The sequence below is a fragment of the Ischnura elegans genome, chromosome X, assembly GCF_921293095.1.
Source record: "Ischnura elegans chromosome X, ioIscEleg1.1, whole genome shotgun sequence".
NCBI lineage: Eukaryota > Metazoa > Arthropoda > Insecta > Odonata > Coenagrionidae > Ischnura > Ischnura elegans.
The window spans coordinates 118,862,893-118,934,981 of record NC_060259.1 but is presented as its reverse complement, the minus strand read 5'-3'; the positions used below and the strand labels follow the sequence as shown (position 1 = coordinate 118,934,981).

General features: G+C 39.6%; 2 protein-coding genes and 1 long non-coding RNA gene across 3 annotated transcripts in view; all 3 read right to left on the bottom strand.

The window, feature by feature from the left end:
- LOC124171291 overlaps nucleotides 1–1,182 on the bottom strand; it is a 1,496-nt gene extending 314 nt beyond the window's left edge. The window contains exons 1-3 of the mRNA XM_046550437.1: nucleotides 565–1,182; nucleotides 353–422; nucleotides 103–222 (exon numbers count right to left, since the gene is read on the bottom strand). Coding sequence (XP_046406393.1) covers nucleotides 103–222; nucleotides 353–422; nucleotides 565–676 — 302 coding nt within the window. The 5' untranslated portion in view covers nucleotides 677–1,182. The remainder of the gene's footprint in view (nucleotides 1–102; nucleotides 223–352; nucleotides 423–564) is intronic.
- Nucleotides 1,183–51,128: 49,946 nt separating this feature from the next.
- LOC124171426 lies at nucleotides 51,129–62,299 on the bottom strand. Its single transcript, XR_006867711.1, has 3 exons — nucleotides 62,108–62,299; nucleotides 60,993–61,084; nucleotides 51,129–51,169 (listed from the first exon to the last, which is right to left on the bottom strand). It is a non-coding gene; the product is annotated as an uncharacterized LOC124171426 (long non-coding RNA).
- On the bottom strand, nucleotides 51,809–54,635 carry LOC124171425. Its single transcript, XM_046550600.1, has 7 exons — nucleotides 54,353–54,635; nucleotides 54,046–54,259; nucleotides 53,589–53,951; nucleotides 53,244–53,470; nucleotides 52,842–53,025; nucleotides 52,655–52,751; nucleotides 51,809–52,312 (listed from the first exon to the last, which is right to left on the bottom strand). The coding sequence occupies exons 2-7, from the start codon at nucleotides 54,242–54,244 to the stop codon at nucleotides 52,306–52,308; spliced, it is 1,077 nt and encodes a 358-aa protein (XP_046406556.1). The 5' UTR covers nucleotides 54,245–54,259; nucleotides 54,353–54,635; the 3' UTR covers nucleotides 51,809–52,305.
- Nucleotides 62,300–72,089: the final 9,790 nt, after the last annotated feature.

The window sequence follows — 72,089 nt, the reverse complement described above, 5'->3', positions numbered from 1 at the left end:
AATGAACAACCAAGTTTTCAGTATAGAAAGAGAGAGAACAAAGAACTAAAACTTCGCTTAAATAAGTAAGAAAATGCTTTGCAAAATATAAATGCCATCTACCTTGCAGGACTTTGAGTTTCGTCCTTCTCGCCTGTGGCTTCATCATTCGAAGGGGTTTCCGCCACATCTTGATTGAATTTCTCCTGCAAATGATTGCATCCGGGCTCAGCATATGCATCCCTAGCGTGAATTATTAAATATAGTGAGTTTTTAACAAAATGCTGGAAAATATGAGTTACGAAGATGAAATATACATTTGTGACGATGGCACAAACAAGGCACGAGAAAGTAGAAAATTTATTCACCTTACCTTTCTTTTTCGGTATTTTTTTTGCCCGTTGAGTCTGCTTTCGATGCTTGAAACTCCTTTTCAAGCTCTTCTGTAACAAATTTAAAAATATAAAATATATGTGCCTCGCCGATTAAATCGTTTAAACAGCGCGCTTAGAATCCGTGTTGAGATTTGACATTTCATCGTACGCAATGTACATATCAGAAGAACACATAACACTGGATACGTACCTTGCTTCGATGTTTTCCTCCGAGTAAGATTCTGCACATTGTAGACTCTTTTCTTTTTCACGTATCCTCTACGATATCTTGTTTTTCTGTAATGCTTCTTACATTCCTCCATATTACCGTCCTTCCCACACGCTGGAGATCACGGGCACGAACACTGTTCCTCGATAGCTCTCACCGAAAAACTAAAAGCGACCCGCCTCTGAAAAAGTGTTCCAGTGATTCCGCCGACTGTTGCACACGGCCCCCTTGGCTTGAGAAACAAAATACAAAGCTAATAATGTTTGCGAAGGCTGGTGAAAGGCTGACGTTCAGTGGGCGCAGACGATACTTGATACCTGGGGAGAGAGGTTTTCCCCCACCTCCCAGCCTTCGGGCGCTCTGTCTTGGGAGGCGAGAGAATAAGGTGGACTGGGGAGTGGAGGGGAAAGACACGGGAGATAAAGGCTAGTCAAGATTCTTATCGAGCGTAGAACGAAAAATGCCGTGCATGGCCTCATGATTATTGAATTTGTAGCTTTTCGTCAGTAACTGAGTACATGATGGTACTTTCTTATGGTATTATTATTATAGTATTCTACCGATTAAGGTAGGTTTCCATGGAGTACGCAAGAAGTGATATGGGAGCCTCCCTTTCCTTCCAGCACTGCCTTCTTTAACTCACAGTAAGGCCTACTCTCTTTCAATCTATCTAGAAACCATATTCTTTTCCTTCCCCTCCCTCGTTTCCCTAACATTCTACCCTCTAACACCATTTTCAACATCCCCTCACCGCTAAGCACTAACTCCATCCATATCTTCTGTCTCCTCCGTATCTCTTCTAAAAGCTGTCTCTCCTCGCCAACCATATCCAGCACTTCGTCATTCCTTTTCCTCTCCGTCCATTTCACCCTCTCCATTCTTCTCCATACCCACATCTCGAATGCCTCCAATCTTCTCTCGTCTTCCTTCCTCAGTGTCCACGTTTCCGCACCGTAGAGAGCTACACTCCAGATCAAACTCTTCACTAACCTTTTCTTTAAACTCTTACATAACGATCCTCTTAGAAGCTCCTTCCTGTTCATGAACGCCTCCTTCGCTAATGCAATTCTCTTCCTGATGTCCTTACTACTGTATCCGTTTTCCTCTAACTTACTGCCTAAATACTTGAATTGTTCAACCTGCTCAAGTTTTTCATCACCCACCTTTATCTTGAGTCTCACATTCCTCGCTCGTGATGCTTTACAAAACCGCATAACCTTAGTTTTCTTGTGATTAATCCTCATCCCATACTCCACGCAGCGCTCGTATAACGCATCCACTAGAGCCTGAAGCCCCCTCGCTGACTGGCTAATCAGCGCCTGATCATCCGCGAATCTCACTGATTTGAACATCATTCCTCCCACTTTTATTCCAGCTTCTAACTCATCCCACGCTTCCCTTACCATCTCCTCAGCGTACACGTTAAAGAGCAGCGGCGATAGAGGACAGCCTTGCCTCACACCTCGGCCAATGCTTGCCCACCCAGATTCTCCGTCCGCTACCCTCACCTGTGCAGTCTGGGCCATATACAGATTACGAATCAGTCGTCTATCCCTCCAATCTACACCTATTCTCTTCAGAATATCCATCAACTTTACCCAGTTCACCCTATCAAACGCTTTCTCAAAAACCACGAAACACGCATATACGTCCTGGTCATATTCTACGTTCCTCTCGACGAGGGACCTCATTATTGCTATTGCATTACAAGTTGACTTCCCTTTTCTGAAACCAAACTGATCTTCGCCCAAATATTCGTTTGCCCTCGCCTCCATTCGTCTGTTCAATATCCTCAGCACCACTTTCGCCGCATGCGATATTAAGCTGATAGTCCTATAATCTCCGCATTCCACAGCTTTCTTCTTTTTCGGAAGCGGAATTAAAACAGTCTTCACGAAATCTTCCGGCCAATATCCCTCCTCATAGATGCGCACTAGTTCGAAAACCTTTTCTTGCCTTCCCTCCCTAGATTCTTCAGAAGCTCACACGGGATATTGTCCACGCCTACTGCTTTCCTAGCCTTCATATCACGAAGTGCTCTCTCTATTTCCGAATCTAATATCTCCGGCCCAAGATTATCCTCCTCTAGAGTCAGTCTCTCTGGTCTGTTTATTCCGTCATACAGGTCCTCCACGTATTCCTTCCATCTACTCTGTACCTCTTCTCGCTCAGTTAGCATCCTTCCATCATTAGCCTTAATTTTAGACATGGCTTGTCCTCTTTTACCGCCCGATAGCGACTTAACTTTGGCGTACAACGCGCCTACTTCTCCATCCTTCTGGAACTTTTTCATTTCCTCACACTGTCTTTTCCACCAAGCCTCCCTTGCCCTCTTAGTTTCACGTCGTAATCGATTATTCAATTCCCTATACATTCTTTTGCCCTGTTCTGTGTCCACGTTCTTCCACTTCCTCCTCTCCTCCATTTCATTAACCATTGCCTCCGTTATCCACGGCTTCTTTATCCTTCTACTGTCAACGTAACCAATTGACTTCTCCGCCGCTTTGACTATTCCCGTTTTTATATTATCCCATCTTTCCTCTACCGTCTTGGTACTTTCAATCTCCCGTATACTAGTGTCCACTAGTTCCTGATATTCTCTCCTCATACTTCCCTTCAGTGCTTCTACATTCCATTTCCTCACCCTCCTGCCTTTCATGAGCCTTTTGAATCTTAAATTGCATTTCATAAGTACTAAATTGTGGTATGAATCCGCATCTGCTGCTGGGAAGCTGCGCGAGTTTTTCACACTATTCCTAAACCTCTGTCTTACCATAATGTAGTCTATTTGATATCTCCCCACATCCCCTGGACTTTTCCATGTGTACCTTCGCCCTTTATGATGTTTGAACCACGTGTTTGTGATGAATAACTTGTTTCTCTTGCAAAATTCTGCTACTTTCTCGCCCCTGTCGTTTCGAATTCCTAATCCAAATTCTCCTATTTCGTTTCCATCCCTACCTTCCCCGACTGACGCGTTCCAGTCCCCCATCACTACCAGATTTTTCTTACCCGGTGTGTCTCTAATTATTTCCTCGAGCTGTTCATACACCTCATCTACTTCTTCCTCCCTATGATTGCTAGTGGGCATGTAAACTTGGACCACCACAAGGTTGGCGGGCCGCGCCTCAATTTCTACCACCAGAATCCTATCGCTTACCTGGTCCATACCTACCACACGCTTACCCATCTTCCCGTTTAATACTAATGCTACCCCTCGCTGGCTTTCTTCCCCTCCACTATATATAACCCTATACCCATCACTCCAATAGTCCCCCCCATCCCTCCACCTCACCTCGCATAATCCTAAGATGTCTATCCTCCCTTTATCCATTTCTCTTTTGATATTTTCTAATTTCCCCGCCCTCATCATAGTCCTCACATTCCACGTCCCTACATTTACAGCCGACTTCTTCTTCTCCATCTTCTTGGTCTTCATTTCTTCTTTCTTCATTGCTGCTGCTGCTTATGGTGATGATGATAAGTCTCTGCAAGGATTTCGCATGTTGACGACCCCGAGGACCTTGCCGACCTCGCTGCCGTGCCCGACACCCGCCCTTTGCGGACGGGTCCCGGGCGATGAGATTCCGAGGCTCATTTGGTTGTACTCCATGTGTTCAGGGAAGAGATAGTTGGTAGCGTTTCCCACTTCCATTCCAACAGTGTTTTTTACGTGACACCATCACGTGGACTACCTTTCGTCTGGCTCCTACCCTTCGACCTATCTGGCATGGGTGGCCCTACCGGGAATAATTTAGAATTAATCCCGCCAGTGCAGCTCTAGGGGTCATAGGAACGCGCAAGCCTTTCCACCGCGACAAGGTTGTAGCCCAAGGGAAAGGTCTTATGGTATATAAAGGGTAATAGATTGAATTTGTCGAACAAAAAAACCTAATCGGTTCATGAGATGCCAAGATATCTGTTCAAAAAACCCTAATATTGATCAAGTTTAACATTTAATTGATACAATTGTAAGCCATGTACAAAATATTCGTTAGACAGAAGCACAGGTTCACCTTTTTCAAATATTTTATCAAAAATCGGCGGTATAGTCTGTTTTTCTGTTTGGATGAAGACAATAACAGATAGCCTCTGCAGGGGTGTATTCAGGCGGCGCGACCAACCCCCTTCCATTTCCCCTTCCACCCCCCACCTCCGCACCCAAGCCCAGAAGCGTACTTCCACTGTCACCTTTCTAACAAGCTCCACGTTTCTCCTCTCAATCACTTTCTCATCTGCGTCCAACTTCACGGCTAACCACTCCCCGACTTGCTCCATTTCCAGAGAAAAGAACTTCCCCAATATCCCGCACACACGTCTACCCCTCCTCCCTACGATTTCCACCGTCCACGGGCGGCGGCTCATCTCATCCTTTCGTGGGAAGCCCTTTCACCTGCTCCTGCGGCCATTGTGAGCCAAGAGGCAGGAGATGCCATCACAGGGACAAACCGTCAGATCAGCAACTCTGGCTTAATCTTGATGAGACAAGTCCAACGTCAGCTCTAATAAAATGAACCTGGACATGCGAGGAGGACCTAGGCGACAGACATGGTAGCCTTTTTAAGAACTTGCGTATTTCACAATTATACTGTACCAATACTGTATTTTCATCTATTTACGAGCCCGCTTTTAGGAAGGTAGCTAAGGATATGGTAATTCATGATGCCTTAAAAATAACAATGGTGGGTGAGGATACTCTGGTGTACCTTAAAGGATATTTACTACAAAATTTGGAATGGAAAATTTATTTCTCTAACTTAATCATTCAATATTCTCTGCTATAAATATAAACATTCCTATTCAAACCAAAATTTAATTACATAAACCAAGTTAATACTTTTTATGCACAAAGCGTTTACGGCTACGGTAATTTCCTATGGTGGTACATTAAACTGTAGATGTAAATTCCTCGTCAGCGTAGGTTGGTCTGGCCCAGCCTTCACATCCAATTCACAACCATTTCATCACTTTAAAGATTTTTAAACAGGCCTTACATAAAAGATAGGTTGGTAGAAATGATTTTGTTTTTATTATTTGTGATGGCGATAACGTTTTAATTTTGTTTACGTTCATTTTTCTGTTTCTTTCTGCTTTACATTGCAATGTTATCCGTAAGCCGGTGCATCAAAGACAATGATTCAACAGCGTATTATCATGGATATTAAAGCTGTTAGGAGATGTTTGTGTATTTCGACACATAAAAACCTTAATTAGAGGTATTCCTGAGGTATAATCATTAGCGATCATGTTGAATGACGTGATAAAAGTCGTCATACTAGACTCAATCCATGCTAAGGATATCACCCAGCACGTTAAAATCATCTCCACATCGATGTAAAAAGCCTACAAATAAAGTTTTCTTGCGCATCTGCACTAGATATGGATAAGGAGTAACTACGTAATTTTGTCAGATGATAAAATTACGACTGAGTTGGTTGAATTGACTTTAATTAAGTCACCAGTCCAAAAATTGTCTTATTTTTTAAGACCTGTTAAATTACTAACGTGTTATTACGCGACTTTCCACTACATCTCCAGATGGTGGTCAAAAAATGTTTTAAAGGTGATAGTCACATTCAAAGTTTTCCATATGCTATTCAACCGTTTCTATATAATAATGTATAATTAATAAAAATAATTGTTTTCGTAAAGTTAGGGCAAAAGATCTGCATACATTCATTTCCTATTGATTGCAATAAAATACCAGTTAAATGGATTTTTCATGGTGATAAATATGAAAAGAGGCTTTCCCTAATACTAATAACAATATTTAATGGATCGAAGTTCCGTGATGGAGTAGTTAAATATAAATATAACAGACGTCTCCATTCCCTCGCAACTAATTTGTGGATGAAAAAAATAAAGTAACGTCAAAAATCAGGAATTGTCCTCATCCTGAGAACGGAGTTATTATTGAAGCCTTGCTTAAGGGTTATTTTAATTGGACAATGAGCGGGTTCCTTCTGCCAGCAGATCATTCATCAACTTAATTAAGCCCAAAATAGAGAGAAGGAACCAAAGCTCGACCTCGAACGGGGAAGAGCAGATCGAAGATTGGAGACGGGAGGATGAGGAGAGGGGTTACGGAAGGGTTTTAAATGTCGCACGAGAGCAAGGGAAGCAGAAATGGCGACTAATGGCGGAAAAAAAGGGATCGAGTAATAATAATAGGGAGCAGAGAAGAGATTAGACGAAATTGCTCCAGACACGGGGGAGACATTAAGGGAGAGCCTCACGACAGGCGACTTCCAAGGCGCTTCAGGATAGTGGGGGGGGTTTAGGGATAAGGGGGAGGGGGCGGGACCAAGTGGAGATTATTCGTTGAGGGAGAGAGAGAGAGAGAGAGAGAGAGCTGAGATTGCGGGGGGGGGGGGAAATCGAAGAGGGAGGGCGGATGGGGTGGGGATGTGTGCCAGGGGCATTGCGTCAAAATTCTGAATTTTCATGGGACGTTATTGAGTCGCCTCTCAAACTGCAAGATGGTGTCCTGCTGATTCCAAAGAACTGTGTTTAACCCAGTTAGTTAACTACCAAGAGAAAAGACGAATGATGAAGAAAGACTTTTCTTAAATACGCGAAGGAAACTGAAGGGAGATGGGAAATTAAGGGGTGGTGGTCGCGTCCGAGAATTCGCAGACCAAGAACACCGAATCAAACTACTTATTTGTAATTATTTTACTTTCACAAATACTGCTGTTCATCAGAAATCTGTGCAATACACATATTGTATCGTTCAAATCCTTATAAAAATTTGAATGAGTAGAATTTGAATGCTGCGAATGATAGAGTTGCCGCCGAGTGAGAAGATCTAAGACTTACAGTCTTCCTCCTCTCAGTTCTTTCGCTAACTTTGTCAATTTTTTTTCCGGGCGTCCACCAGATTATAATGGGATCAAAATGAGTCTATTGAGATAATGCAACAACTCAGGTCTCTTATTAATCGCATATACTTACCCGAAGAATTATTTTTTCGTCAGATATTACATTAAAAATTCATTTCTCTCCGCAAAGGATTTACATCCGGATTTGACAACTTTTTTATGAAGGAGTAGACGAGTTACCTCGAGACCAGACATTTTTATAATTGCTTTAAATTTGTTGTTCAATTCAACACTGGTTCCATTTCAGGCGAACGAGTTACCAATAACAAGTAACATACATGAAAATTAAAGAAAGGGTCAATTCTAGAGGCGTTAATGGTAATAAAAAAGGGACATTGCTTATAGCACGAGGCAAATATAAATAACTACAAATGAAAATCTCTTACCAGTTTGGATGATAGATTCCTGGTGAATGAGTGATTGACACCGCCAATGCAGTTAAAGCAGAAAACCGATGAGATTCCCCGGAGTTCTCAATATCCAAAGCGCGTGTATCCGAGTGCATCCAAAATCACCACAGCAAAACTAACCTCTGTCACTGTATATTCAAAACTATATTCATATATGCATTTCTTTCTAGAAACGGTATTTCCGAAAAAGGTAAAAGGGACCGCACACGAGCAACGTGGGGTCATAAAAAGACCCTTTTCGCGACTACCGCATAGGGTGGACGGGCAAATACCAACTAGCTGCGGGCTGGTCGGCTGGTTGTAAAATCTATTTTGTCCTTGAGGTTAGAAGCAGGGATGTGATCCGATACGAAAAAGCACTTTAAAGCACGAAATTTCAATAGTTTCGGACCGCTGCCACTTTAAGGCACTAAACCGAAAAGGCACGAAACCGAAGAGGCACTAAACCGAAATTGCACGAAATGCGATGGCACGAAACCTCCTCAAGCCCGAAATGGCACTTTACGGAAAAAAGTGCCGATCCGAAAAGGCACCATAGTTTCGTGCCATATAGTGCAATATAGTTTCGGATCTTACATCTCACTCACTCAAAGGCGGAGAGGGGCTGGAGAGGAAGAACATTTGCCTATAAAAATTTTAGGAAAGACGGAATGGAGGGAAAGAGATGGAAAGGTCATTGGCCACTCAAATGAGGTGGCAATCTGGGGAATTCCCCGCGGGAGAAAAAGGGAAGGGGCGGGAGAACGTCCGTTTTCGGGACTCTATTGAGGGATTATACGGCATATGCTGGGGTTGTCCACTCATAAAGAAAGGTTCAAGGAGTTGTTTTAGAAGGTTTGGCATTTTTGGCATTTTTTTGCATTTTGCATTGTTTGAGAAGGTTTGGGCATCGGGTGAAGACATAGTTAAAGAGGTAATTGAAGTGGTCAGGGTTCTGTGGCGTCTGGGGATAATGAGACGGAATATCCAAGGGGTTAAAGGAGAGACGAGAAGCGCAAGGGAAGGATAAAATAAGGTGGAAGGGGGTTGGGGTTTCCAACGCGAGAAGTGAGTGGCTACAGATAGGAGAAGGCGAAAAATAAACCAAGTATGAGAATTGAAATTGGACAATTTTACGGAAGGTAACGGTCTGGGGACGTAGTATCTTTATTTGAGAATGGAATGCTGAGAAGACGTGGATGGTTTTCAAAAAGTTGACCATTTAATAAATTAATTTCATGAGACTGTACAATGCAATATTCCTCTAGAACGTCCAATCTTTTTTTTCTTTCTCTCCAAATGAATTACCTCTAATGCAAACTCTGAATAGTATTTCAGCATCCATGTGACTTTGCACTGCACTCCTTTGCAAATTCACATGTATGCTACGAGTTTATCAGGTATTTTGCAGGGAGAAATGAATCATTTTGTGATTGCCAGCAGCTGTTATACCTACTCTAATTATTTTATTCAGGTGGCGACCTTTCTTCTTACCTGTCCTAAGTAGATCATAAATTTGAGCATTTCACTTAGTAAACACCCCATCGGAGAAGGTGGGAATATGTCTGTATTTTTGTACAGTAAATTTCCGAGAGTTGTTCTCGGAGTTGAAATGCATTGTATGGTAAATAAATACTGTGGAAATTGCAAACAGTTTTATTGTTGTAGACAAGTTGCCAACAAATTGATGACGAAAAATAACTCTTCTCTTTCACCCTTTCTTGAAGAAAGTATCCCGTTCTTGATGTCATCTTTCATAATAGTTACATCAAAAAATTACTATGCAAAAAGTTATTCTTTTGCTTTCCCAGTTAAATATTATGAGGTGACGAAAACTTAAACTGGGATGCTGTTGTGTCGTACGAAAGCGGATCGTGAACTATCAAAAAGCGTGATGTCATTATTGTTGACACCTTTTATGAAAGTTCTTCTAACTGTTTGACAGAGCACTAATTAACAGTTTTCATAATGAAAAATTAATCCTGATATTACAGTGCCTTAGTGACATAGTGAGCGCTCATAGAAAATTAGCTTGGAAATCGGGTAAATTAACGGGAAAAAATTAACGTTAATGGATTCTATCTGCGTAAAAAGCATTTTTTATTTTCTTTAAATAAAAAAAAATTAATGGACTGAATCGTCTCACACGGTAGTAGACATCCATGGTTGAAATATAGCATGTATATTATAAAATAAGATTAAATTATATTGATATTTATTATAATAATGTTTTCAGAACAAATTAAAATTTGGGATTATTTGTTAACACTTTCGCGCCGGAGCCCCATGGAGGTTCCGGCATTATGAGTTCCTTGAAAATCTTTTGTACTCCTCTGTAACGAGCACTCTCGCGTCGAAGGAAAGCAAAGCTTCGCAACTGCCCTAAGACAGGGACGCAACTCAGCGGGACGCCGCGCCGATCCTTCTCCTCTGCCCCAGTCCCAGACCCTCGAAGGATTAAAAGACTGCTTCACAGTGCTAGTCCATGGTCAATTGACTGAAATAGTCGTGTTTTATAGAATCATGTATTTGCTGTTCCCATCGATTATTTAATGTAAGATGAATTCCCTGGGTTTTTCTGAGCGTGAAGAAATTTTAAGCGAAGTTCTAACGATCATATTGACGGATTTAGAATATTTCTATTCCATATCGGATGATTTGCAACTGAAATGAACTCCGTTGAAATTAACGCTAGAACTCCGATTGAAATTTCCATGTGATGAGCGAAAAATGAAGAATTCATTTCTAACTTCAGAAATATAAGGTAAGCTACGAATATATTTTTGGAACATACAACGCAAATAGCAGTGCATGACCGCGCAGAGGGGATAGAAAAGGGTCGTTCAGTTCGAGGATGGGCCTGGGCTAGAAGGACATCCACTAAGCTGGTCTTTTGTGTCCGCATCGGTCCCTTTCTTAAACCCCGCGCGGCACATACACGCGGTCTGGCACTTTAACCACTTTTTCGGATAATTTCGTGCCACCCGGCACGAAACTATACGAGGCGGAAAATAAAGTGTATGGGATCCTAAAATTTTAAAAGTGAAAAGTTTCGTGCCAGCCTGGTCCGAAATGAATCGGATCGTTTAGTGCCCGGTCCGAAAAGGCACGAAATCGTTTCGTGCCTTTTCGGACCGGGCACTAAACGTAAAGTTTCGTACCGGATCACATCCCTGGTCCACACACAGGTAAAGTTTGGAGGATTACAAAGTATAAAATAGGTTTTAAAAATTCTCAAATTCTTATTTTTGTGATTCTGACCCATGAAGCATTGGGAGACGCAATTTACCATGTGCCTACTCTGCGCTGATGCTAGCGTGTCGAAGCTCACGTCTACTGCGGCTAGGAACATAAATCGCTGTTATTCGCTGACTCGCACAGATTTGCAGCTGATTTCTTTACTAATATAATTATAATACTGTATTTTATTGTCACAGTTAGGCACGTATAATTGAAAATTAGACGCGCCGGAAGGAAAATGAGCCACAAAACATCCTTATAAAATACAATCAATACAACCACCTAAAAATCACACTCAAGTAATTAGTTCAGGCTTATATTCGTCGGAGTGTGCGGTATTCATAATTAAAATAACTTTATTTCAGTCCATAAAAATTCCATAGAATCACCTAATACGGTTAAAAGGTGAAACGAATATGACGAATGCGGGTTTTTAGTTGATTATCACGTCCCTTTCATGCTCTTAGGATACATCTGCCACGAGTACAGGTCAGTGGGTCTAGAACAAATAGTCATTATATAAAGCATGCGGCCAGTTGACCATTTGAAATTGTTCTAAAAAAATTAAGTTTATCACCCATTTCATTAAAATGAAAAATTTCAAAATCAAAATCACTAAAATATTTAAAATTAAAGACATTTTCAACGAACTAATAACTACCTCCTCCGCCCACATAAAAGTTTCTGTGCTCTTTGCTTTCGTATTTAAATTTTCTTCCCGTTAGACCAATATACACCACACTACCATCATTGCAAAAAATACTTTGTACTCGCAATTTTTATCCTCATCCACATTCTGTGATTATAATAAATTTTTTTGGACAAAAACCAAGTAAATTTAATACGATATCCTAACGCCACGTCGATGGGAAAGCCATTTAGATGCTCGTAGTAATTTACGGTTTTCAAATGAAACCTCAAGAGCCACACAATCAGTCACTCCGCCTCCTAGACGACGAATATCTTTTCGATAGAAGGGTGGAATTTACATTCCCGCCTGGGCCCATGTACATCCGAAATTACCTCCCCAAGATTCCTCGGAAATTTTTGGACCAGCACAGTTCCCACTCCCCATGCGACGCAGTTCTTAATCATAATAATATACTTACTCTACGCCAGGATGTACGGTATAAGCACTAAAACTTTCAATAAGATAGCGCAAGAATTATGCGACCAATACGCCACGATAATGCAAACACGACCAGTTGAAGGGGAGGGAAACGTCTTCTAAACAAAATCCGGCTTGCTGATTAACACCACTCGAGGAAGTGGACCAGTTCTCGCTGTCAAAGGATATTTCATTTCTGAGGACGAATGTTCGCGCACGTGCTTAAGACACGAATGCACTCGCAGCTAATCTGGCGCCTATGAGCGCTCTGACAGCGCACTCTTTGGCCGGGCTCCAATATCTCTCCCGCAAGAAATGAGAAGACGGTGAACGCACGTGATCAGCAATTTAAAGCGAGGCGTCTCGAGGAGCGCCCAACTAACTTCACGGTCACCTACCCAAAGGGAGCCAGCCACTGCCCCACATTCGCCCGACAAATGAAAACTTTTCCAAAACCCTCTTGTTTGACGGTCAATTATTTCCTCGATGAAATATGCAGGCTTCTCCCCATGCCAGGAGAGTTTCTCCCACGCCTTCCGAAGTGCCATATCAAAACAGCGAGCATTTTGGAGAATATTTGACGATGCATTCAGCATTGGCGGCCTCGGATCCAGCCAACTTATTTCCTAGCCTTTTCCGCAGAACGAGGGTTCGAGCCCCAAGAGGGAAACATTTTTATACTTTGGGTATAGGCATTCATTGGCAAGGCTCAAATATACTGTTTTCGGATGCAGGTAGACATTGAAAATTAATTAAGGGAAAAAGTTTCAATTACGTCGATATAGAGATAAGAAAAGAAAATTTAGCACACAAAAAAATGGCTTTTTTTCGAAATATAACAAACAGAACATTAGCAACCGGAGCACGTCAAACCAATAGTTTCATCCTCTATAATTGTACTCGCGAGGGATAGGTGCTAATAACGAGATGCAATTAAATATATTTTCAAATCGTATTACATATTTGCTATTTGGTCGGTCTGAGAAGGACGCTAATTTGACAGTCACACCTTTATCATAAGGTAGATCCGCATAGATTCATACTTCTACATTTTCCGTGGTAACGAAGGTCCAAAGACAATCAGTACTGCAACATTTAGTACAAGCATTTAAGAATAAACAGAGGCCTTAAAATTCTATTGCCAATCATTGATAAAATATGTCAATTTATTCTATTAAAAACAATCATTGAAACAAAAAAATAACAAAAGTTTTAAGTCACTATTTGTTTCTATAAATTGCCAGACCAATTTCGTGAAATGAGTTGATTTTAATAGCGTCTATTGCGGCACTATGAATAGGCAATTACAGTTTAGTGAACGCATTCACGTGTTATGCATATGTTCCTTTTTTAGATCATTCAAACCAAATTCCGCCAAGCCTTGGACAAAATTGACTCTTGTGGTAAACAATATCAAGAAAATTTGGAAAAGCGTCTTAATTTCATTATAAAATGAAAAATACATAGATGAATAGATTACAATAAACTATTTTCCTAAAAGCTTTTAATAGATTTTCTTTTTTCTCTTATCTTAACCTTCTTTAATTAATAATCAAAAATCCCTGTAAACAACAAATAGATATTTTTTGACCATTGACCAAAGTTATGAAGAAATCAGTAAGAAATACAGAGCAAAACTTGTCCTCATCTTAATGCTATTATGAGATAAGACACAAAAATCCGTGAATGAATGATCATGCGAGTAAGTCAGGGTCACCGACATAAAAAAGTGAACTTCATGACGACGCCTATGATCTTCCCGTAGAGTAAATGATATTTTCAAGTCGATTGGAATACTCGACGAAGCCAAAGTCTCCAAAGCCGTCCCTGCAAAGGAGTATGTACAGCCAAGCGCGTTATTGGATTAGGAGGGAGTTTTTCCATTCACCCCTTCAATTCAAGAGCGAATGTAATGGAGGAGAAAGCGACCCGAACGAAGCTCGTTTCGGAACACAGTAAAGCCTTTAGCGGCACCGAGTAAGATAGGGCGGCAAACCGTTTGCAAATTTCTATCTCGTTACACTTTCTAAGCATCCAATCCCTTCTAAAAACATATCCATTCCACACCAACCAACTTGGAACCCAAACTTTTTTAACACGCGCTAAAGAATATGTCACTGTAGCAACATGTCGATCAACTCAAATGTGTCACATATTAGGCAATCACATAGTTACTATTGACAAGTTGGTAGCAATGTGTTGGTAATCCACCATGAAAATTTTTCGTACAATTTAAGTGAAAGCAATCCGTTTCATTTAAGTACATAAAATAATTTTGTTACAATAAAATACCTTTCATTCACCTTAGTTCTATTAAAATAAAAACGGAAAAGAGTAGTCATCTGTACCTATCGTTCTCTTTCATAGGTAATCGGAAGAGCAGAAAGTACTTACATTGAGGACGAATCGTTTTCAACTATTTTTTCCCATACAGTCATTGGTCCGTCTTTGTGGGACTTGCTTTTTTGCCACTGGTAGATGTCCTTTGAATCCTCATCAGCCAATTAGTGACGAGTAAAAAAGGGAGGATAAAATTTTAGTGCAAATTCCAATGCACGCTCTCCTTATTTATTAAAAACTGAACTCCATAATATCGGGTGTTCACAACCGAATTTCTACGAAAATATAGCAAATACTGGAAAATTTCTTTGAATACTCCCCCATGCAAGCAGAGAATTTTAATTCAAACATTAAATTAATGTCGTTAAACAAAGGAATGCATGTTAAAATATTCATGATTAAAAAAGATAAGACTCTCAGCTCAACCTCTTCCTTTTCAGTGAAACATAACTTAGGAAGCAGTTGCAGAAAAATATTTATCCAAACAAAAACGGAGCAAAATATCGAAGATTGAAGAATTTCGTATGATGTTAGAAAAATGTCATTCTTTTACCTTTTCATCTTTACACTACCCCGCCTCAATACGCATATTGCGGGAGGTGCTAGGAGACGAGCCATTAGCCAGTTAATGTAACAGCAAATCAAGTCGTAGTTAAGGTGATTAGACTGACTTCTAACTTTTGCTCAAGTGTTTCTTTTATTTTTCCACGGGAAAACGAATTCCAATAATATACCTTAGGGAAAGTGTTGAGGGAAATGAATGAGCCTTTTCATATTACGATGTACCAATTTCGTATGCGTAGATAAAAAAATCTTACTTTTAACAAACTAGTAGTAAGTGGAAATATAACTCAAAGTAGATCGATGCTAGGAGAAAATAGTTCACGTAGGGCTCGAGAAGGAGAGTTCTACTATCTAGTCGTGCTAGCTCACCAATGACCAGGTAACGATCAGAGTAATTACGATCTGAAATGGCCACGAGGGTGGCTTGGTCGCCTTGACTCCACATGCAGATGTTCACGAAAGCGATGGCGAATGGGGGGCGGTGGATGAGAAATCCTCGAAATGGTCACCGCTGAGGGCGATGAGATAGACAACGAATGAGCCCACGAGGCGGAAGGAGTGAGCAGGACTTGAAAAAACAGTAAAAATTGAAAAAATGTTGCGTTAAAGGCAATGGTAATCGGTGCTCAGTCATTTATACAGATTAAAGATAAATAAAAAAAGTCACGGGTTGTACTTTGAGTTGGTGAACTCAACGACCGAATGAAAAATACATGAAGAAGACTCGAAAAGGGGTGAAAGGAATCCAAGCGACAAAAACATAAACTTCTTGCAGAAGCAGCTAGACGAAGTGAAAAAATAACGGGACTAAATCACAAAGAAAATAGAGAAAAATTTCATTGCAGGATTGATCAACTTCAATAATGCTCTCATATTTAGGCGATAATGAGAAAACCTTCGACTACGGTTCACGAAAAAGTATAAACATAGTAATTGATATAGGGCTTCATTGCAAAGCATACATTTCTACATTAAAGGACCTTACAATGAGTCCGGTTATTAGAGCTGTCTCGTTTAAATGTCTCCTTGAATTACTAGGGAGTGCAATTTTTATGACCGGGGAGTTATTTTTCCGTTATTTGCCCTTAGGACAACCGGTTACTCAGGTAGATTCACGCTTAACGCCGCAGGGGAAAATTACGTTGACCTTCAAAAGTATTCATATAGCTCAACCGTTCAAATTTTGAATTTAGGGTTGAACTAACAGCTATACAATTCACCGATTCTTTGGCTAATATCCAATGAACGCGCAAAAAAGGAAATTACTTGAAGAGACTGTTTTTTATGTCAAGAAATCCATGCAAAAACAAAAATGTCCTCAAACTCGCATGGCGATACATTTCTAATTCAGAAAACTTATGCCCTGATTAATTTATATCTAGCGAGATTAGCATTCATATCTAAACTTCTCGTTTTTCATCTTCCTGTGCACACATTCTTACGGCTGACGACAGAGTTTAAATGCAAATCCAAAATTGAAATAAAACAGTTTACCACCGGTAGCAGGATATCACAGATCGAATGAAAATATTTCTCAACCCCTGGTCGTGACCAACCTTGACTAGTCATACAGATTCTTTAAATATTCCAAATTAAACTAAAAAACCATTCACATTAAAACACCAAATCCGCTACTACAGCGCCTCAGAACTAGAATCCAAATTTACGCTGACCGATTCTCAAAACGAGGTGTAATATGTGGCTACCAATTTAATAGAAGCTGAACCGTATTTTCAACCTCGACAGACGTGCAAAAATTAACGTGGATTATTATCTATACTTGGTAAAAATTTAAATATACTCAATATAAGACATCCATTAAACCGGCCATGGAAATTCCACTGATTATATTTTCTAACTTACCATTCTACAACAAAAAGTTGTGTTATTATCACTGCATGTTATATTAATTATCCATAAACGCAGTCTCTTCAAAAGAGTTACTAGCAATCCCCGCCAATGTACACAATTCAACTTCATATCAAAGCATCAGCCGTTACCAGCATTAATGCGTGAAGCAAACGGGGACCATTAAGACCCCGACCTTGAAGTGATAAGGACATAAAGAACAGAAGAACATATGCAATGTGAAAATAACCCTGTAACAACGCTCGTAGGATTTTTGAGCACTGTAGGTATTTTTTAGACTAGAGGGTAGGTCATCTAGCGGGACTATCAATGATTTAATTAAACGTAGCCTCCGAGGAAATCCGCAATGCGACAGATACAAGAAAGTAAGCTTAGAATCGGTCATGACGGAAAATAGCGTTATTATTCCCAAAACGCGTGCTCCAGAGAAAGAAAAGATGTCAAACATTATTAATACTGCCAATAAAATTCAATCGCTGAGTATACAAAAGCTTGGAAAAGAACCAACCGAAACTCTAACTACAAAATATGACATTAACCTTGTTGTAGATAATTGCCGTAGCGTAAAAAACAAGCGCGCCGACATCGAGCATATTTTTCAGAACGCAGACGTGGTCATGGGAACAGAGAGTTGGCTTACGGAAGATAGAAGCGATAGCGAAGTTTTTTCCTCCACAGTATAAAATTTACAGATGCGATCGACGCAATAGAACAGGTGGCGGAGTTTTTATAGCAGTTGAATCACATTTACACAGTGCCGCCCACGAAATAATTGACAACGAAATAGAAAGCGTACGGTGTACAATTAAACAACGAAACAAAAGGAGTATTCACGTTTGCTCCTTTTATAGACCGCCGAACTCCGAAGTCGATAATATGTACCTTCTAGAAAATCAAATATCCGAATTTACTCAGAGAGACAGTAAAAGTGTAATAGTAATCGGGGGGGATTTTAATCTTCCATCCATAAACTGGGATACTTATACTTTAAAACCGAATTCAAGGAATAGAGAAATCAGCGAAGTATTACTCAGCATGCTTGCAAATCAATCTCTTGCCCAAGTAGTTGACAAGCCTACGAGAGGAAATAAGATATTATTGACGGTATAAGCGATCACAGAGTAATTTTTGCAACGTTAAAAATTGATGTAGTGTCAGCCGTAAAACCGAAACGCAATATTTATTTATTTGATAAATGCAACTTCATAAAATTTGGCGAGATGCTTAATGACTCCTACAAAAAATTCGTAGTTACATCAAAGGACCAAAGCACAGACGTAACATGGAAAAACTTCTTAGAAATTCTGCGCCAAGCAATAAACGAACATGTTCCGAAAAAACTGAAATGTGATAATAAGGAACCTCGCTGGTACAACAACGACGACAGAAGGGAACTTAGGAAACAGAGAAAACTATACAACTTGTACAGAAAGTTCATTACGACACGTAATAAATTGAAGGAACTTGAAGCTAAAGAAAGTTACGCTGCACAACGCTCAATAACCAAGAAATCAATGCGCACTGCAATGCGAAAGTTTAAGAAAAGAGTACTTGGAGAATTACTTGAAGAGAATCCGAAATCATTTTGGTCGTACGCGAGAGAGCTTCAGGGAAAACATTCAACCGTAGATTCGTTATTTGATAAAGATGGTAAACTTGTCACCGAAAACATGGACAAAGCTAACTCTTTAAATTCCCACTTCGAAAGTGTATACACTACTGACGATACTCAATTCAATTTAGACATCCCACATACTGACGAAACGATGGAAGAAATATCTATACAACGTGATGGGATAACTAAACAACTACAATCCATTAAGAATAGTAAATCTCCGGGTCCGGAGGGAATACCCGCGCGTGTCCTCAAGGAGTTGGCTCCAAAGATCTCACCTTACTTAGAGATCATATTCAATTAGTCACTCTCCGAAGGGAAGTTACCGCTAGACTGGAAAATTGCAAGCGTTACGCCCATATTCAAAAAGAGAAACAGACATGACCCAGGCAACTACCGTTCGATTTCAATAACATCGATTATTGGCAAGATAGTTGAGCATATCATCCTTAGCAATATCATGACTTTCTTGGACAGACGTAACTTCCTCCATGACTGTCAGCACGGATTCCGATAAGGTAGATCATGCGAAACACAGCTCGCGCTCTTTCTTCACGACGTTTTAAAATCTGGTGAATCGAAAAGACAAGTTGACGCACTATTTCTAGATTTTAAGAAAGCTTTCGACACTGTACTTCACAACAAACTTTTATACAAATTACACTCATGCGGATTAAACGAGACAGTTGTAAACTGGATACGCGACTTTCTCAGAGATCGTAAACAAAAGGTAGTTCTTGACGGAATTAGCTCTGAGGTTGTAAAAGTTACATCAGGTGTTCCACAAGGAAGCGTAATCGGCCCCCTGTTGTTCATTATATACATTTATGATCTCTGCTCCCGCATTAGCAGTAAAATACGTTTATTTGCTGACGACGCTGTCATCTATCGCGAAATTTGTGATCACTCTGACTATGAAATTCTATCATCTGACCTGAACAACGTTCATTTGTGGAGCCAAGAGTGGGGACTCAAACTTAATCTGAGCAAATGCATGGCGTTACATTTCTTGCGAAATTCGTCCAACTCAAACCATGTTTATGCAGTGGATGGTATTAACATAAAGGAAACAGACGAAGTGAAATACCTGGGAGTTACGATAACCTCGAACCTCACGTGGGGTACACATATAAAGCATATTTGCGGCATAGCCCTGAAGAAATTAGGATTCGTCAAGCGTATTGTGGGAAGATTTTCGGTTGAGAATGTGAAAGGTGCTATTTCGCTCTCGTCCGACCGCACCTTGAATATGCAGCGAGCGTATGGGATCCCGTGCAGAAAAACTTAATCCGCGAACTGAATAAAATTCAAAGGAAGGCTGCGCGTTTCGTCAAAAACTGCTACGGACGTACAGACAGCGTTACCCAGATGTTAAGCGAATTAGGCTGGGAGCCATTGAAGACTCGGAGGCTGCGCGCTAGGCTTAGATTGCTTGAACAATTGAGAATGATATCTTTGAGACCGACACAGAGAACATAATATTAGAGCCACACCATATTTCCAGGTACGATAGAAGCGATAAATTAAGAGAGGTGTTTTGCCGAAAGGATAGATATAGGAATTCGTTTTTCCCCCGAACCATAAAGGACTTTAATAAACGCTAGTACCAACCTCGTTAGAGTACTTCATTTATTTATTTTTTTAGCTGGAAACGGCTGGTGTCCTAACACCCCCTGCCACACGCCTTTTAGGCGGCTTGCGGGGTATCATATAGATGTAGATAATTAAAGGTTAACAAACAGGGGCCTCCAGAATATATTACTCTGCCCCACGAATATTACATCCCTCGACTATTTAACACTTAATCTAAAGAGAGTTATAATGAAGATAATGCTATTTAGATTATTGAATCTTTCCATTATTGATTTGAATACGTACCACTGATATGGAACGGAAACCGACTACTGCTCCCAAGTATCAATAGTCAATAAAAATACGCGTTCATTAGCACGAGTAGAAATGCCGCATCAACTACACAACCGCGCTGAGTCACTTGATTTCGTCACATACCACATTTAAAAATATGAAAATGCGGAAATTTAGATAAAAAGTACGTCATAAAATTACTCGTTCCAAAGTTAATTTGTCAGACTGTATGCGCACACTGCAGAGTACGAGTCCTGTCGTCATTATTTAATTCCAAGATAAATTTATGAAAAATACAAAGGTAATATCTATACGCAAAAAAGATACATGGTTAAATTTTTAAAGAATTCAATGTGCACAATCTTAAAATTAGAAATACTTTATCTAAGCTTGTGATGGTGATGAAATGGCTACATGATGAATTTACCTGAATTTAGAAGTTAAACCCTGGAGTATTCGCGCCCCTAGGCGCAACGGGCGATCGGGAACTGTCTGGCGGGAGGGAAGCCTCCGTGAGCAGGAGTCTTCTATCTTACGGAGGATTCACACGCAGGGGTTACATAGATATGGTTTATGCCGTTCTTGACGTCTTCGAGAGCTTGAATTTCACCAAACACAAAGAGGTGTCACAGGAATAAGGCTGAGTCACAAAGCGGCCACGCTTAGGTTCAAAGAGGCGAGGGACAGTCACAACAAGATAAGGCCGACATCAAGTACCTTATTAATCCGTCGCCGACATCAAACAAACCTGACAGCAAAAACTGCCCGTGTTTACCCCAACGATATCGAAATGGCACGAAAGATCTATTTGTTCCTATCTCACTTCCACGAAGAAAAATGTCTAATAGGAAGTTCGCACACCATTAGTTTCCTATCTCTTCCCCGTCGTTTAGACTGCAATCTTCCAACAGTGGGTCCAGGAGGAAAATCACAGTTAATGACAGCACGAGAACACCACTCCGATACTCCGTCCGCTCAGGCTAGTGGGGGGTCTTAGTCAATGAATCACACAACAACACTCGAAACACATCGTGGTGGTGCTCTTCTCCCAATCGGCACAGTAGCCGGTAACACTTCCGTGTCCGACACGGGGACCGAACGAAAAAAAAAGAACCACGCCGCGAAAACAAAAACATCAACAACACCACGGCACCTGACGAACAAGCAAGTCCGCGGACGTCGCTTGCTCTTACTCGCGGCCGCCGGCACAGACTGAGGCACTATCTCCCCTTCCCTGATCCCTCCGCAGTCAAAGCCACCTCCTCCGAGAATCTCTTCCTCCGCCCTCCCCTCCCGTGCTTATCCGCCCCCCTCCGCCGCCCTTCCCCACCGAGTGCTCCGCCTACCTCCCTATACCCCTCCCGGCCACCTGCGTAACCACGCGGCGAAAAACCCACCCCTCCCCGCCCTTTGCCCCCCCCTCACGTGCTTCCCCGTCCCCTCAACCAGCCAACTCGTTCCCGCCCCCCGCGCTACCCGCCCTATACCCTCATCCCCTACGGTCCCCACCGCTGGCGTTTACCCTTGTTGAATAGGCAAGAAAAAGTACCGGTATTTTTGTGACGAGTTTTAAAAAGCAATAATAGTACTGTCTCGGTAGTACCCGCGAAAAAATACCGGTATGCCGGTACTTTCAGAATTGATAAAATATGTAAATAAGTTGAGATTTAACGTTTGATTTACCCTAATTGTCCGGTATTTCGGCAAATTAGCTTAGCATACAGGAAGAATTCACCGAAAAAATCATTAATTGGATTTTTTACGAAAATTTGTCGGAAAAATACATGGAGGCTAGATCTGTAATAGAGAGAAGGGTGATAGCGATGAAGTATTTAATGGTGATGATTTTGGTGCATACCATTAAATTTGGTGTTTTCCTTGCGTGCATGAGGTGTGACGTTCTCTCGGGAACTCTATCAGATGACTTGTTTTCCTAGAGCCACCGGTTTTTTTCGGACTCGAGACCAACATTAGAAACGTCTTCTGCCAAAAACTTATGTTGAAAAGTCTTCTTATTCACAGAGCTTACGTTTGCAGCCTGAGATTACCTAGAAAAAGCTCCTCTAGTATTAAGACATTTAATTTTATGACTTTACACTACAAGAATCGGTGTTAGTTATGGCTAAAATACTGCGATCGAATAAAATTTGACGTGTAGGTCGCTGTTCCATTTTTGTCAAGGAAGAAATACATGAGTGGACTTCCATAACTTTGACTTTTCTTGCCTTATTTGAGTAAATAAATATCGTCTATATCAATAATTATAACATTTGTGTCGAACTCAGTTTTTGTAGAAGTACCGTTAAATCATAAGAAAACAAGAAATAAACTAAGGAAGAAGTGTTAATAATTAAGAGGCAAAATTAATTTGGCCTTCTTTTGGTGGTTCACTTGACTGGTTGTATGTACAAAAACGAGAAACGGATGAACATTGCTAATATATTAAAAAAGTTGATAACCAGTGTAAACAAGCTTAAGCTTGATAGAAATGCCTATATCATTAGAACATCGCTATTCTTCAGTCTCTTCCTACGTTGACCAATTGTATTATTGCTTACATTATCTGTTGAAATTAAAATAAATAGATGGTATTATTTTTAGTGCGCTTAAATACAAGCTTGATATATTATCCACACTCAATTGTTTAAGTAGCTGGGTAGGTAGTTGATTGGTAACACACAAGTTTGCAGCGCCGTCGAAGCACCGCTATTTCTAGTACCGGTACTCCGGTGGTACCGCTAAAAAAATACTGGCCAGTACTACCGAAATAGAAAAAAAATAGTACTCGGTACTACCGAATACCGCTATTTTTTGCCCATGCCTATTGTTGAAGTCGTTTGCTTTTACCATAAGTCTTCTTGAGAGGGCGTTATCTACCCCTCCCACGATAGGAAAGTGAAGGCGGGGGGCGTGGCACTTTACCCCGTCCGCCACATTCCTGTTTAGCAGAAATACATGGTTCCCTAGGGGAAATCCATAAAAGGATACTCAATATTTTCCCTACTGACAGCCGGAAAAAGCCCTTCACACCAATGAGCGAAGATTATTTGTTGAATATGAAACCGGAAAAATGTATATTTTGGATTAAATATACGATTCAACCACGGTGCGGCAAATTTAAAATATGACGAACGACAAGTCACTAGCGACAATTGCAACTATTAATCGGCTGTAGGCTGAAAAATAACTAATGAGTTCATGTGAAACACAAAGTATATAAAATAAGACCCCCGGAGGTCAAAAAACCAACTATACGGATCTATGAACTGCCTAACCGACTTTGGCACCCTTCAAAACCTATGGTTTGACACGTTGGTTGTCATGAAGGCCCGACGTTTAACTCTATGACCTTTGACCCCCATTGTGACCCTCGGAGGTCAAAAAACTAACAATACTGATTTATGAACTGCCTAACCAACTTTGGGACCCTTCAAAACCCATGGTTTGACACGTTAGTTGCCATGATGGCCCGACGTTGAACGCTATACCCTTTGACCCCCATTGTGACCCTCGTAGGTCAATTAGTGAATAATACGGGTATTTGGACAATACCAATGACTTGGGCACCCTATAAAACCCATGGATCGACACCTTTGTCGGTATGCTATTCTTTTTGCCACCCTTGTGACCTTGACAGTGACCTTACTGGGTCAACGGTTGAATTTTCGTAAATAAAATTGTTATTTTCGGGTTTCTCGGGTCCGAAACCATAAGAAATGACACCTTGGTCAATGAAATTCAGACATTTTTCTATCTCGATTTTTTTAACATTGAAACCCCATAAGGCAAATTCAAATTTTTTGTTTGGACCCAAATTGTGAGGTCAAAAGGTCAAAATTTTAAAATTTTGCTTACGCTCAACAAAACTTAGGACCTTTTCCCATAAGTGTGCCAATTTTCATGAACATAGCTTTACGGAAAGTTACTAAAATTACAGGTCAAAAATGACACACGACACTTGGGACAGTCTGTACATAATACCCTGCAAGCCGCCTAAAAGGCATGTGGCAGGGGGTGTTAGGATACCAGCCGTTAAACAGCTAAAAAAATGAAGTGCTCTAACGAAGTTGGGACTAGCGCTTATTGAAGTCGTTTATGGTTCGGAGGAAAATCGAATTCGCATATCTTTCCGTTCGGCAAAATATCTCTTAATTTCTGGCTTCTATCGGACCTGGAAATATAGTGTGGCTCCAATATTATGTTCTCTGTGTCGCTCTTAAAGATATTCTCAATTGTTCAAGCAGTCTAAGCCTAGCGCGCAGCCTCCGAGTCTCCAGTGGCTCCCAGCCTAATTCCCATCTGGGTAACATTGTCAGTGCGCCCGTAGCAGTATTTTTGACGAACCGCGCAGCCTTCCTTCGTATTTTATTCAGTTCGCGGATTAAGTCTTTCTGCACCGGATCCCAAATGATATCGCTGCATATTCAAGGTGCGGTCATTGAAACAATAGCTACCACACACAGTATTTCGGCCAACCAGAATTCACGTCCGCTAACAGCGGTCGTAACGCCACGATTTGCGCTTTCATTGAATCGCGGTTGTATCTACGGTAAGTGACTGATTAGGAGATGGTAAAAGGGACGGTGGGAATGAGAATGACACTGATTCGGAATATCATGGGTCGAGTAATAACTTTTTTAGTTGCTTAGAATCTACCGCCGGAGTTATTACCCTGAGATACTGAAAATGTGATCAAGTAATTTAGGATAAAAAACTATTGACACTTATGCCGCAGTATCGTAGCCAGGGGGAGGTCGGGACCCCTCCTCCTCGAAATCAGGGGTGCAGACTTTGAAAAAATATTTGGGGGGGCCCAAACCAGGGATTATGCCCCGGGAAATTAGAACCCTGATAACTTTAATCTCGATATCTGTACACTCCGGGGAAAATCGACAAGCCTGACACTGTTTTTCCTCACACCCATAAGGAATTTTAGAGGGGGCTTCGGCCCCCTCACACCACATGGAGTGCAGGGGCCACTGCTCGAAATGTAATACAACGAAATAATACTTTGCATCAAACAAAAAAATTATTGATCATGAATTTACAAAAAAATTCTTTACCTGAAGTATTTAGATAATAAAAAGTGTTAAGAGTAGTTTATATCTCTCTACTGAGTACCCCGTTTTTCAAAAATTGCCCCCCTCCCTAATTTTGGACCCCCCCCCTCCACCTGAACAAAATTTCTGGCTGCCCCACTGCTCTGCCAATCACGTTATGAACAGGCATCCTTAAAAAATTAGGGGAAAACTCAACGAAATCTTTTTTTCCGAAGCTGTGCAGAGACTTCTTTTTATCGGCTGAGGCAATTTCGCAGCTACGATGAATGCCTCGGCCAAACTTTGGTTCAGTCAAATCTCGCGGTAACCGCTATCAGCCACTTGAAATAGTGGAGCAGCTACGATGTCAGCGGAATACTCTTTTCAAGAACTTCTCCCGGCCAACGGAAAGATCCCACGAGCTAATTCACGCCATCAAGTTGCTCCCAGTAATCTCATCGCACTAATACTATAATTCTTTCTTCGACTGGGGTCTGAAAATGTAAAAAAAGATAACGTAAGCACACAAAATGAAAAATAGAAGAAAAAATTGCCTCAGTATTTAAAAAATTACTACGAATCAAAAAAATTAAATTAAAAAATGGCTTGCAACTCATTAATCATCAACATAATGTTCAAATACTTACCCAAATGCGGCACCTTTTTGGCCACACCGTAACGAAGGCACGTCTCGTGAAAAAGCGAAAGATTTAAATCCGGAACTCAAATTATATAACTTATCATTAACATCGTTAAATGAACTATGCAAGCCAGCTACACGAACGATGCGGCATCGTCAATGCACTGCGACTGAATATAGTTTCAATGAATGAGCGAAATCACGGCTGTGAAAGAAAGCGAACCGAAGTCGGCCAGTACAGTGCAGATAGTAGGAGCTCCCGACTGAAGACCTATATTGTCAGTGGGACTCGCATTGAAGAACGCCGGCCAAATGACAGGCGTCACGCTGAGCAGCTCAATTTACGCTGAGGTTCAGTGGCGATAGGGGAGGGTTGGGAGGGTAAGGGGGGATGGCCACCACCCCTACCCCGCCTCCTCCCCCTTCCCTGATTCGCAGTGCAGCGATCGCCAGGAACAGTCCCTCCCGGGCGACGTCAATGCCACCTTCCGCCGTCAGATTGCGCCCCAACGCGGGAGATTACAACGACCGACTCGCGAGTAAAATAGGAGATATTGCTCTACGGAACGAAGAGTGGATCCAGGATTTTGTTCAGGGGGGATTTGGGGCACAAGGATACCTCGTAATACAAAACGATCCCAATGATAATGGGACCGCATTAAAAATTTCGCATATTTTTAAAGGGTCCGGGGGGGAGGCACATCCCCCCGTACTCCCCCCCCTTTAGATCCACCTATGTATCTACATATACATAATACCCTGCAAGCCGCCTAAAGGGCGTGTGATGGAGGTGTTAGGACACCAGCCGTATACAGCTAAAAAAATGAAGTGCTGTAACGAAGTTGGGACTAGCCCTTATTGAAGTCGTTTATGGTTCGGAGGAAAAACGAATTCGCATATCTATCCATTCGGGAAAACAACTCTCTTAATTAATCGCTTCTATCGGACCTGGAACTATAGTGTGGCTATAATATTATGTTCTCTGTGTCGCTCTTAAAGATATTATCAATTGCTCAAGCAATCTAAGCCTAGCGCGCAGCCTCCGGGTCTCCAGCGGCTCTCAGCCTGATTCGCTTAACATCTGAAAAACGCTGTCTGTACGCCCGTAGCAGTTTTTGTCGAATTGCGTTGATATCCTTTGTATTTCATTCAGCTCGCGGATTAAGTCTTTCTGCACCGGATCCCATACGTTCGCTGCATATTCAAGGTGCGGTCGGATGAGAGCAAAATAACACCTTTCTTTTACTTTCTCATCCGAAAATCTTTCCACAATACGCTTGACGAATCCTAATTTCTTCAGGTCTATGCCGCAATTATTCTTTACATGTGTTCCCCACGTGAGGTTCGAGGTTATCGTAACTCCCAGGTACTTCACTTCGTCTGTTGCCTTTATGTTAATACCATCCATTGCATAAACATGGTTAGAGTTGGGCGAATTCCGCAAGAAATGTACAGATCCATGGTCGAACCAATTTCAACGCAGACTCCGCTTTCATTCATAGCCCTGATGAGAGTTCTATATGAAGTGAAACGTTGGCTACAACTTTTTTGCATCATATACATTTGACCTATACTCCAAGAGTTATTTTACCATTAATTAATCGAGGTCAAGAAAAGAAGAAAAAAGTAAGAATCCATTATTTTGTTCTGGGGGAGCACAAGGATACCTCGTAATACAAAACGAACGCAATGATAATGGGACCGTATTGAAAATCTCGCATATTTTTAAAGGGTCTCGGGGGGGTACATATGACCCCTTAGATCCGCCTATGTACAGAACCATGGTCAAACCAATATTAACGGAGACTGCGCCCGTTCGACTAATGGCTGCGAAATCACACTAGCAGAAAAGACAATCTAATGAAAAGTCCCTCATTAGAAAGTTGATGGTTGCAACGCCATGGTTAATATGAAATAAAGATATACGTAAACAGTTCTGAGGGAGAGGTCCGTGGGGTCCGGACCCCCCGAAATAAAAAAAACCTATTTCGTTCCTTAATAAAAGGAAACATAATATTGAAAAATCATGAAACGACAAAATATTTCTTGTAAAAATGAAGAGTCATCGTTTATGAAAGTGTTACAACTAGTATAAAACCCTACACTTAGTACCTACCATGTTTTTCAAAGAATGTCCACTCTGGTTTTGGACCCCCTCCAAACGAAAACCTGGCTACCCTACTACTCGTAAAGAACTCCAAACCATTCCAATACTTAAGGAAATGAAAGGAAATTTCCTTGTCTTCAAAGAAATCTTTTAGATCAAGAACCGTCAGAAATTGCCACCCTCCGAACCTCACAATTCGACTTACTATTCAACTTTATCCCCTCCCTTTAACTATCCAGAAGCGTTACCGTTTCTTCATTGCGATCGACTAAACTGAATTGACCCTTATCGATATTAACCGCAGACGGCCTTTACCCTCGACTGGTTAAAAGGGTAAACATAAGTGATGTTCCGGCGTGGAGTGGCTGGACACGCTATATATGCTTCAAAATTCGATTAAAGCGGAAAAGACACCCTAAACCTTCTTTCAACAATTATCTTCGAATTCAAACCATTTCTTTCGGGTGAAAATTTCAGAATTATAGACGATTACTACTGTCTGTAAAAAAAAAAGGCAACATACCCGAGTCTGAGGAGCTCTAGCGTCCAAACGAAGCAATCAATTTCAATGCAACAAAAATCATACGAAAGAGAAATTATTTCTACGTTGTGTCATTTACTTTTAAAAACTTTTGGCTCAATAGTGTTTACCGTACTTAATTTTTCGTCAAAAAAGTACCCGATTGTTGCGCGTAAAATCCAGTTGTACAAATTTAAGCGCTTGGCATTCCCGTAGTTTTTGATTCTATGACTTTCAATTTTAATATAAAGAAGCCATATCTATTGTTAGCAGTTCACCGAATACAAATTGTTTTTACCACTAAAGTTAACGGAGTTGTCGTAAACAACGCAAACCTCTGCTAACTTCGAAACCAGTGGGTCAATTGAAAATTGATTGGTACTGCTGTCTTCAGTAGAATGTTAGAAATGCAAGTACATAGAGAATGTATATAAAATATCAATAATAACGTCAATATCACTTATTATTTATCTAGATGTTTCAATACGCGCACCGGCAGCTCCGTCGCGTCGTGGGAGGGGGAGGCGAAAAGAGACGCGTGGTTGCTACGGACTCGCCAGACGGCGCACTTCCTTTAAATGATCGGCTCGCGATTCCTTTAAATGACCGACTCACGCGATGAAAGTATCGTTGTTGCACCCTTCATGTAAACCTAAGGTCAGGTTGGGCTGAGCTTTCATCAAAATGCTTTTCTGCGACGTAAATTATAAGCCATAATAGCATAAATTTTCTCGTATGGTAAAAAACTACTTGAATCAATTGCCATCAGCATTTCCCATGTGGGATTTGGAAACGTAGGACACTCATTCCTCAAATAGAAACCGTGGTCCTAAAATTGCTTTAGGACACTAGTTTATTTGATGTGGGGGAGGGGGGGTGGATGAATGGGGGCCTCGGCTGGGGTTCATGCGGGGGCACCCCGAGATAAAAATTTTGGAAATTACATCCCACGAAATGGATTTTGACGCTTTTTTTGCTCTAATAAGCAGTGGCGGCTTGCCTATTAAAGGACTCTCGGACGCCGCCCCACCCAAAGATTCGAAAAAGGAAAAAAAAAATTAAATACCCATTCAATTACAATTATACATCTAATTAACCAAAGTGTTTTTTCAATCGCACATATCGAAAATGTAGGAAAATCACTCAAAAATAGTGCGGTAAGTTTTAATTTGTAGTCGTGGGGCGCTGGCCAGAACGTCCCAATCCATATTAACATGCAGTCATATGAAGAGTGGTAGTGTTGGGGGCTGCTGGTGCTATGACGCGTCTAAGCTTGTGCCTTGTGGAAGTCTTGGGACGCCGCCCGACAACGCGGAGAACGACGTATCAGTGAGTTGTGATCGCCGCGCCGGCCGTATAATCTTGGCGTTGCAGTGTTGCAGAATACCTTGTTTTGGTGACCAGTTGACTTATTATGTGTAATTTGTTTTATCGATTGAGTGATTGGTATGTAAATAGGCCTAGTTTTAGTTGAGTTAATCGAGTTAGTGATTGTTAATGCTATAGTGTTAGTGATTGCTTGGTGTATTAAAGAGTCATAATGGTCTCGTCCCTTTCCGACGATGTGAATTTTATTGTTAGTAATGGTATTATGGAACTGCAATATAGGATTGAGCTCAAGAATTTAGGCCCCCCTAGGTCTATAGTAAAAGAAATTCAACAACAAAAAGTCTCCAAAGCACGAAAGTTTCGTTCGAAAATTTTAAAATAATTTGTACAACTATGCGCTCATTGGTTGTGTGGGTGCGTGGTCAATCATTCTTTTTTTTCTATCCTTTTTTGTAATGAGAGTTACAGACCGTGCATGGGCGGTGGATGGTGTCTCGGATTTAAAACATTTGAATGATTAGTAAGTCAGAAAACATAAATTGAGTGAAAAACATGATAATGCTTATTGTTGAGTATGCCGTGTTAGGCAAAGTTGACATTAGTCCAATTAGATAGTGCGTGCAGATTAAGAATTGAAAAACTAAATGAAGAAGTCTAAAAATGCCTAAAAACCTTTACGTACTAAGTAAATTGATAGATGTCAATAGTATATTTAAGCCTTAGAGTATCTAATAGTATATTTTAATCTTCTATATTATTTCTACTGTATAGATACATTTTTCTCAACTTATACGCAACCAAACTCTACAAATGAAGTACCAAAATGCACAGAATTTATGAGAGAACAAGCGACGGCATATCTTAATTCCTAAATATTGCTATTGTTTCCTAAAATTCGTTTTTAAATAATAAAAAAAACAAAAACCGGTAAGTATTCCTGACGTTAACGGCGCACAAACTGATACTTTTGTTCATTTGCGACAATATCTCGTATTCCTAAAATAACTTTTATCAACATGCGGCTGATTCCACATTCAAGTCTCCTGATGATACGAAAGTGTGTGTCATCATGTGCGTTTAACAGAGGATAGTGTAATTACTTCCAATGTTGTGTTTAAAGAGGTCCTCTGACCTGGGAGCGGGTGAATCACGCTCGTCAAGTTTTATTTGGATAACTAGGTATTTTTGTTGAAAAAAAACGGAACATATGGCATCAAATTTAAGACCTAGATTGCCTTAAAAACTAACTAAAGATACACAAATTATATAAAAATTTTGACCCCTCGATGGAGTGTGCCCCCCCCCCCCAAGCATTTGACTCACGAGCCGCCACTTCTAATAAGAGGATAAAAGTTTTTTGAAATATCCATTTCGTCAGAAACAAAAGACTGTAAAATTGAAACACATATTAAATTGTATTTTTTTTCTTTTCGTTGTTTATAAAATCATGGTGGTGAGGCCGGTTTCCATCCTGAGACTCTGGATTTCCCCGGTTTTGCTTGGATGGCGAGCTTTCACGGTACGGAGGTGTGGTGGTGGAGATTGCAAAGGTTTTCGTTGCGAAGGGAAAGTAAAATTTCATTAAAAATTTTAGGTTTTCCCGGCGTATAGATTGATGAACAGTTTCTCAGGATTCAAAACCTCGGGAGTGTACAGCGTCCCGTGTGAGTGCGGTCACGTTTACATTGGGGACACTGGCCGCACAATCGAAAAACGTCTGACGGAGCATGAAATATGCATACGCCCGTGTTATCCGCTAAAGTCGGCGGTAGCGGCACTCACTTTCGCGTGCCAACTCTTGGCAAGCAGAATGCGTGGCGCGGCGCCGACGCTTCCCGCCCGCCCGCGCCGCGGAGACCTGCACCCAAGAAGCGGTTGGATGTCTCCTTTCTTTCCGCTGCTGCCAACACCCGCTCCTGCACCGCCCGCTGGAACAGCGGAATCAATCAAGATTCCGCTGACAAAGCGTGAAAAGAAGCAGCGCTTGCAAGCCGCCGCTCCCTCTAAAACTTCCGGCTTCTTTGTCTTCTCTGTCCATCCACGATTCCATGGAGGCCATGAGTACAATTGCTGCCAATCTTCAGGCAACTCTACAACTCCTGGCGTCCACCATGGCGCAATTACCTGATATCATTCAGTACATCAACAATGGCCAATAAATTACAACGAAAGCAACTCACAGTCGTCTCGTGGAACGCGGGCGGCACCGTGGCGCGGAAAACTGCAGAGCTCATCGCATTTTTGGCTCGGCAAAAATGCAATGTGGCCCTCATTCAAGAGACACAGCTGAAGCCGACAAGCCGCTGGACTATTCCCAAAAGTGCTCTGCGATGATCGCAATACCGGCGCCAACGGCGGCGGAACGGCGATCATCGTCGCGGATCACATCAATGCACAGAGATTCTCTTTAGATACTTTGCCATCATCGATCGAGACAACTGCCATCGCCCTGGAGATGGAAGACGGCCCGCTGCGACTCATCAGCGTTTACTGTCCGCCGCGTAATACCTTGCGTGCGGAGGACATAAATGCGTTGTTTACATCTGACGAGCCGACGATCGCAGCGGGCGATTACAACACCAAACACCCCGCTTGGCACTCCAGAGTCGAGAATCAGAAAGGACGCCACCTTTTGAAGATCATCACGCAGCGAGGGATTACCGTCAGCGGGCCGCGGACGCCGTCTCGTTACAACACGCAAGGGGAAGGCGATGTGCTCGATATCGCATTGCACAATCTCCCGTCGGCGTTGTCTGTGAAATCTATACACGCGCTGGACAGCGACCACGTACCGGTTCTATTCCATCTAAACCGGCGCCCAGTCGCGCTGCTTCAACGTATCATCAAAGATTACCGAAATGCCGATTGGGAGATATATCGTACCGAGGTGACGACGGGTATGGAGCACCGCCTGCCACTCACCCCTCTCATCACACCGGAGGACATCGACCGGCAAGTGGCTACGCTGACGGAAATCGTCACGGAGGCGATCGAGAAATCGGTGCCGACCAAAACAGCTCGAAGCTGGAATTATCTCGCTCTTCCTTTCCACATTCGATGTCTTATCCGGACCAAAAACTATCTTCGTCGCACATTCCATCGGCAGAGACATCCAGAGGCAACGCAGATAAGGCCCGGATGAACGACGCGAGACATCGAGTGCGCGATGCCATCAAAGACTTCAGGTAATCATCACGGGATTCAAAGATCAGCTCTCTGGATCTCGCCGACGCGACGGCTCACTTTGGCGCATGGCGAAAGCTTTGCGCGATACATCGGCGGAATGAGCACCACTTTGAACGGAAATCGGCCCGATCTACTCGCATCAATCATAGGCGGACGCAATGGCTGAGTATCTGGAGAGAATCTTCTCCCCCCTTCCACCAAAGGCTGGCATTCTATGCCCACTGCAACAACCTGTCTCTTTCCGCACGCTTAGCAGAGAGAAATGGGGGCTTTACGGACAACCAGCGGCAGAGGAGGTGGAGGATTCGGGGGGGGGGGAACCGGAGCTCCCCGCCCCCACTCAGGCAGCGGCGGAGCCGGCGGCAGAGGAGGAGGGGGAGGTTATAAGCCACCGAAGCTCCCCCTTCCCTTCCCAGCCGGCTGCGGGCGGCCTACCGGCCGTTCACCCACTGCAGACAACGACAACAGCACAACGCCACGCACGCCCTAGCCTTTGCCCAGCCCCCTCCAACTCCCGGCCGCTAGGTGGCCCTAAAGCTTCCGTGCGAGGGAATCGCCGATAGATGGTGCTAGTGGGTGTTTGCGCGTCCAGCATTACGAAATTGCATTGAACCAAACACAATACTTGATCGCTGGAACAACGAATTTAAAATGCCTTCAACTGAATTGAACACTAAGAAGCAATTTAATAGCCTTTTAATTTCATTGACAGCCAGTTAGAAAGTCCATGTACAAAAAACATTGCCTTTAGAAGAAATTGAAAATGAGATGTTGTCGTCTGCTAGCAGTCGTATTTTATTAGCTCTACTTCGTAAAAAAGAAGTTATTTGCGTCCTGATCATCATATATTTATCGCTAACGGCATACTGCCTGACATATAATTATCAAGGTATCGGTCCCCCCAAAAAAATTGGCGATACAGACAATCGAGTCGGCGTTTCCTCCTCCAAGGAACTCCAGCGCAATTATGCTGAATGGGGAAATAAGTTTTGGCTGCAGAAATCTCCTTTAAACTCTCATTAGGTCACCTTAAACAGGCAATCCTAAACTGGTAGCTACGAGGATACGGTTATCTCCGATTCAGAAATTACAAGATCCGCAATGAGAAAAACTGGCCCAAAATTAATTACTGAAAGCTTCACATAACGACTCATATTAAGATTAGATTAAGACTTAATGGTTACTCTGAAATGGAAAATGTACGTTTGAGAACCCTAATTAAGGCTTTGGGCACAACAAAAACACCTTGCTAAATTCTTAACCCAAGAAAGTCACAGAAATACACATCACAAGATCAACCGAAACAGCAACCAATGTAAAGGAAAAGGGGACGTCTGGGAACGGTAGTTGAAGGAAGTGATTGTTGTTAAATTTAAAATGCATTTATTCATGAAAGCACAAGCACTATCATTAAAACTGTACAGGCGAGCTTAAAGGATAAGGGCAAAGGTTGGAAGTGTGAAAAATGTAAATAAATCTCGAAGTTCATGAAGATTTGAGGGTTTTCCACGGTTGTGGCAGTATCACTTCCACCAAAAGATCTGGAGATGAATGACCGCCTAGAAATAGAAATTTTTCAAAATTAGGCAAAATTTAAAAAAATTAGTTGCAATCCTAGGTCGTATCAGTTATAAATGTGGAATGACAGTACTTTTACCACGAAAAATCTCCACAGTTAGCTAATAATGGCGTTACACGAGGTTATGTCTCACCAAAAATGTGAGGCTTTGAGGCACGAGAAAAATATCATAATGAAAGGGTGGGGCCAAATTTTCGATTGCAAATATCAAGAGAAAAGTTCATCCTTTCAATTCTTAATATTACCAACATTTACTCTATTCTCATGACTTCCTTTTTTATTACAGATAGTAACCCCTGCCCCTTTTCAGCAAAACATATCCTGACCACATTACTGTTGTTGCACTTTGTTTACAACTACAACAATTTCTAAACTGCAATGGCAGCAAATCCACAGAAGTAAAAAAAATATGAAATTAATTATATTTCAACATCCGTAGGCGGATCACCGTTAGTCCGTGTATATTATTGTACGCTAAACAACATCAATACTTGCATAAAATGAGCATGGATGCAAGCATAACTATCGCTAGGGCGCCATAAATCTTATCCCACCAGATAACAGAAGCTACCATTATAATTTCACTGTCATTAAGTCCTAAAACTAGAGTAGGATGCACATTAACACTTTCACCATGATCATAAAAACATAAATTCACTGCACAACTGTATCTAATAGGAATGAAATAATACAAGTTTTCAATTCGTGGTGGAGCGATATGTTTCCTCCTCTTTCTGTACTGACACAAAATTCTTCACTAAATATCTAAAGCCATCAATTAATTGCAAAGCGAGCTACGAAACCACCGAGGTTTTACAATTGCAATTAAGTACAATAACACAATTAGTAAAAACTGATGGAACTATGCCTCCACGGCAACATGGCATGATATTATTTCGGTATTATGTGAAAAACATGAACCATTGATTTCCCGCGAAGATAAAAATAAAAATTTCCGTAAATAAATATCGGATGCTTTGCCATATCCTCTTTAAATACAAGAGAAAGGGCATGCATGGAAGAGTAAACAAAGCCGCCATTGCAGATACTGCAGTATTTCCGCTATCTATTTGCACCGCTAATTTATTCTTAGCGAATAACACATATTTTCAACTAAAAAACGAGGTCACTGAGATCTAAAACCACGAAAAAATTACCAAATTAACGTTAATAGAGCCATAAAACTAACATCGGTAACCCACCGCATTTTGAGTACTTACCACTGCTTTGAAAAAACTTTTATTTTCAGCTCAGCATTCCTTCCTGGTTTTCCTGTATCTTGTAGAATTATTAGACACATATCAAAAGCGCGATGCACGAACCATCTTCAAATTTAATAGCTTTTTAGCAATATAACACATCTTCCAAGTGATGAGCTTCGCTGGTTCACCATTGAAATGAATGTAACAGCAACGCGGTACTGGGCGCGCGACAGGCTCGCAGCGCCACTCTGTAACGAACTAAAAAAATTGAATAACGTGGGAGGATTTTGGGACCAGCCAACCAACGACATAGCAGCCGAGTTGGAGGGGGCTGCCTTTGCCTGTACTCGACCGGGTCTCCGATCACCTCCCACAATCCTCCCTTTCCCCCCTCAGCTATGAACCACTCACAACATCGGCCACGCGACCAGTGGCGCCGACTCCATGGGGCCTTAGGGGGCCGGATCCCCCTCAAAAATTCATTATGGGTGTGAGAAAAAAATTGTCAGGCTTGTCGATTTTCCCCGGATTGTCCAGATATCGAGATTCGAGTTATCAGGGTTCTAACGTTGATCACGTGATTCTTTTTAAATGCTTAAAAAACTTAAAATTCACTACTTATAAAATTTCCCGGGGCAAGATCCCCGGTTTGTTCCCCCCCCCCAATGTTTTTTGTAATTCGGCGTCCCTGCACGCGACTCCCATGCACTTGCATGCGTGGAAGACCACAGGCAGAGAATATAGAAGCGGCGACGACCAATGCACTTGGTTCTCGCCGGTTAACTCATCCCGCCTCCCACCACTCTCCCACGCGCCCCCCAAAGCAGAGGACAACGTCATGTGCACGCGTGGGAAGCCAAGGACTTCGAAGCGGCTAAAAATTCCAATGCGGCGAACAATACCGACTGTTCTCGCCGCTATGCACAACCTGCGATACACCCGGCGACTAGCATCCCATCTACGAAGAGGAAGAGGCGAGTTCGAGACGGAGGAGAGAAAGCGCCCGATATTTTGGTATCCCATCTTCTCCAAGCGGTGAAAAACACCAAGGCAAAGAAAGCACCACGACCTGACGGCATCACCGGCGCCGCCATCCGAGCCATGCCGCGCTCAACGGCATTCATTCTGCTGGGCATAATGAACGCGTGCGTCTCTATTGCAATCTTCCCATCTCAATGGAAGCGCGCACGCGTCATTTTCATAGTTAAGCCTGGTAAATCGCCCAGCCGCTTGGAGAATTATCGGCCGATTTCTCTCCTCAATTCGCTGGGGAAATTATTCGAGATCGTCCCATTACAGCACCTTCGCAGGATGAGCTGGATCTTCTCCCGGACTACCAATCCGGCTTCCGGAGCGAGCATTCAACAACTCATGAAGTCGCACGTCTGCTGAACTATGTCGTTGAGGGCTTCCACTGTAATCCACATACAGCTGGAGGCTTCTTCGACATCAGCAAAGCTTTCGATAAAGTGTGGCATGAAGGCTTGCTCTGGAAGCTGATGTGCTTCGGTTTTCCACGTTGGTGTCTTCGCATCATCGCGGCCTGGCTCCGGGAAAGAAGCTTCTCCGTGGCATGGGGTCCGGCGACATCGATGCAGCGGCGAATAACAGCAGGCGTCCCGCAGGGATCCGTTCTTTCGCCGCTGCCATTCAGCATCCTCACGGCTTACTTTCCGAGCAACTTCGGCCCGAACGTGATGGCGGCACTGCCCGCCAGATCGTCACAGCAGTAGTGATGGGCAAAGTCGACCATTTTAGTGATTCAATCATTTTGACTCGAGTCACATAAATGATTCAATCAATTGATTCAATGATTATGATCGAAAAGACTCAAAGGAATCAAGATCGAAAAGCAGTGGCGCCGACTCCATGGGGCCTGAGGGGGCCCGAGCCCCCCCAAAAATTCGTTACAGATGTGAGGATCAGGGTTCTAATGTTGATCTTATGACTCTTCTAAAATGCATAAAAAACTTAAAATTCACTACTTATAAAATTTACCGGGGCCAGGTCCCCAGTTTGGGCCCCCCAATATTTTTCGTAAGTCGGCACCCCTGTTGAAAAGGCTCAATCAATGGATGTAATAAATCACTTTGAATAATCGAATAAATACAGCCTCATCTGCGAAGAGCATTGGTAACGCTTATTGCTATCCATATTATCATTTCATATACTATTTTGATTGTGGATTCCTAGATGAGTTAACTAGATTGCAAAAATTAAGGAAGTAGTGTCATGAAAATATTTGGGAAGACAAAACTGCCACAGTTTCTTAACACTGATAGAATAATTTCAAACTATATATCTCAAAATATAACACAAAATACACCACACACTATGCATGAATCTGATGTGCAGGATAATTTTATGAACGGCACAATAAAATGTTAACAGCTGCAACATCTACCTCTTAACGTTCTCCTGCAAAAGTCACCTTAATATTTTCCTTTTCGTGTATTGGTGTTATTAATACTGATTAACTCTGGAAAACATATAAGAAAAATACTACACAAGTATTCAGTTTTTTATATCGTAGTATAAAATTTTCTCACAACTATTTCTGCCCTGTCGAAGAGAGATCAAGCATCGATCTTTCCAAATTTTGAAATAAACCGGAAACCGGGATGATTTATATGAAACCGGAAGTCGGAATGTTTGATGATTGATGATCGTTTAACGAAATTAATCATGAGTCATTTGATTCACCTAGTGATTCAATCTTTATGATTGAATCGTTCATGATCGACCATCACTACACAGCAGTGCAAAGCTGTCGAATACCTACAACGTGCCACTGACGATCTGCTGGAGTGGTGCGAGCGTTGGCGCATGGCAGTGAACGAGACAAAGACGCAGGCGATCGTCTTCTCTATAGCTCGGAAAGAGCCCGGCGAACTTCTCGTCGGCGCTTCGGAAGTGTTATGGAAAGACATCGTGGAATATCTGGGCGTTTTTCTAGATCGACGCCTCACCATGCTGCCACACGCTAGCCGCAAAGCAGCCATCATGCTCTCAAGAAGGAACCAGATTGCTTCAATGCTAATCGTTAAAAGGGTTTTGTTAAAAGAATATTGGGAAAGTGCGACGACAAAGTGAGAGAAATTAGCTACTTCTCCCTCGTTTGACCACATTTAGGCCCGTATCCAGAAACCTCACTACTGCTAGATACGTCATCAGATGATGACGTAGCCGCTGTAGCGGCAGAGCACCGCTACGCTCACCGCTGCAAAAGTCTAGTGAGGTCCATGGCATGCTACTCGCTACAAGTAATATGGCCGCCGGGATTCGTCTGCTTATCGTCTCGCATTTATTATTAATAATTATTGATGTTTAAAGGGCTATAAGCTCATGATAATTATTTATTATTACTTAAAAAGATAGTAAGAATGCTTCAATAACCATATTTTATCCTAATGAGTAAATATTTTACCTAATTTAACTACCAATAAATACTGTCAACAATACCGTGATGAAACCTCTTAGGATTCACCGTTTTATTTGCAATTAACTTCTAAACGGGCCCTGTCATGCCTTGAAAACCATTTATAATTAAATACAAATAAATTAGGGACACAAGAATGTCTCGCCTTGATGCTTTTGAAATACTTTTTTACGAAAAATAACCATTGTCAACGCAACTATGCTGAAACCTCGTCGACTTTGCCATTCTAATAGCTATTAACTTTGGTATAGACCGTGGCTTTCCTTGAAAACCATTAATATTATATATATATATATAAGTGCCCAAATAAAGTTGCAATCACCAGCTTTGTGTCTCTGATATCCAAAATTTGCGTAAAATACTCAAAGCGACAAAGTCGTCTTCCAGTCAGCTACGTCCATTCTCAGTTACTGCTAGTTTGAATAATTTCAGTTCCGAGCCATTGAAAACCATGTTCAATTACGTGAAAACTTACCTATAATGATTTATGCCGTCACAAAAATGATGAGTTAAAGTTTAAGGGAAGGGTCGATGGAAATGGCATATTGCTTCTCAGTCCGTTTACAATAGCACATGATATTCATCTCATAATGAATGTCACGTAAATCTTCGGACGTTGCAATACAATACATGTATCTATTATATTACCTCAAAGTCTAAAATATCCAACTATACCAATGCAATCGACAGTTGTACGAGTATATTTGTCAACCACAATGACGAATTGCGCAAGTGACACCAAGGATTATTCAGCAATAAATACCACCACAAGAATTACTGAGTTCACAAACTTGTATTTATTAACGTCGTAAAACTCACTTTCAATTCAACAAATAAAATGATCACACTTTACAAGAACACTTGTCCAAAAAAAAAGTACTCACGAAGAAAATCAACATCAACACGACACGTACTGTTACTTCACAAATCTAATTAACACAAATTGCAAATAAAATTGTCCAGGAAATGTTCACACGAAGAAAATCGGGAGCGAATACACTAACTGTAACTTCACAAATCAAATTACACATACATTGCGGACACAAGAAGTCGGTAATTAGAGCGAAACATCGGCAGCGACGACCCGTACAACTTAATAACGGCACTATTTTTAAAAAATGCTCACTTTCCTTTCATTTCGCATTGTCAAAAATAATTGTAACAGATGAAACATTTTATTTAAAAAATCATCAATAAAGTCAGCACCGAAACTAGGGTGTCCTGAACAAAACTTGATGAGGTTACTCTTTTCCGCCCAGATTGGTGCATTTTCGGGGTGCGGGGTCTGGGGCATCGGCCGGCTTTCCCCGGCGGCAGAGCCGCCGAGGCCAGCCGGCAATCACCGGCGATCGACACTAGTCGAGACACTTGGTACACGTCGCGAGATTTCTGAACACGAAGATTTATCAGCATGTACCAGCTGGTTCTCAATGATAACTTTGCCGATTTAAAGGGACACTTTTCACATAATGAACGGAACCAGATTCACAGAAGAAACTTGAAGAACCAAGAAAATCCCATGGAACCGAGAATAAATTCCGTGTGAGATACCGCATCTCCAAAGACATCTTATTTCCACGAACACCACTAAAAAAGAGAAATTATATCAATAATTTCCATTCAGATTTTAAGAACAAGACAAAAGATTCTCCGCTGAAATTTCACAAATCACGGCCTAATAATGTGCTTACCTTCGTTACGCCATCGTGCCGATTAAAATTCAACCTCCACCTTCTTCCATGCCATAGCCTTTAAAGAAAGACTCACAGCATTAGTTTTCTTGCACTCCAATACAACTTTCCTATCAATAATTAGTTTTAAAATCAAACTCTTCTTCTACGCCGAGATTCTTCTTCCAACCCGTTTCCATTTTGCTTACAAACAAAGTCGCGTTGCGATATTCGTTATTCAATTGTCGCCCTTAGTTCCTCTCAAAGCCCGCATAGTAGGGACTCAAAATGTCGCTAAATTCGTCTACGTCATCAATCCAGCCCAAAATAAATGTGGCAACACTGCCCCCACCCATTTGGAGCGTTTTGGAGTAGTGAGGTTTCTGGATACAGCATTCAGCGGTGCGCGCCGCTACAAGCTGAAGCATGGTTTCTGGATACGGCCCTAATAATACGCTGCCAGTGTTTGGGATCCGCATGAAAAAGGCTTAGTAACTGAGTTAGAACGCGTGCAAAGAAGAGCTGCCAGGCACGTGAGAGGTCGTTACGATAGTCTTGTTAGTGTAACTGACCTATTAGATAAACTCGGATGGGAATCTCTGTCGGACCGTAGATTGAAAAATAGACTAAACCTTTTAGATAAATTCAAGAGCAGTGTCTTTTCTGACGAAGTTGACCATATCTTACGGACGCCAACATACTACGGAAGATGAGATCATATAAATAAAATAAGAGAGATAGATTGTAGAACAGACAGATTCCGAATGTCATTTTTTCCACAATCAATAAGAGATTATAACGGCAGCGATAGACCTCATAAATAGATTGCATGACTTGTGGTGTAGCCAACTAACCTATGTAAAACTTAATGCATATTTCTTGATTTTATTATTATTTGTAACAGCATATAGTAGTATAATTTGTTAGTATGCGTGACGTTTTGTGGACCGTGTGGTGTTCATGTTGGAGTCCAATTGCATGCTGCATGCTGGTGTTTGATCACCCCCTGCCAAACACCCTAGAGGTGGCTCGCAGGGTATTATGTAGATGTAGAATGCTCGGAAATGTCAGCCTGCCGCTACATCGCCGGATCATGCTGCACAGGACCATTCTTCGACTGATCATAGAATATGCCGCCCCAGCGTGTATCGGACTCGCCTCCAAGACTGCTCAGCGCATACTCTGTGTTGCCGATCGCAAGAGTCTTCGAACAGCACTACGCCTAGGTGTCATGACACACAATGACGCCCTATGGCCTGTCTCGAAGTTGCCGCCGCTGGAAGATGTCTTCCAGTCCCGCGCGCAGGATTTCTACGAGAAATTCACAACACTCATCCACGGCGAAATTCGGCATTTTGCTGACTTTCACGTCATGCCGTGGGATCGATTTCGACGTCCGCGCGCGGGGACTGGACGACGAGAAGACCAGCCGCCACCGCCGTCGTAGCGGCGGTGACTTCGACTCACGAGAGCACCGCTCAAGCCTGCTCCGCCAATGCGTGCGTGATGGCCCAAAGTCGGAGCCCGTGCATGATTTTTCACGAAATTGCTGTTCGAAGACTCAACGACTGTGCGCTGAGCAGTCGAAAAGGATGGCCAAGATGCTGGCCATCTGTTCACGTTCGGCAGCATTGCTTGGACCTTGGTCTTTCGACGGACTTCAAAAATACAAAGGTTTTGTGCCGCACTAATAACTATTGGGTTAGAATTGTAAAGGAGGCAATTGCAATTAGCCTTGAGGAGAAGAGCTTAGACAAAGGTAAAGGCTTCCTACTGAGCAGTGCCTGGAATGCCATAATTAATCTTTACATCCGCACACAACAGTAACCGTAACCAGGGATATGAATGAATAAATAAGTACCGTAAGAAAGTACTATTAAGAGTAAACCCCTGAAGACGATGGCAGACTCAGACATTGAAACGTTGGGAGAATTGACCCAATACCACACCCAAATAAATGGGAATCCCGAGAAATTTTTTATCAATTAAAATGTCATTGTTGCTCAAAGTGCAAAACCAATTTAGATGCGTCGACCAGGTGGGGGCGATAAATGAATCTCATCATGTTCACAGCACTAAATTAGTGCCATGAGGCGTCTCCCTATCCGAATGTATACGAGACGATGGTATTAACATTATTGTGTCTAACGAAGTCAAATGTCTAGGATTCGGGATAAATTTACCGATCTGATAAGATGAAGCAGCTTATAATTTATCGCTACATCCTATCCAAGGCTATGAAGTGCGCCATAGTAATGTTTTTAAATAAATTATATATTTTCATTCCACCGAGAGGGATTTTACTGCGTCAAGTTCAGCGGTGACTCGAATGAGTGTTTTCTGACTTATGGTGCCGCTAATTGTGCTATTTACGCGCAAAAGTTTATTCGGGAACGGAAACAAATATAGTCAGCCATGAACACGTGCCCCATTTGTACCAACTTCGTACCTTCCGAAGAGAGGACCTAATGCACAAGTCTCCAGACGAGCACTTGAGATTTTGGCTGCGCATGTAATCCGTCGAAAACGCCTCTCTTTCTTGTGGAAAAAGGTTGGTGGATAGGGTGGTTTTATATTATTTTTTAATTGCCTAAATCGAAAGATTATTACTCCTGGAGTATGCATTTCACCCTTTTAGATTTTTAAATGACGATATCTATTTTTCGCGACCAAATGAAAAGTTAAAATTTTCAAGCACACGAAAACGCGACGGGTAAGTATGCATGCTGGAAAAACTCCGTGAGACGTCGTTCTAGTTCCCGCTGCCTCAAGTGAGGTGACCTCGGGGCGAGCCTTTGAGCGCTGATGCGACGCAGGATGCTAGCTGGTAGCGCTTGGCTTAAATAAGTATTATTTATGCCCTATCAAGAATAGAAAACTTTCCGACCTCAGGTAAATTTAATAGGTGATTATTACGACATGTTTCCCTGAGCTCTGTGCCTCATGCATGCATTGGTAATCTCAGTCGATGTAAAACTCCTATCCACTCGATTAGAAACTAGGTCCCTGTGACGTCACGTGGAGTGGAATCGCATGGGCGCCAATCTGACCTTTTTCAAAAGAGGTTAAAATTGACCATTGCCATTCGTCTGAACTGGAATTTCTAAAACCAAATGAATTGTATATTATGAATACACTAATGGTGGGTAACGAATCGCAATCAATGCCTTTTGTTATCTTTGATGAAGGAATCTACCCTATTTACAAAATTCAATGCAAACTTTTCCGCCATCGTCTCTGAAACCATTGCTTAAATATATGCACTCTATTCAGAACGCACGGCTGCTAAAGCCGATTTTAACTTCAAGTTTGTATTTCAAAAGAATGAGAGTTTTAAATACGGGAACCGATGGAAAAAGAGACATCGGATTGACCGTGTGAATCAGAATAAGATGGGCCAATGAGCGATCTTATATTTGGTCCCTGGAAATTAGGGTGATCCTTTAGTTTTTCAAGTTTTTAAATTTCTTTTTAAACCCTAGAGTTTTTCCATTTGGCTAGAAGATAATTTGTGAAAAAAATGGACATTTTGGTTGCAGCGTAAGTTTCGATATTTTGGTATTTAAAGGCTTCCGTGTCTCTATCGTCGGATGTTTTTCTTTGAAAACGCCTGGTCGACCCGAAAAAGGTAAACAAACGTCCATCATTAAGGGGTAGGAGTCACAGAGGCAGTGTGTGTCACTCCGATCCCCTTATATAGCCGTGGTGTGTCTCCGACCGGAGGCCTCTCTTTACAGATCGGGGGCGGCGAACGAACGCGCTTTCGGACGGTAGGACACCGTATCTATCGGAGTCTCATCGCAGGCTGTGAGCCGTTCGTAATAGGCCCAATAGGCCAATGTTAAGCGTAATCATTCGTAACAATGATGATTAATAATGTGATGAAATACGTCGCACTAAATCCAATTAATACCAAGAATCTCACCCAGGAAGTTATAGTAAAATTAATTCAATGAAAAAAAAACATGCAAATGAAGCATTCTTGCGCAACTGTAGTAGATATTGTTATTGAGTGCCTACGAATTCTATGGTGTGCATCAAGTATTCCTCTTAAGCTTACGAAGGGAAACTGCAGTCACGCCTTATTCATTTCTAACAACTTAGGTTGGGTAGGTATTTTGAATAATAATATACGTTCCTGTTCCCGTACATTTCTATTGAAACAATCGATTCGAAGCATTATTGCGGTTGTTAAAGTCTATTACTGCCACGCGGGGTCCAATGTTCAATAGTTCATAAAGGCATATTTTTTATCTCCACTCTTTTGAATTTCCCTAATGAGAACTTACCATAAACACCAACATTTTTTAAAGATTTTCAATCAGAACAATTTTCTTCTGGGTGGAAAATCTTTCGCGTGCTTGCTTAGCGCCGGTTTCATTATCCATTTGATCTTGGTTCAGTTTTTATCAGACTGCTACAACCATTTTGATAGTATTTATCAAACTGAATTTAGGAAAGTGATTGTGTTATCGTTACAAAAATGTTCAATGTTCCATATGAAACTAAAAGTTCGATGAATTTCATCAGAAACTGTTTTTTTAACTACACATTTATTTCAGTGTGGTACATATTTTGGGTGTTTTTCGGGCATACCTGACCATAATGTCACTCTCGGATTTTTCTATAGTTCTTATGTATTTTACAACGACACGTTAGACGTATTTATAGCATCACCTAAAATTTCTTTCATTTCCGTCAGTTGGTTTCCGGGACATCGTACCGGGAGTAAACAAACGCCTATCGCCCCACACGCGCCCTATCGCGACAAAGCTCCAATGTACTACTGTCTGTAAAAAAAAGCAACATACGCGAGTTTGAGGAGCTCTAGCGTTTAAACGAAGCAATCAATTTCAATGCAACAAAAATCATACGAAAGAGAATTTATTTATACTTTGTATCATGTACTTTAAAAAATCTTCGGCTGAATAGCATTACCTATACTTAATTTTTTCTCAAAACAGTACCCGTTTTTTGCGCGTAAAATCAAGTTGACCAACTTTGAGTGCTTGGCATTCCCGTAGTTTTCGTTTCTTTAACTTGCAATTTTGATATAAAGAAACCACATCTATTATTAGCAGTTTGCCGAAAACAAATTTTTTATACCACAAAAATTAACGGAGTTGTTATAAACAAACCTCACAAACGCAAACCTCTGCCAACTTCGAAACCAGTATGTTCGTGCCGCGACTCGCGTTTTGTGTTTCTTTTTTTTTAAGGACAATGAAGGACCGACATAATGGAAGGCCATCGCAAGAGCTATAACACTGTGTACGGAAAAGCGACCAAGTAATGAGCGCTTAGGCAATAAATTTCGTTTTTCTAATGATATTTACAGACATTGTTGATTAATATTGCACATGTGATCGCGATGACTATTTGGTACCCAAATATTTTCTATTTTCACCCCTACATTTACCTGTATATAACTCAACAAATGGAACTCCATTATTAAAAATCTCTCAAATTTATGTTTCTTATAATATCCAATTCACCCAGTATACAGGTACGACATTTCAAACCAATTTTTCTAAAGTTATATATATGTATTCTCCGGCAAGGGCGCAGCTAAGAATTAAGGCTAGGGGGGTTTAGGGTGTTGAATTGATACCAAGGGGGTCTGGGAGGTTTGAAATGCCCGCTAAGGCAAGCAGGAGGTATGGGGGGGCACTCCCCCAGAAATATTTTGAGGTAAATGATTCAAACTGGTGAGTTTAATGGCTATCTGCGGGAGAGTTTTAATCCACTTCACTATTCTATAATTAATTACGTAGAGTAAGTACTTACTCTATAGTAATATTATTCAATTAAGTAAAATGGATTAAAATTATAAATTCTGAGCTCTAAGTGATAAAAAATTATTATTTCGGTAATCCGTAGACGTAGTCTTCGCGCAACTGAACAAGCTTCGGCAGTTAGTCCGGAAAAATAAAAAATCTGGTTCCACTATCTTACTTCGTTTTTTTTTAATTCTCCACCATTAGTAACAGTCAACTCTCAACAAAGTAAGTCAACAAACCCTTGACTACCACAGTACATAGTAATCTTTCCGTTGATAAAAACGGCATTGCCCACGAAGATACGAAATTACGTATTTCGTAGAAATCTTAACACTAAGGGGAGGTTTATCCCCCAAAAACTTCCTCATCGCTGCCCCACTATTCCACAGAATTTTTAATATTTATTGGTTTTAATTCCATTGCACAAGGCCAATTTTACGATTTTTAACCAGAGTCATATTTTACTTATATTTATTTTTTTACTTATTTAATAATGTTATTAATTCCAAAAATCTATTACATCTACAATGCCCGCGGTTGCCTGGTGATACTGCTGCAATTTTTGCACGGATGATTGAGTAATTCAATTGGCTGTCCTCATGGCTCGAATCCATCAGCTGCAAAGTGAACTGAAATTGGCCCAATGTGCTAAATACCTCATTTGATGTGTGCCAATAACAGATTCAAGTGACTGATACTCTGTAAAATATCCGTGTCACAGGTGAAGAAGGGGCCGGATTTACTCTGGGTCAGGTAAAATCAATCCTAAAGTCATGTCAAGTCTATAAATATTTTGCGACTTTTATGATGATAGATTATAATTTCAGATCACCTTCAACAAGGTTGTCGATATAACCTCAGTATTTTTTCGCTTACCTCCAAACTTCTGTCCATAACTATGTGTACTCCAGGCCATAGTACTTACATTTATTGATTGCAAGGACAACTCCCTCGTTCACACTAAATTAAATATTATGCCAACATTCACACAAAAAATATGCACAAACTCACGCAATATCATTCACACCTAATAATAGCGTCTCATTACTTCTAAACAACACTAATGGTACTAAATTAAATAGCCTCATTCATACTTGATTATTTAATCTCAGGCACAAAATAAAAACAATTAACTTTTTCCAGTTAATTTCCACACACCCTCAACCATACTTAACTACATACTCACATTACAATAAATTAAGTGCACTCATTCAATTTAATAAATATATAATATCATCTCACCAACTTGCATTCACACTTTAATATAAACTCTCATTCATACTAAACAACAGTCTTAATAGCACTAAATTACAAGCTCGCACTCACACTAAAAAATATATATACTCTGAATTCAGTAAGAGACGCACACTCATTCACGCTTAATGTAATCTCATTCACACTAATTAATAACACTTCATCGCACTGAATTACACACACTAAAAGTATATAATACCATCTCAATTATACTTACATTCAGTGGTTAATAATTAATCACAGGATTCTAATTTATACATAGCAACACTCAACATAAATTAAGTGCTCCAATCAGTACTAACAAATACAATGTCATCTTCCTAATTTTCATGCATCCAAATTCTCACTACATCATTAATATTCATTGCACACGCTTAAGAAAAACCTTACATTAATTTAGGTTAACGTAGAAAATAAAAAAATTGAGATTTTATTTCTCACAGAAACGCAAATAAACTTAGTTAACATTAAAAGAAATACAGTGACATATACAAGGTCTAAAAATTAAACAATGAATAAAATTTTCCGTATATAATTATAAAATATAATATACTATAATTCACAACTATTATTTCTCACTCTAGCAAATGAAACTGGCAGGTTTTTAATCTCATGCACGAATGTTAACATTTTATTGAATATATAAACACCCAAACACGGACAGAAAAAAATACGATATTTTCCGCAGAGCAGATATAAAAAATAGGTAATTTAAAAGTGTTATCTCCCTAGTCAGACATGCAGTAAAACAAATTTTGAAATTATATTTTGGCGCAACATTAAATTATATTGATAAAAACAAAGAAGGCAGAGACACTGAATAATACCAAGTACAATGGTTTTTGTCGACGAACATAAGTAGTTAAATTAGGCAATTTAAAATTATTTATTACTGAAATAAACACTTAGATTAAATAGATAATTACCGAAGTGAAATATGGCTGTTTGATTACTTTTTCTCGAATACATTATGATGCAAATAAAAACATAAAATACATGTACGCATTGTTTAGACTGTAAGGCTTACATAATAGTAAGGCTTACATAGGTAGTTTCAATTTTTTCCGCAGAGCGAACGAAGTTAAGATACATTTGAAGTGAAATTTTTATAAATCATGAAATTTTATTGAAAATAAAAAAGTTTACACTTTCAAAAAAATGGATTGCACATTGAATTGATATACATTAAATTACATTCTAATTTTACAATATGAATTAAAAAATATTAATGAAATGGAATATAATGGATAGTTTAAAAAACTGAAACACTTACAACTGTGAACAATATAAATGAATTCGTACACATTCCGATACATAAGTCACCAACTGCATTAGCCAGCGGAAAGCCATGTAGGAAGCATCTAGTTCACCGGGTTTTACATTTTGAAACCATCAATGTAGCTTGCAAGAAATCAAAGAAGTCGGCTAGTTCTGTGAATGAAAAATTAGCAGGAAAAACTGCCGAGAAAAATTTCGAAAGTTTGTTTGAAATCACCATGGAAACCTCGTTGAATCATGGCTGTCCGCTGTTACACCCCCTCTCCACGTTGAGGACGCAGTTGGATTTGAGGGGGACATGCACTACTCTACCATCTACTATCTACGCTACCCAAGTTCTACGATAAAAAAAACAAGCAATACTTCAGCCATCTCACAAAATGGCTTCCTCCAATGAAAACTAGATTGCACTTTCATTCACACCAAATAACATACATTCACTCCAAATATATTAAACCTTCATTCACACATAACGTAACACAAGGTCATTCGCAATATAAACAACATACCATCATTCACACATACATCGATAATAACGCTTCATTATAATAAACAATTACTTCTCATTCACACTCAATAACGCACTCTCGCTCAAACTAAAATTACGTACTAATAATCGCACTCATTCACACTTAACATCATACCATCATTCACACGAATAAAATACCTCATTCAGACTACATTATATATATACCCTTATACTCTCGAAAAAACACACCTCATTCACACATAATAAGATCCGTCATTCACACGAAATAGTATACTTAACACACATCATATAACATTCCACATTCACACAAATTAACATACATCATTCACACGAAAAAGCATTCCTAATACGCATAATATAATAATCCACATTCACACAAAATAACATACTTCATTCACACGAAATAATATACCCTCATTCACACGATATAGCATACACCATTCACATCATATAACATACCTCATTCACACGATATAGCATACACCATTCACATCATATAACATACCTCATTCACGCGAAAGACATACTTCATTCACACAAGAAAACATAGCTCATTTACACGAAATAGCATACGTCATTCACACGAAATAGCATACCTAATACACATCATATAATATTCATCATTCACACTAATTAACAAGCCTTATTCACTACAAATAGCATACCTCATTCATACGAAACAAAACATACCTCATTCACACGAAATAATACGCTTCACACAAAGTAACAACGCCATTCACAATTAATAGCACACATTCATTCACCATTAAGCACGTTCTCTATCGCACACTGACTCAATTACTCTCATATACAGACATATATACTAAATACCATTCTCACACACAAACTAAATCCCATTCACTCATTAAAACACAAATTAAATCAAATTATTCAAAAAATACATGAGGCATATACAATCGAAATATGCAAAAAATACGAAAAAAAATAATCTAAATCTTCAGACTTCGGATCGCCGCCATTCTTCATCTCTTGAGTCTTAAAATGGGTCATATGTTCCTATCATGTCTTAAATTCTTCACTCTTCAGTTCTTCAATTCTCAATCTACACAATTTGTTTCCTTCTTCATAATTGCTGAGTTCCTGAGTCAATTCCATTGGTCAATGTAGAGGCATTCCACGTTTATTTAATCCCTAAATCTCCTTCTTCAAAGTCCATCATTGCAAGCTGCCTCTCTCTGTCCCTGTTGATAAAACAAATTATCCAATATACTCATCCATGAGATAGAAAGGTCACCTTGTACGGCACAAAGGTTATTATTCTTGATATGACCAAGTAGAAAAAAATAAGAAAGGATACGATTGAAAATAAAAATGGATTCGACTTCCTAGATTAAGCTTTATAAATAGTGGAATAGTATATTAAAAATTAGAAAAAAAATATTCAGTGTCGTTGCTGAATATTAGATCCCAGCCAAAAGCTTATACCCAGATAGCAATGCAAGCTGGAATCAAGCTTGATTCAAGCTTGACTGATCAAGGCTGCAAGCTTGCAGCAACCTGGAAAAAACAAGCCTGTTCGCTTGATTCAAGCTTGAATCAAGCTAACTAGTCTCCACCAGTCAAGGTTGTTGCAAGCTTGAAAAAACAAGCCTGAATCAAGGGTATGACACCTTGCCCATTAACATGCCAATTAATTAATTTATTAAATTCTACTTACACTAGAAAGTTAGTTCTTGAAAAGGAAAAATAAAATTTACAGGAAACATCAGGCCATTTAAAAAATCCCAGTAAAATATAGAAGTTCTCGTATTCAATTAAATCAACATATAAACTTATAAGATGAATTTAAAAAATCCCAGTAAAATATAGAAGTTCTCGTATTCAATTAAATCAACATATAAACTTATAAGATGAATAAACACCTAATAACACATCCCAGTCCCAATAACTAGTGTATTGTGGTTATTAACAGCTGAAAGCAATACAAGACTAGACAAAAGCTATCACCTTTTATAGGCTGAGTTGATACAGGGGCACTAATTTTAAAATTTCAAGAGTACATATTTGGCATAAAAGATTATTTATGACTAAAAAATTGATACTTCCTCCCCTCAATTCCAGAAAATATATTCGTAAATCTAACTAATTGTCATGCCTGGCTAAGGTACAATGGATGAAAAACATTGCCAAATTAAGGAGGAGAACCTAATGGCAGATATTTTAAGACCAAAATTCCAAATACTTATGTATACCAGGGCACTAATGCAGGAATAAAATTCAATCTTTAAGGCATGGATCACTTTATTTTTAATACAAAAAAATACAAAAGTCTCTTCATTCAGAGCTCACTCTGGACTTGGTGCAGGCTTGCCTTCCTTCATTTCCTAAAAAAAACAATGGATAATGAAAATAAATATTACTAGCACAAACTGGTCAGACCTTAATTTATTTAAATACAAATAGGTATATAGGAGTCATGAGAGTCCCAAACACATCCTCTAATGCCATAGCCTACAGTTGTGGGTCAAATGAAGAGCAAGAAGATTCATGAATCTGATGAAAGAGAGATGGGACTGTTCCACAAATTCATTGTACAGTGCCATCTCTCTTTCTAATAAGGATGTCGTTCCGCTACACCTTGCCTGACTCTTTACTTTATTACTTTTATTCATGAATCCATTTTCTCATCACTAGCAGTAGTGCATAACAACAAAATCATACGATACCTTCGTGTGCTACGGTGCTTTGCTTGCTGCAACCAGAGGCTGATGCTGTCTTTTATTAAATCATCAGTGCTGTCCTTGAAGCCTTTTTTTACTGCTACTATATGAAAGAAAAATGAGAAATTACACACACTGATTCATATAAATATCTCATACATGCTGACTATGATAATAATAAATAAACACTTACAGTGAACCATATTGCATAAAGGACTTGATTTAAATGTCCTTTTCTTGAGGCATTCATTCTCCTTTGATAATAACCTGCCAGTGTAGGAAAACTGCGATGCCAAGTCATCATCCATCACCCTTCTCATAACATTGTTCACAGCACTACGTGCATCCTTCCCTCCAACTGAAACAAGGACCTTTAGCTAAAAGAAAAAAATAATACTTTCATTTAGCATAAAATATAATAGACAATAATCATGTATTAAAATTGCACAATTGTATTACATTTAACATACCATAATGACAAAACTGAAAATATCTATGCAATTTATCTCATTAACAATAAATGTGACATCATCACTTTTAAAAATTTTATTGGTACTTATTTTTTATAACATGCTTCTGTTGTCTTTTCACTCACAAATTTCCTGGAAAAGTTCTCATCAGTAAGTTTTTCCTCCAGAGAATCATACCCCTCCATAGATTTCATTGGCAGCGTGCCAATGAGTGTTAGATCACAGGTATTCTGCTCCTGATGGCATGCCTGGTTTGCCAGAACCTGTGACATTTTTTTGCTAATTGAGGACAGCTCCTCCACCACACTGGCCAAGGTGGCCTGAAGTTGCCCAATAATCATCCTGTCACTGGCTACAGAAAGTTTTAACCGTTAGAAAAGTTGAGGAATCACCCATTTCATAATATGATAAAATGTTTTGTCACTGATAACATCAAAATGATCAAAATTAAACCTAACATGTTAACATACCCGAAAAAGATGAATGTGAGCTGGTAGATGTTGACTGTTCTTGCATGGCCTCCCAACCAGTAACCCTCATTTTTTTTCTCCCCTCAGAGTATGGAAAATCTGCTACTGAAATACTCTCCTCTGAGGGTTCTGTCCTCTGAAGAGAGAAGGTCTCAATTGATGGATACGCCGGGATAAAATTTTCCTTCCTCACGTGTCTTTTCTGTTTCGGTGCTCTGTGGGCGTCTTCTTCGTCACTTTCTTCACCAGGTAGTGTAAGCACTCTCTCTCTTCGTTTTCTTCCCTGACTAACTTCCTCATCACTCGATAAGTTAGATGTGTCCTCTGCTAGACGTAGTTTACTCCTAGCCTCAGTATAGTTTTCTGCAAGAATGAATGTACAGGCCATTTTATCACGATGACATAAGGAAACAGAAAATTAGATAATTCATAAATAAGAAAAGTATACCACTCTTACCAAATTCTCGGAGTATTCTAATTGGGTAGGAATTCCAATTGTACCCTGGTTCTGCCCTCATTTTTATCAACTTATCTCTCTTCTCGTCTGTCGATACATTTGGATATAAGCAGTTCTGCCTATCTTTTTTTATCCAATTCAATGGGACTATTCCCAACGCATCGTCTTCTTCTGTAAATTTAACAATTGCAAATTCCATTTAAATTGGATTTTCCTGGAAAAAAGTAGAACAAAATGTATCCTTGTTAATAATCACATTTCAAAATATCAAAATGCATTTACAAAACTATACAACACGTAAAAATACCTTGAGATGCACTAGAGGCAGGGCAACATGACCAGAGCCATTCTTTAATGGCAATAACACCAACTTCTCTAAAATTTCAGTAACTGATACCATTTGGACATCTGATAGGTCACAGACCTTATATATACCCAATGAGGAGCTTGGGCAAAAAGGATGAGTATAAAAATCAGTCAGAGTCTTAAATTGCTTGCATACAATTGCCATTGAACTCAAAATTGAGGAATAGACAATATTCAAAATGAGAACTATTCCCCCATTTTTTAAACTGCAACAATTATTGGGGGACGAAGTTGTTAACTTGAATGTTCTGAACTGCATGCCTTTATACTGTCTTGATTGGTCACAACCTTGACTCAAAGGGCCTGAGGTATGGGGAAAAATAAAAACTGGGAAGTTGTCTTCAATATTTGAGTCTGAACAGTTGTTAAACCACACATTCGACCTTTGCATTTCCAATATTCTCTTAATTACTTGCTGAAAAGGCCTGTCGCTCTTCCTCACCAGTCTCTTCATAGTGTGAAGAAACTTTTCAAATTGAAAAGCACTACAATTGTCCAAGGGGCCAAATGTAGACACATCATCAGCCAGATGTAGTAACCCATGGAAGTTGTGCGTGATGAACTCCTGGCCATATATATTTTTAAAAGTCTTGACAAAATGTTCAAGTAGTTCTCTTGCGTAGTTCTGATGCTGGAAACAATGCTTATGGCTCAACAGTATGGTGAGAGCTATATTCAGACTAATAAAATTATTATACAGATCCTCAAAATCGGGTAGTAATACATCCTGCAGAACAATTGGCCCTGTATACAGCAAAAGTTGTCTAAACTCAGTTCCTTTCCATCTTTTCACTTCATTAAGTCCTCGTGGTCGTCTGGCAAACTCACTTGGAATGAAAGACTTCATTTCAAGGATATTATTTGAAATATCATTAATGAGCCTCTGCTGCAATTTCAAAGGTACTGGGGCAAACATCCATATAAACACAATTGTTCTTGTTACTCCTAGGCAAACTAAATGCAGGTAATCTAGCGGAAAAGATTTTATGAAATCTATTCCTGGAATAGCAGTAAGAGCGGAATCTTTCACATGAAAATTTTTATCAGTTTTCTGCAAAAATCCCTCATTAGTTCGAGGAGTTACGGTAAAATTTGGGAAGGTCATTCTGTTTTTATACAGAACTCCTTCCTGAGTACATCTGGTGCATGAACTGTACCCTGTATGTCCTTTAATTCCTAAAATGAAGGACTTGGCAGGAGCATCACAGCAAAACCCTTTCAGAACTACTGATACCTTTTTGCCATTGAGAATAATTCCGTCTTGAAGTAGCAGTGAAACATCTTTGATAAAATCTTTTAGATAATCATGGCAGTCAATAGGTTTTTTTTTGCCATAATAAACTCCAACAGGAAAAACCTTTGATTTCAATGATTTAACATTTAACACTGATGCCAAAATAGGCCATAATTCTCCTGCGCTGCTCTTAAATAACGGAAGCCCATCAATACCAATGAGTAAATCGATGGATGCAACGGACTCTCTTACTTTCGACCACATTCTCTGTAAGCCACTTTTAAAACCAAAATGGTAATAAGATCCAGGGTCAACAGGACGCGAAGGCACAGAAACTGGGGTTTTTAATAGAGTTCTACCATCTACTGGCAGCGACTGAAAACAGTCATGTTGTTTAAGGATGCAAAGCAGAGCTGAAAGTGCCACTGTGGTGACTTGGAACTTGATGGTCCAATCTCTTAAATTAGCAACTAAAGTATCTTTCTCAAAATTCATTTTCCACATATCATCTTCCGAATCAGATGACGATAATGGATGCACATTATCTTCTACAGGGTAATGGCCAATGTTGATGTTAACACCAGTGTCAGTCTCTGCACCTGAGGAGTCAGAATCAAGGTGTCCCTGACTACAGCCTTGATCTGGTTCACTGACAGTGAGACTCGAATCGCACAAATATGTGGCATTATTACTACGGTTCTCCTGATCCTGAGTTGGGTACATCTTTCTGAGCCTCTTCAATTTTAAATGCCGCTTCAATTCCACGAAAGATTTTCGACAAGACATCTCTGCTACCCTAAAGAAAATATGCAATGGACTCAATATACCATTCCCATATACTTAGGAATCAAAAACCTTAAATTTAACATTAATATGAATGGGATCCATTGTTTAGTAATACTTTTTACTACCTCATCATATCCTAATATCTAAATTATATTTGCAAAATTTTGCATGCATGCATCATTTAAGACAATCGTGAGTCCTTTCATGTGCCATCCCCACATAAGTGGACTAATATCATTATTGCATCCGTGTATATTATTATTTAATGTGACATTCACTCTGACACTTGGCAAGATATTACACAAAGGTAAATAAATTGTCTTTCAAAAATTTATTTACCTTTTGTTTATTACCCAACTTTTGAAATTGATGCAAGAATCTTTCCCAGACTTTAAAAATTCATCAAAATATGAGTTAAGGAGTGTTCATGGGAGCCATTTCTGCACAACAAGCAGTAGAAATCCAATAAATGTATTTTAAGTAAATGTAAAAAAGAAAGCTTTAACCCAAGGACCAAATTACAAAAGTGAGAAAATCCCTCAGATGACTAAGATCATACCATGCTAACATGAAAAGCAAATATAAACATAATCACAAATGAATATAACGTGATCTTTGAAAATTATAAAACATCAAAGTCCGCTGCCAGGGCTACCCTTCGAAATGCCTTCAAGGATTCGAGGCGAAAAGGAGTCGGTGAGAAGTAAAAGGTTAATCCAAAAAGTATTGCATTGATTAAAGCCATCCCCATCAATTTACGTAACACAAAATATCTTAAAATGATGTAATTTTCCACAATTAGAGCCATATCCGGGACGATTTAGAACTATCAAATCAGAGTTCAACTTCAAAAGCAAGTCTGTGCAGCTATATCTATTTATTCTTAAATCAGACAATGTAGCCCTAAAGTGAGCTCCGTGACGGCACTTTACGGTAACGCGACGCTTCTGCCATTTTTTCATTCTGAAGTGACGTCCATGAAGCTGAGATAGCAGACTTTATCCCACTAAATACACACTTCAGCCTAAGTACCGTTTACAAATTCGACCATTTACTTTTACACCAATTCAACATCATTATCTCCACACCTTCAACTTCACATCGACCCTGAAAACTTTACGGGAAATCAGATTTATCATGAAGTGTATTTTCATCAGTAATAGTATCCTATAGAAAATTATTGGCCCAACTACTATTCGTTCCTTCCGGCCAAAAACTTACTGCCGGATTGGATTAGATCCGGAGAAAATATAAACATTCCCTTTCGTTAACAAAGTATCGCTATTGGTAATTAAAAGATGTGAGAGGGTGTTACAAAAGCAGCAATTGAGAGTGATAGAAGGCAGAAAACATTCTTTCGCACAAACACTCGCGGACGTGTTTACACGCACACAACGGACTTAGACAAATTGGAGTAACTTCCATAACACTTTAAAATAAATACAAACGTAAAATACGCATTACATGTAGTTAACGCGATGCTCAGGCAAACAAGACCACTGATGATTTAAAACCTCAATGGAAAAGAGGATAAATTCTCTGAGCCACGGAAATGTAAATTTGCAATAACAAACGTATTAAAGAAATACTCTTACCTCAGAGAAGCCCAGGAAGGATGGATCACCTCGATGAACAGAAAAATCTTGAGCCTCCCGTTTGCAATTAAGATGCAGCGCCCGCTCACCAACCACGTGGTCGCACCGGTTTCCCACAGATTTCACGGTTAATTAAACCGTGGATGACTTAAATGGATGACTTGTATGAATGAAAATAGTAAATATGAATGATGAATTAAAGGATCGAATGGATTTGTCGGTACAGGACAAAACACGAGTGGTGATGATGCGACAAAAAAGAAGTGGCGATGATGTGAAAAATGAATGAGAATTTCGTAATGAACAGGATGATAGGGAATATGATATGATGGATGAAGCTCTTAAAAGAACTGTTTGGTTGTTTAAATAACCACAAAATCTTCGGAAAACCGCAAGACGTTTCACTCGGCGCAAGTACACAAGGCAACGAGGCTAAAGAGAATGACCGATTGGTTGGGGTTTCCACGTCGAGTCGCACGAGTTATATCGTTACGTGATTGTTTCCCAGCGTTCAATTTCTGTTGTGCGAGGCTATGACGTAAATAATTCGGAATTATTCAGAATTTTAAATTGATCAACACCAGCATTCTAGTTCCAATTGATGATTTATTCGTTTATAAAACATTAGGAACATATATATGTCGTCCTAAGAAAATATACACCTGTATAATATATGCCGCATGATGATTCGTTTCATGATTATAACCAGATTTAGCTGGGAGAATTCTGCTAGCATTAAGGTAGACGACTCAATTGAATCATCTATATTAAAGTTTGCATCATGCTAAGATTACTGCTGACCTCTGCATATATACAGTACTAAATTTTGCTTCATATTTTTTTGTACATGATAAGGGTCAAAGGAGTCGGCCCAAATTTACACAGCAAGTACCTACTCGTGTAAAAATGGGCGAATTCTCGACTTATTCCATTACACCAAATTTCGACGAAGTATACACGATTAAAATTCTCCCCGTGCTGTATGGGCTGCACCTCGGGCAGCTGCATCACCATATGAGTTGTGAGTGAGTGAGCTTTCTGACCAGAAAATATTTCAACCTTGACATCACAAGGGAAAATCAAGTTCGGCAGCTTGACATAGGCTTGAAAAATTCAACCTTAACATGACAAGGGAAAATCAAGTTTGGTAGCTTGACATAGGCTGGACTCAGGCTTGAAAAATTCAACCTTGACATGGCAAGGAAAAATCAAGCTTGACATAAGCTAACATGCTATGTGGGTATTATCTAAAAATATTAATTTATCATCTTTGAAAACACAATTTAAACGAAGACAAGCTTAAAAAAGGATAACGAAAATTAATTGAAAATGAACTATAGTTTTTATGTAATGGGGCTTACAGGATATCTGTTAAGAAACGTAAAAAATAAATATCTCCAGGAATAAATGAAAATGCATGGTACCATTGGACGGGGAAATTCAGCGATGATATTAGATTCGCCAAGCCTTTAGGGTCCATGTGGTGAATTAGCAAATGATATTGACGTATGCAAGGATTAACTGACATTTTTAAAGCTTGAAAAAATAAATAATTTGCACTTGTCTAAGTACTTAACCACAAAAATTGGAGCGTACCTATTTGAAAAATTAATATTCACCGTTACACATCGGAAAATGTATAGAAATCAATACATTCTGACGATGAAAGTACAGAAAATTCAAATTAAATGAAAAAAGACGTATAAATAAAAGGAATGTGAGTTTACTGTTACTTTCAAATTTTACCTGTATTCTCGTGAATGGCGTAAGGGTCAATTTAATCAAATCGGATTTTGTGCACGAAAAATCGTTTCTTCCTTATGACACATGGCGTAAATCATCATTTTTGGTTCAAACCATAGTGTAAGTATATAATTACTCTATGTTCAAACTGATATGAAAAATATGGCTTTCTTGAAAATGAATATTAATTTCACTGTCCAGCCACAGTGCAATTATTAATATTATTCGTTAAAAATCTCTGGAAATCCGTTATCAATGTAATGCATATTCATTTAGATTTTGTCAAAAATTGCATGGTGAGATAGGTATTATAAAATATTTTCCTCCCCAATATTTTATGAAATAATATTAATTTTTATACGTCATTTAGAGTTTCTTGGTACATAGTTATGTACCCTTCATGTGATTTAAAAAAAATTTACATAGTCATACTAATTTTTAATGCATCAAATTATGTCCATTAAGTGCACCATTAAAGAATTTGACGCCAAATGAAGCCAGAATGAAATTTCTTTTCAACCACAACAAAAAATCTATTAATGGGCACCTTAAAATATCGATTCCGAAAAAAATAGACTTTTCGGCTCAGCTCTCCGTGGAAATCGATTCTCCAGATCAAATTACAATCACGAATACATTTTTCGTCATTTTACTTTCGCAGAGGTGGAAATAATACTCTCATGACTGAACGAGAATTGAGAAAAATTGAGCCGTTTAATGAAAATTCGTACTACTCATCGTTCAATGCTCATTTTCAGCAGTAATTGACTCAGCTGACAGAGTTAATACCAAACTTATGTTGGGCTGAATTTCGGATATCCGCCCTAGGTGAATGAAAAATACTGGTGTTAACGGTAAGCGTAAGGGATACTACAGAAGAGTTGAAGAAATCGGAAGAATGATTCAAATTCTTTTACTATTATTGTAATTTCATTCTAATACTCCTTTCAATGCACTCTATAAAAACGGAAAAAAATGAGGAAGTTATTAGGTCTCCGAATAAAAAACACACCATTGCCTGAAGCTATTTACGTGTCGCTACCAAGGCCCAATCAAAGCAGATCAATTGCGATGTACCACAACGAACAAGTCAAAGAAAAATAATATTACTGAATTTAACGATAATAAAATTATCCTCTCTCTTTTTTTTAGAGTTATTCACATCGCACACTTTTAAAATAATCAACGGACACAGAAAAAATGTAACTGAATGATTTTCTTACCTTTTGGCGTGATGTCACTGCATTATCACATTCCGGATTAGCGCCATTTTTTCCGACAGCGCACTGCCATAATCCTCTGCGATGACTTGCAGCTGATGAGAGAGAAACGGGAATTGAATTTACTTCCGTGGACTCACATTAACTCCATATAAATGTAATTATAATGAATGGGACGCGAGAATTGACTTTCTATTCAGCCATGCGCTAATTGTAATTGCCTATAAAGTGCATATATTACCTCTTCACGAAAATTTTAAAAGGCGATTCCTTTCGACAGAGAGGAACGAGAAGAAAAATCTAATTTTTAAAAGAATATTGAGGGTTTTGTTCAGAGTGGTTAACCAAATTTTAGAATGTATGGTGATTTCTAACCTGAAGATAACTTACATTCATGTTTCAATGCTTTAAAGTAAAGTCTCTGCAAAATTAATTTTGAATTATTTCCATTGAATCTATAATTCAGCAACAGAATAAGTGTTATATACGCATAGAGAGGTATTCAAACGTATTCACAAAAAAGGTATATTCCGAAAAAAAAAACTTTTGGAAATGTTTTCGGAAAGATTCGAACTCAATCATAAGGAATTGAAATAAATCACCAATATGAATCAATCATCGGACAGATAAATGCAGCGATTGCATATTAAAAAGGCTTCAAAATAATAAAAAATAAAACTGATTAGACGCAGTGATCATAACGTTTCCGCGTGCTACGAGGCAAAAAGATCTTTAAACAAAAGGAATGCACTTATATGTATTATTAAGCTCAGAGAATATAAGATGTATTTAACAGACACAGAAAAGACAAAAAATGAAGTAGCTATTCTAAATAATATAATGTGCATCAATAATTTGAAAAATATAAACTCAATCGGATGCAGTAAATTTAATAATAAAAGCTTAACAAAACGTACTGAACAATCCATTCCATTTTAAATCCATTTTAAATTCATTATCAAACTGAGGTTCTAAACTTATTATGTTCATAGGAGACATTGTAACATCTACTCGTCCACAAAACATAATTACATAAACCTAACGATGCGATGAAATATAAAAACCAAAACAGCATCCAAGACATCAATGGCGAAATATATTTAAAAATTTATTCTTACCGATTTCCATGTAAGGAATATCCTGGCTGATTTTTCTTCAGTTCCTGCTTCAGTAAACTGATTATCTCATTCTTCAGATGTCTTCATATCTTCGGCCACTGGAATATCTTCAGCCTAAGGAGAAAGCGGGTTAGTGCATACAAGGAAAATAAATCACCCTTCCCCCGAGGAATCGCATACACCCCAATGCAATGCACGGGAAGTCATCGTGACACAAGGAGGAAATTACCACTTTTCCATCCAAGTGACACAGTTTCATCCCCGTACACTGCAATGGTTTACAGCGCATGCGAACCCTCGGTTCGACACAAAAAAAAACTAAAATTAACGCCAGCTAAAAATCCTAGCCTTACTCGACGCAATGATTCATAGCCATAATGGCCCAAAAGCTAACCTAGTTTTGAAGCTGGGGTCCTCTTCACGTGAAGTTCTGATGACCTAGACCCTGGGGAGAGAGGGAGAGAATACATACAAGGAAAATAAATGACCCTTCCCCCGAGGAATCGCATACGCCCCAATGCAATGCACGGGAAGTCACCGTGACACAAGGAGGAAATTACCACTTTTCCATACAAGCGACACAGTTCCATCCCCGTACACTGAAATGGTTTACAGCGCATGACAAACCTCGGTTCGACACAAAAAAAACTAAAATTAACGCAAGCTAAAAATCCTAGCCACACTCGACGCAATGATTCATAGCCATAATGGCCCAAAAGCTAACCTAGTTTTGAAGCTGGGGTCCTCTTCACGTGAAGTTCTGATGACCTAGACCCTGGGGAGAGAGGGAGAGAATACATACAAGGAAAATAAATGACCCTTCCCCCGAGGAATCGCATACGCCCCAAAGCAATGCACGGGAAGTCACCGTGACACAAGGAGGAAATTACCACTTTTCCATACAAGTGACACGGTTTCATCCCCGTGTAATGCAATGGTTTACAGCGCATGCAATACCTCGGTTCGACACAAAAAAAACTAAAATTAACGCAAGCTAAAAATCCTAGCCTTATTCGACGCAAAGATCACGGCCCTAAAGGCCCAAAAGCTAATCTTATTCACTTGCTTTCTTCTTAATGTGGTCCTCTTCTCTTGTTGTCTTCTTTCTTCTCCTCCCAAATTTGGAGGACACACGAATCGCACTCGTATCTTTTCGCCGTTCATTCGATCAAAACGCAATTTTCGCTCAAGCGCGCAACGCATCGTATAAAACGCAACGTTCACACGCATATCGGGTCGCTAGTTTTCTTCGAGGTCTCATTGCTGTCTTTTCTCTACAACATCTTCCTGTAACAGAGCTGGTTAGTGCACATGAACATGAAGTACAAGTATGCAAGTCACCCAAAAAATGCATCACAAAACAAAAAAATCATAATAACCCACTAAAAATTAATAAACACGGTACCTTTTTGCATGCCAACTTAAATTTTGTATTTTTGGCTTTTTCCGTCTACACTTTTCTACCTTTTGGTATTTTTGGCGCCTTTTGTAAATGTGATTTTTTTCACCATGGTCTTGTGCGAATTTTCTGTTCGCGAGAATTCTCATCCTAAAGACTCATTTATTTTATGAGTCCATAACCATATAATAACGTCATCGGATCCGATTTTACCAATAGATTAATGCAACTCATACCCTATCACACCAGTTCGTCCCTCTTATTACAAATATCAAAGAGAGGCCATATTGAAACCTTCATACTTTGATATGTACCTCATCCTGTAATGGAGCTGGTTAGTGCACATTTATATAAAATACACATTCGATGTCACCCAAAAAATACATTACAAAACAAAGAAACCATAACCACACGCAAAAACATGCTTAACTTTTATGTACCTTTATGCCTGCCTACTTAGGTTTTGTATTTTAGGCCTATTTTTTGCCAATTTTGATACCTTTTGTATTTATGGCGCCTTTTTAATATTTCACTCTTTTCACCATGTGTGAACTTTCCGTCCACGAGAATTCTCATAATAAGACCCATTCACTATATGGGCCTATAACCATATAATAACCTCATCGGATCCGATTTTTTACCAAGAGCTGAATTCAACTCATACCTCATAATACCAAGTCGTCCCTCTTGATTTACACTCATCAAAGAGAGAGACTTCATTTTACCATCATACCGCGGTACATATAACAGTGCTAATTAGCTTTTCTTCCGATGAACTCTGTTGGGAAAGACACAGTATATTAACAGCATGAAAGAGAAATCACTGAATTGTATTAAAAACCTCAGCTATAAAAGGCCTTCTGCTCATCACTGAAAACCATCCACTTGATAGGAGATCCATCAGCAGCAAACACGACTTCCGTAGTCATAGAAACACCTTGTATCTTATTCCTTGTGTCAGTTTCCTTAATACTTAAGATAACCACACGAAATCTTTACTCCTGGTAAACGGCTGTCTTTGTCAACCCTGAAATAAATAAAAATGATATTGTAATTTTGAAGTTTATTTGTAAACTATCCGTAAATATCAATATTAATCAACACATTTAAGTTATATGCCAAATGTTTATTGCCATTTCATGCTAGTTAGTTACATATCAATTTCTTTTCAATATTTTTGATATGTGTTCTCGTAATTTTAATTAGGTAACAAAACAGATTGCTGTAATCCATCAAACGATGGAAAAAGTCAGCACCACGCGTTCAAAGTCCCCTTGGATAAATATTTCATCTGTTGGCTGGTTACCATTCAATTCTTAACAAAACTTGTAATGAATTGCGGTAGTAATAGATTAATTGCACAAATTTTAACAATTGTTGTGTAAGGTTTCTTAGGGAATATAGAAGTTAATACTATGATTTGTAAAAAATAATATTACCGTAAGTATTTAAAGAGGGTTTAAAATTCGGGTTTGCGAGTTGGTGCAAGATTTTACTTTAGATTCACAATGTAGAAGCTTCATAGATCGACGTGGTATAAGTAACTTGGCGGAAGTCGGCGGAAGTATCTACTTTATCTCTACGTTTGTGTAAAAAATTGGCTGAAAAAATGCTCCATCATTTTGTTATAAATCCATGGATATTGATGAAACAAAATCTTTCCAAACCCTCCAAACGGAAAATAAAGGAGTTTAAATTAAGATGGTATAACATTTTTGTCTATAATAATATTAATTAAAAACCACTGCATGAGAATAAATTAAGCTCTTTCAGAAAAAAATCGAGAGTGGTCGTTTTTCGGTAAATTTGTTCAACTTTTGCCTCAATGAAATTGTTAAAGTGAAGGAACAAGGAAGAAATAATCTTGAAGGTTATGCATAATATATTGGAGAATATATATGCGAAGTTTCTACTTCGTAGCTCAAAAAAATCGATTTTGAGGTTTTGGCCAGCTTTTTTTCGATTCTAGCTCACTGTGCTTCTGGGCCATTTAAATTACATCACGTAGAATACACCCGTATGTCTCTCTTTAATCACCGTGAGCTAAGAGAGTTTTCATAAAGAAATTAACGAAAGCAAATTATAATAGTCGAATCGTAATTCATCTTCCCATTGCAAAAAATTATTAATTCTAATCATCATTCCATTTTCAATGCGTTGGTGATACGTAATAATTGAAAAATAAAAAGCATACTTTCTTGTATGCTATGTACTAGCAATGAATACAATTTTTTTCACTGCGGTTGTAGAAGGTTTCTCAGGTAAAATTAAGGCTATTTCTATGGTCTATAAAACCATAAAATTACTGTAATTATTTCATCAAATTCTATAAGGTTTGTTGCAGAAGATGTTTCCGGAGAAATTTATCATTTGTGGAGCCCAGAGTGGGGTCTCGAACTTAATATGAGCAAATGCATGCCGATGCATTTATCGCCGAGTTTGTCCAACTTTAACCATGTTTATGGGGTGGATGTTGTGCACAGAAGGGCAACAGTCGAAGGTAAGTACGTAGGAGTTAAGATAATCTCGATCTTCTCGTGGAGAACACATAGGAGGAATATTTGCGGCATAGCCCTGAAGTAATTAGCATCCGTCAAGCGTATTGTGCGGAGATTTTCGGATGAGAAAATAAAAGAAAGGTGCTATTTCGCACTCGTCCGACCACACCTAGACACCTATGCAGCGATATCAAATGTTATCCTGTGCAGATATACTTAATCCGCGAACTGCATAAACTATAAGGCTGCGCGGTTCGTCAAAAAAATTGTTACGGGCGTACAGACAGCGTTACTCAGCTGTTAAGCGAACTAGGCTGGGAGCCGCTGGAGACTCGGAGGCCGCGCGCTAGGCTCAGATTGCTTGAACAATAGGGTGGTTTCCTATTATTTTTTATTGCGTGAATCGAAAGATTATTACTCCTGGAGTACACATTTCACACTTTTAGATTTTTAAATGACGACATCTATTTTTCGCGATTAAATGAAAAGTGAAAATTTTCAAGCGCGCGAAAACGCGACGGCTAAGTGTGAATGCTGCCAAAACTCCGTGTGACGTCGTTCTGGTTCCCGCTTGCGTAATTGAGGTGACCTTGGGGCGACGGTTTAGCGCTGACACGACCCAGGATGCTAATAGGTAGCAGAGTACACTGCTAGCTGGTAGCGCTTGGCTTAAATAAGATTATTAATACCTTATCAAACGAAGGAAACTTTCCGACCTTAGCCAGTTTTAATTGGTGATTATTAAGACATGTTTCCCTGAGCTCTGTACCTCATGCATGCATTGGTAATCTCAGACGACGTGAAACTCCTATCCACTCGTATAGAAACTAGGTCCCTGTGACGCAATCCTGTGGATTTTCCGCATCAATTCATAACTTTTGATGAAATATGGATTTATCACTACACTTCAAAGACAAAATAACAGGTAAAACAATTGAGTTTTGAAGATGAACGGGCTCCAAAGCAGGCGACGATGCAGAAATGGGCAAGTCAATTCATGGCGACGATATTTTGGAATTTGTGCTGAATTATCTTCATCGATGAATGGGATGAGGGAAAAACATTAACAGGAAAGTATTATGCATCGTTTTTGGAACAGTTTGTGGGATAAATCAAGAACAGCGCCCTCATTTGAAGCAGAAAAATGTCTTCCTTCAACGCAGAGTTGCACAACTGTTCAGAGTCAATAGCCAGAATTAGAGAATTTAAGTTTCAAGTATTACACAATTCACCGTATTCACCAGATCTGACCTCTGGTGATATTAATAGTTTTACAACTTGAAGAAATGACTTTGCTGACAAAAGTTTGCGTATAAAGAGGAGATCATCCCTAAAAACCAATGACTATTTTGAAGAGATCTCTAAATTATTCTTTTTGAACGGCTTAAAATGCCTGGAAAAATGTTTACAAACCTTTTTGTGGGTGAAATTAAGAAGGCTATAATGAAAAATGAGGCAATATAATTTGTTTTTATACCTTTTTCTAAAGATTTATTGAACGACCCTTGTAACTGCCTAGAGAATGCTGACTTTTCGGAGAAAGAGAATGAGTTGTGGTTGTGATATTCCAGGATTCGCAAGAGTGAAAAGAGAAGAAGGGAAGCATTGGAAGAGATAAGGAAAGTGAGAAAGCGACGATACTGAAGTTGAATAGAACAACAATTTGACAGTCAAAGGATACCACCAACATTCTAGAGACCATAACGAATTCAACGAATAACAGCGGGCGGACATATTCCGTAACAACCTTCGTTCTTGAAGGAAGGCCTCATTTGAAATTCCCACATCTCTAAGGGCTTGTTTACACGGAACAGTGACCCTAACGAGTTAATGTATGAATGAATGAACGCGAGAATGAACACGAAAATGCATCGTATGTATAACCACACAACTTGTGTGAATGCATTAACGGAAAATTGAGCCTCTTCTAGTTTGGATTATTCATTCGGGGAAGTTCGTTTTAATCAGACGAAGTGAAACATATCCTTTGTTTACCGCGTTACTATGGTAGATGCGACCACGAGAAGAAAATATAGGAAATTGACTGAAAAACAGAGAGATTTAAAATAGCACGCTTTCCTCGTACTATTAATGATAGCAACGGTGTCTCGATCAATAAAATTAATTGCGTAAATCGCTAGGACGACTCATTTAATACTTATCCATTTTTATACCCTTGAATGGATATGTTACGTGAATAAATAGCCGTTGATTTGGTTTTCCCTTTGCGTGACGGCGGACTTGCATTTTGTTTTGATGCGTAATATTTTTATGACCGTGTGGTGGGCATGTGGAGATGTCTTGTATGCTGGATATTTGCGATTGGTCCAATAATCAATAACAAAAACTAATTGGGCTTGGATCGCGTGGATATTCCGTCTCAACCTTGGTAAACGACAGACGGCTTCTCTTGAATGTCTTCATATCATTCCTCAGAAAGATTTACCGTCAGAAGGGAAATCTTTCGATTTTACCACGGAGCGATGATGGCGGTACGGATTTTGCAGAGATACTTTATTTTCCACAATAGTACACAGCGTATAAGGCCGCCAGGGTAGGTGATAATGAGGAAGTGTTATGATAAGTTGGAAATAAGAGAGGTCTTTCAAAAACGTTAAGGAGAATACGGGATAATGTTATTTGCCACACCATCTACATCTGAATCTACGTACTACCCCGCAAGCCAACTAAAAAACGTGTGGCAGGGGGTGTTAGTACACCAGCCATTTGCACATAAAAAGGAAACTTTCTAACGAAAGTACGACTGGCATTTATTAAAGCCCCTTATGGTTCGGAGGAAAAACGAATTCCCATTTCTATCCTTTCGGCAAAATATCTCTCCTAATTTATCGCTTCTATCGGACCTGGAAATATGGTGTGGCTCTAATAATTATTATGTTCTCCGTGTCGCTCTTAAATATATATCCATTCTCACTAGCTCAAGCAATGTAAGCCTAGCGCGCAGCCTCCGAGCCTCCAGCGGCTTACAGCCGAATTCGATTAAGATCTGGGTAACGTTGCCTGTACGTCCGTAGCGATTTTTGACTAACCGCAAAGCCTCTCTTTGTATTTTATTCAGTTCGCGGATTAAGTCTTTCTGCAATAAATCCCATACGATATCGCTGCATATTCTAGGTGCGGTCGGACGAGTGCGAAATAGCACCTTTCTTTTACTTCCTTCTCCGAAAATCTTCCCACAATATGCTTGACGAATCCTGATTTCTTCAGAGCTCTGCATATGAATCCTGAGGGATGATGGCCTGATGAAGAGAATCGTCGAAGGACAAGTGGATGGAAAGACATGAAAATGAAGGCCCCGAATAAGTTACTTAAGACAAGTAATTAAGAGAAAGTAAAAGAGAATAAATACGTAAATATGAAGTGAAATACTAGACTATTAAACGCAGTTGAGAATTGAGTCATCCTAATGCTTGGGTCCCTAATGATTTTTCACAACGATACTCATTATATAAATGTTCATTGGTGATATTATTATTATGATCCCTGAGGTATTGAGAATATTTCTTCATCCTTCCGTATTCTATGAGAGAAATGTTTAAGAATAAATCAGAAACCACTCTGATAACATCTCGCTTCGGGGACTGTTCTATTTTATATCCAATTCTACGTTCAAATATCTGTCAAAAATCATTTCTCGTTACGACGACGTCTAAATTTTGGGATTCTATCCCTGAGGACTTAAAACAGAAAGGTTCCAATCATGCTTCCAAATATGAATTATTAATTAATTATAAATTATATTAACACATTGCTCTAATCAAAGCAGTGCTACATTAAACTCTACTTAACAAAACACAGCCTACAGATCTCATGCATGTGGCTAAATTATAATTATTGTCTCTTTTTTATGTCATAATAATTTATTTATCATACTGTCATATCGTCATTACTTCTACGGGCTCTTACGAGAGTTCTTCATTAAAAATAAGATATTTAAATAACAATGCCTACTTTGTTCAATGCGATGTGCACTCTAATGTCGCTAAACCCCTAATGTCTGTTTATTTATATCAAACGTAATATATCGCATAGCAACAAAGCAAAAGGACCGATATAATATACAAAAGCCTATAAAGCTACAAAATAACTAAACCAAAACAATTAAAAATGTAATTAGCATGCCACACTTGTGTCTGACTGTTCATGAATGTACCTAATGAGCTTTTTTAGCCTATCATTGTAAATAGAGTTTTGCTTCAAGGGTGAAGGCCGGAGCATAAATAAGATATTCTATAATATTATATTCTATGCTCAAAGGGACTCATTGCTATCATCTGTCTAAAGACTGCTTTTCGTCTTCGAAACCTTTCAGAGTCGATAGATCGAAGGAGTTGGTTTGGACTAGGAGTGAATTTGCACGAAAGAAAAGAGAAAGTGCGAAGCATCGAAAGATGTGAGCAGAGCGAGAAAGATGTGAAATGAAAGTGGAATGGAACGCCTATTTTACTAATAAATACATCGACAACACCTGTATTGCACCGACTATAACACGAATTAAGCTTGGAGCGGGTAGCACATTCCGTCTCAACCTTAGGTGGCATTGACTGCATTTGAACTTCCTTCATCTCGTTTTAATATAAATAAATAGCGTCCGAAAGGAAACCAATTTTCCCACACAGCCGTGTTAGCGGTGGAACGAATTTTTGCGGGATACGTTTTTTCCTCAATAGTCCATAGCCTATAATAAGGCCGTCGCTGAGATCGAAGTATAGCAATCGCTAAAGGAGATGATATTCCAAAGAAGATATAATTTATATCCTCAACTAGAGGATTAACTGGTCTATATTAATGTGACTAATGTATGTAGGAACCCTATTACAAGGTTCTGCAGTAAAAAAAACGAGAAAAATAAAAAGGAAATAGTCTGCAAAACAGTAAGACAGTTCACAAACGGCACGTGAAGAGTTGTTTTGGAAGAAAATTGTAGAATATATATTATACTCGTATCAACCATTGGAAATCAATCGCTGTTCTCCACTCTTTCTGACTCCATTATATTTACTCGCAAAGATAAGGTAAGTGAATATTCCATTTCATTAAAATACATTTCACAGTATATGGACGTTTTTCAAAAACGCATTTAACGAATGTCAATTTTCATAAATTCCACGCATGAGCCTTAAAAATGTTGGGAAAGATTGAGTACTTCGTAAAAATTCAAAGGTAAAAAAGCGGTCAAAAAAGGGACTTAGTCTCAAACAGTGTGCGTATATAATCAAGTATTCTATTCCTTATATCGCCTCCAATTTATAAAGTGAACATGAAACTATTGATTCTTGATTGTCATTGAAGTTAACCGATCGTTCGTCATACTACTGTGAATATTAAACTGTGCATACATTAGTCATATCGTGGTGATAATATATCGTCGTGAACATACTTTCGTACTATTATTGCGACCGGTCAGCTGTCGTAAGATTTCCATTGGCTGTAATCTTATTAATTACCTGTAGAAGTGCTTGGTAATGGATATTTCACACTTGTAAAACGTTATTTTCGTATCGTAAACTAGTTACACGGCGGAACTGTGGTGATTGGCAACAATTTTTCCTAGGGAAAAGATATTCGAGGCATATTTTCACAAAGCCTTCGCATAGTGATAGAAAAAAGGTTTGCTGTGTTCGTTTGCGATAATTTATTTTAACGCAACAACGATCATGACCTAATATTTCGCCAAATAATTTTTTAAAAATGAAGCTATAAATTTACAGGTTTTTGATATTTTTCGGAGTCACGGGCTTTTCCGGAGATCCGGACGATCATCCTATTTTTCATTGAGCGGTCGCTCAACTGTTAACAAATCATCAGTACCTATCTAAAGGCTCCCGAGAAGAATCTTGTTGGTAAGTTATGCTTATACTTCTCCCCCAAAGTGAATAAGCAATTCTTATACGTAAAACATATTGCTTCGCGGTCATCATTTTCCTTTCCTAATCCGTGTCGTGCCGAATTTTCCACTAATATCCAATTATAAAAATTAGGATGGAATTGCAAGGAATGAGTTCATATTGCAACATAAAAGTGAATGTACTACGTAAAAGTGCTCCATGTTGTAACACCAATA

Coding starts and splice junctions, on each gene's coding strand:
- LOC124171425 (XM_046550600.1), bottom strand. CDS start 54,244: ATGGAATTTGCAATTGTTAAATTTACAGAAGAAGACGATGCGTTGGGA. Junction 53,952..54,045: donor TAGAATACTCCGAGAATTTG/GTAAGAGTGGTA, acceptor TCATTCTTGCAG/AAAACTATACTGAGGCTAGG. Junction 53,026..53,243: donor AGAACTTTTCCAGGAAATTT/GTGAGTGAAAAG, acceptor TTTTTCTTTTAG/CTAAAGGTCCTTGTTTCAGT.